This window comes from Medicago sativa, chromosome 3 (assembly GCF_051527215.1).
Source record: "Medicago sativa cultivar Bolivia chromosome 3, Bolivia_mono, whole genome shotgun sequence".
In the NCBI taxonomy this organism is placed as follows: Eukaryota; Viridiplantae; Streptophyta; class Magnoliopsida; order Fabales; family Fabaceae; genus Medicago; species Medicago sativa.
In genome coordinates this window covers 80,260,242-80,332,330 of record NC_140751.1, presented here as the reverse complement: position 1 = coordinate 80,332,330, position 72,089 = coordinate 80,260,242, and the positions used below count along the sequence as shown (strand labels likewise).

The window sequence follows — 72,089 nt, the reverse complement described above, 5'->3', positions numbered from 1 at the left end:
TTTCGGCTGCGACTTCAGTTCCGGTGCTAACTCCGGTTCCAACTTCAGTTCCGGTGGCAATTCCGGTTCCGACTTCAGTTCGGGTTCAGGTTGCAATTCCGGTTCGGATTTCAGGCACTTCCCTCTTTCATCGCAGCAATCCGTGGCAGGTCGGATGACGCCGAACAAACATGTATGTGATTCCATCGACATTCTGCAAAACGGAAGGAAGGAAGGAAGAAATCCCAATTCACATTCATCTAACCCTAAATGAACACACGATTTCTCTTTATTATAAGCCAAAAGTTGAGTTTGTTTCGGCTCGTTTTGCTTTGATTACGACCCGTCCCGTATCAAATCCTAGATTTATTTTATTTTGTCATCATTATTTAGAGTGTTTTTTTTTTTGGGTACAATATTTAGAGTATTTTTTATTCCCTTAGGGGGTGTTTGTTTTAGGGATACAAAAATAATTCCTTGGAATAGCTTTCCTGGGAATATACGATGGGAATTATATTCCTAGGAATTTTTGTAAAAAAATGTTTGGTTAACAATTTGTAAATTCCTGGGAATGCTAAAAACATGTTCGGCTTAAAATGTAAAATTCCAAAAATAAATGTCAAAATTATTAAAATACCCTTTTTAAATTCAAGAGACCAAAAACCGTATATATTTCATATTTTCAGCAAATCAAGAAAGGAAAATTCTGTGTCTTACAATATCCATTAAGTTTGACATGAGTATTTGAAAAAATTTAAGCACCAGAAACAACATGCTAATGGCATATGCATATAGTTTATTTTGGTAGTATTAACTATGCATAGTTTAATCAGCATTCATATGCAAGCGGTTCCATTTTTTTTATAGAAGGCAGGAAAAAAATTGGAGGGAACAACGTGTGGGTAAAGTAGGGGTATCAGGGGATTTTTACTCTGAACGTGGAGTAATTCCTGGGAATAGAGATATTCCAGCCTCTCTCTCACTGGAATGAAAAAGGGTAGATCGTGGGTTAAATAAATTCCTGGGTATTTTTTATTCCCAGGCAAATTTTTTGTTTCCTTCTTACCAAACACTGGAATATATTTTTCCGGTCCTCTATTCCTTGGAATCCATTTCATGTCTCCGAAACAAACACCCCCTTACAAAAAGGAAAATGCTAACCGGTGTCCCGGGTCACTGGTTAAGGATATAAAAAAAGAAATTATACAGTAGTTAATTCATTGAAATTGTGTAATTAATTTATAATAATGTCAAAAACAGTTTCATTTTATGGTAATAATTCTATTTTATGGTATGCTTAACCAGTACCCTGCGGGCACCGGTTAGCAGGACCCTAACAGAAATTATTTTAGAGTATTTTTGTTTGGTACAAAAAAGGAATGTACTAACCTTTTATACCCCATCATCATTTATGAGAGATGAGATATACTCCATCATCATGTATCGTCGTGTAAATCTATGTCATAAATATTTTCTTTTAGTAGACAGATAAATTAAAAATAATCATTGAAAATTTGAATTCATATCATTATGTCCGACTTAATAATTTTGACAATTTTTTTTCTGTATAATTGATTTTTTTTGACAATTGATTTTTTTTAATGGTGAATGTCTCATTGTATCTATTAATTACCTTTTTTTAGTACATCATTTTTTTATTATCTCTTTATATCTTGATTTAATTATCAATTACATTTTAATATATGATTTATATCCTTAAAAAAAATGATTTATATCTACGTGTAGACCAACAATAATGTGTCCATTGTTTTGAATGAAGATCATCATAGGTTTCTATCATTTTGTGTTGTTATTTTAATTACCATATTTTTTAATTGAAAATTAAATTTGAAATAGTTTAGATTTAATTTATTAACATAAAAACTCAATGCTAACTAATAAATTACAGTGCTATGTAGAAAAATAAAATGAATGTATGATGTATCTATTCTAGTAATCTAAAAAGAGAAGAAAAAAAATGAAAGTATATTTTGAGACAATTTCACACAAAAAAAGATACTTGTAAAAAAAAAAGGCGGAGAGAGTTAACTAATAGTGGATGATACGTGATTTATCAAAGTTTTGATTTAAATCAGTAATTAAGCATTACAAAACCGCATACATGGTCAAATTATGTCGCTTGAATTTCAAAGTTTAAATGCGAGACCAATCCATGAGTTGCCAAGTTTAGATACAAAATTCAGACCTTTACAAGACTATCAATCATGTTAGATAATATTCAAACTAAATTTTTTACTTCTTCTGAAACACAGAATACATTTTTTTCTTCATAAAAACCAAGACAAACATCCTCGTTTGATGTCTGTCAAAATAGCTGAGTGAGCCACTAGCAACTCAGAAGCGAGCATTTAATTTGTAATTCAGCTTTAAAAAGCTGTCTAAATGGCCAAATTTGTTGCTTGAATTATAAAGTTTCTATATGGCATCAACCCACGAGTTACTTGGTTTAGATACAAAATTCGGACTTGAGCAAAGATTATATCAAGCATGTTACAAATAAAGAGGAGATATATTTTATCTGATAAAACAAAGAAGACATTTATTTTCTTAAAACACCAGAACAAATGATAATATCCTAGTATGATGATTTCCAAAATAGCTGACTGAGCCATTAGCGACTTAGAAGCGAGCATCTAATTTACAATTAAACATTAAAAAGCTGCGCCAAATTCTGTCGCTTAAATTTTAAAGTTTAGATATGGAACACAACCCGTGAGGTGTATAGTTTGGATACAAAATGCAGACTTTGCCGGACTCTCAATCGCGTTACAAATGTTCAAAGATGACATTTTTTTTTTTGACAGAACAAAGAAAACATGTTATGATGTCTGTCAAAATAACAGTGAGTTTGCTACCAACGACTAAGAAGCAAGCATCTTAAATTAGAAATATACAATGCAACCAACCTGTAATAAAATTCGTAAGTCATAAATTAGAATGAATTAAAAGAGATGCTATTTAAAAGCACGAACACCAAAATCTTTAGATCAAATTCTCTGACATGATAGATAGGAATTGCATGAGTTATAACAGTGTCTAATCACATTGTAACGTTTAACAACGTTAAGAAACCCCAATTAAGAGAGATAGTTTCCTTCATTTATCACCAGCAAAATAATTTTTGTATACACTTATATCAGACACTTACCCTCTAATAGAGTAATTTCTTTTAAAAAGTCATCTATTACAGTTTCCAATGCATTAAATACACAATTTTTTTTAAAAATCTTACCATTTAAAGTGCTTAAAGAGTGCCCGGGGCCGGGGCACTCGTTAACATTTCCCTAAAGTAAACTAGTAAAGCAAGGAAGAGCATTGAAAGAGAGAGAGAGAGCCCTGATATCAATTAACAAACTACAAAGGCAACATCACATCCAGGACACTTCACCCTATAGAATTTGTGATATATGTAAACACGGCCAAATGCTTTATGACATATTCCTATTAGTAACGGGTTACCTCTGTAATAAACTATATGTCTAACTGTTGTGAGGACATCAACTTGACACTTATCCCCTAGTGATCTGTTAGATTAGAACCACATATCTACAAGTTCAGTTAGCAATTATGTGAATGTTGATCTTGCTATTGAATAACCCTGATTATTTGCATTTTTACCAAATTCTGATTAACTATGAGGCCACCATATTAACAAAATTGATTCCCTCACTGTCCTGTTTCTTCGTTGACAGCATCACAGAGGACCAACAGAACTGCTCCAATTATCAATTACTGACTCATACGCCATAACCCACCAATCGAACACTCCACAAAAAGAATCCAACGACAATCCTCAACAACAACTGGAAATCGGTTTGATTACTTCATTGTCAATATATCAGTTTCATTATAGTTCAATTATATGTTTTTCATGAGCTATAAAAATCCTCAGCACATTCTTTGCATTGAAAAGGCCAGTGAGGTTGGATAGTAGATAATGGATACGATGTTGTCGCGATCAAGGGAGACGGCAATGGTGAGGGCTTTCTTTCTCTTATTTCCCGTATTTCATCTGCCTTTGATTTTTAAGCAAAAAATAGAAGAAAAAAGGGACGAAAGAGAGAGTAGGACCCTTTTTTCTACATTGAACTACCGTGTCATTCGTATGTTTCATTTACAATCGTGTTCTTACAAACATGCATTTTCATTTATACAAAGATTTTTATAGTTCTCAAAAAATTATGCATTTGAACAACAATCCAATGTTAGATGATATATTGTATTTAATTTCATCTTTGAAAGATATGCAGGAAGCTTCGGTTAAACATCCAAGATTAAGTCTCTAAGAATATTGATTAACCTAGAAAAGATTAAACATTATGTAAGCATGCTTAACATTGGTGCAAAAATTATTACCACGGTGTATGTGTTAGGTAGGCTTCATGGCACACGACGTGACCACAGGCGGTCCATATACAGGAAGTTGTTTCCAGACCTCAGCTTGGAACGTTATGGCATGACTATTGGAAGGATGAGTAGCATCTTTAGCTTGACAGGTAATGTAATAGTTAGTACCACAAACAGCTTGACGGGTCGACTTGACAATGTCATCAAACACAAAATTTGCACCCTAAAAATTAAGAAGAATACTTAATATAGTAGCTGATCAATGAATGAATGAATATTGAATAAACATGCTACATTCATATCTTAGCTAGTTGAATTTGATCTTTGTAACACCCTATTTCTATTAAGCGGTAAAACGCGCGAATACATCAGAAATATTCTAGAAATAGATGCTACGTCTCCGAATAAACCACAAATATACATGCATAAAGATCATGTTTACACAACATAGCAGCGGAACAACATATAATTCATAAACATCTCTGGATCACCAACAAAATACAAAGTGTATCCTCCAAATTTCAAATAACAGAATATCTCAACAACTCCAAAATACAAGTCAAATAAACAACATGCAAGGACTATCCTAGATCAGAGCCCTAATCTAGACACTTGCATGAAAAAGAGGAACTCCACTCCTCGGCATCAACAAGCAACAACTAAGCATCCTGCACTCCATCTACCCGTCCATACAGAAAGGTAGGTGGTAAACCACTGAGGGTTAGCATTACATCATCATAATCCATATAAGATTAACACGAACTTTGAAGATGGAAGGTATAATCAAGGATAAAGAATGACAATCCATACATAACTCCACAATATTCACAACATATAATTATTCCAAGATCATTCAATATCATCATACTAAGTTCATGTCCACAAGTGTATCATACACATATCACAACCTAACCTTGTCAAATCAACAATTAACAATTCAATCCGCAATGTACAATTAGCAATAATCAACCATCAAACACATCTTAATTGCAATTCAATCCACCAACAGTTTATGCAATGTCTCTAGACTCATCTAGATGCATGTGGTACCAAAACACCTCAAGGTCGTCACCTTTGATGCAACAAGAACATCGTAATCACCTCCATTGGATATAAAATCCACCACCATCAGTCATGTATGCATGAACATATGACTCAACTACAAATGCATATGTTCACACAAACAATAATCACCTCACCATCACCAATACTTGTATATATGCAATCATTAACAATTCGCAATTCGCCATTACATATCATATATACAATCACCAACCACATCCAAAAATCACACAACATATAGTTGTCACATAATTACAACACCAATCATCTCCACATAACATATAATAACTTTCCATAAAGGATTCACAATCAATTGATTCACAAAAGTCATCTTTAGTCAAGTTCGTCTCTCAAAATCACAACATTAAATTAATTGAACATTTGAGTCAAAACCAAGTAAACAAGCTCAATTGCCTATGCCTTGTATTCTCACAATTCACATATGTGTGCAGTAGAGGGTACATAAGCATTTCATCGGCCAAATACGACGAATTCACGAAAAACCCAAAGTTCGTCTCATTTTATCACTTTTCACAAAAATTTCCATTTTCAAAACAAAACAAGTTCAAACTTGATGGAACCAATCACAACCATTTTTAGAAATCATATAAACATTATACAACTCTAGTCCCACTTCAATTTCCGGAGAAAACGGGTTTTTGGAAAAATCGACGTTTGGACCGTTTTTACAAAAGTTAGACGATTTTCATAAATTCAAGTCCAAACCAATTCAAATCATGTTCCAGTAGGATTAAAGGTGTAAACAGAGGTTAATTATGTCCAAAGAAACATTTTAGAAGTATCGGATTGACCCCCAAGTGCTCGAACACAAAAATCAAAAATTGCTGAACTGGGGCTAGGACGCGAAAGCGTCCTCTGCACGCTTTAGCGTCCTAGTTCCAGAACTCCTGGAACAGCACGCTTTTGGGACGCTTCTGGGACGCTGATGGGATGCTTAAGCGTCCTAAGCACGCGAAAGCGTCCTACATCAGATTCCCAGAACTCAATTACGGGTTCTAACCCAAATTCATCCCAAAATCCCATTTTCAATCCCCCAATTCGCCCAAACCAGTTCCAAAAAGTGTTTATAGGTCAAAATAGGTTCAATACACTTAAACACATACAAGTTTTGGAATTAAATCATCAACATAACCAAATTCACCAATTTCTCAATTCATTCTCAACTTTCAATAACAATATCAAATCTCATCATTAATTCACCAATCTTGATACCCAAAGTACCAATTCAACAACAACATATTCTAAATCAATAACAACAACTAACGAGTACAAATTCATGCACAATTCAACATCACAACATCAATTCTCATCAAACTTGCTCAAGAACACAAAACACCAACAACTATACATTTGAACATGTTAATTCACATACTAACATGCAATTATCACAAAAATCATGCTCTCAAACAAAACATCAACAATTATGCACGAATTTTACAACAATTAGGTTCAATTCATCAATTTAACAAAAATGGGTAAAGAGAAAAAAAAGATGAATTATGGTTGAAACCTAACCCTCTTACCTTAATTCTCCACAATCACTAGCTAGTGCCTCACTTTAGCTCCAACCCTTGATTCTCTAGCCTCTTCTAGCTCTCTCTCTAGTTCCTCCTCTTCAAAACCCTTTTTCTCCTCTTGAGCTTCCTCTCTAACTCTCTCTAATTGTGAAATGAAATGAAATGAAATGTTTGTAAGACCCCAATTTCACTACCAACTAGTGTTTATATAATCTCTACTCAATTGGGCTCAACTCTCAATGTTTTAATGGGCCTAACCCATTTCTATTCTAACCCAAAATGTTACTACTCACTTAACGGTAAAATACAACGCTAACGGTCACCTAACAGTAACTAAATAATTACCCCACTCTCCAACACTTAGTAAAATAAAACCCTCACTAAGCACTAAAAATAACTTCCGGCAAAATTACAAAATTACCCCTGCTCTCAAAATGACCAAAATGCCCCTAAGTCCAAAATGACTAAAATACCCCTCTAACACCAAATTCTACGAATCACAACCAAAAATACACACAGAGGCAAATAATCACATAAGAGCACATATAACACACATAAATAAATAAATAAAATAAACCTAGCGAAAAATCAGACTGTTACAATCTTCACAATAGAAGACATTGGCAATTTTTTTTAACACCAAGACTGGAATACACATTCTAACCTTTATTCTATTAGCCTACAAAACCAAATCATATTAAAAGTTTCATTTGTATTACGTGGGCTTATCCATAATTCCATATACCACATCTGTCTCAAGCTCAAACCGACCCAACCTGAAGAAAACTACTGAAGCAGAATCAGCTCTTGGAATAGGAATTGAGCCAATCTTTCCTATTTGAAAGCAAAATTTCCGGGAAAATTAAACTGTATCAATTTCAATCTAGTCCACCATATTATCAATATTTCAAAATGATCTTTCGAATTGCAAAATGGTAATTAAGTTCGTCCATCTGTTTGAATCTGTTACTAATAGGTGGTGCTGCCGGCGGCAAATGCCGCCGCCGGCAGCAGTGAAACACAGAAATGTGATAGAATCAGAACCAACTCTGATACCATGTAAAAATATGTAAACTATGTAAATTCGTGTATAATGAGATCACACACCTTGTATTTATAATGGTTTTCCAATAAGTGCATTGAATGCTTATTATCAAACATTTAAGGAACTAGATTAGTGGTACAAATTCAAGGACCAATATGGGCATTTACTCTTAAAAGTAAAGCTGGGAAGAACCTTGAAGAACAACAATAACAAAGTCTTATCCCACTAAGTGGGGTCAGCTACATGAATCAAACGATGTCATAGCGTTTTTATCAAAAACCATGTTTTTTCCAACTCATTGAAAGGTTAGAAAAAATGTTAAAAGTTACGACAAATCAACAATTAGATGCTGCAATAATGTCTAGTTAGGTATTCATATATGAAAAGGGAAGGAAGAGATTTAATTCGGATATGGAGGATAAGAGAGAGCTCAACTCTATTTTTATTTTTTTTTTTATAATAGAGAGAGCTCAACTCTAATATCAAACTACAACTACAAAGACAATATCACATTTACTAAATTTTAAAATCAGCTGACGAGTCAAAATCTAACACACTGTCTCAGTTTTCTATAACCATAAATTAGCACCCATGAATTTAGTAATGACAATAATTGATGTTGACATTTGAATGAGCATTCTAAACACAATTATGAAAGGGTAAAAAGAAACGAAATTACATGAAAAGATGGTATCCGACATGATACAATACTAATGATTTACAAACAGAGGTATGCTGATAGAAACCAGAAAATTAAGTTAACAAGTGTATTATGTGCTGTAAATGGATGAACTTGAAGCTCTTACAAGGGTGGAAATGCAGGAAAACAGAATGTAAACCGGAGTTCTATGAACTCCTAAATCAGAGTCAGACTAACCAGAGAGAAATCTCTCCTCCTAACTGACTCTAACAACTTAACAGAATGAGTTACACCTTACCCTTCCCTCTCTTTTACAACAGAAAAGTCCCTAAAATTCAAGTAATATCCCAACTAACTTTTAGTCCATTCGCTTCTACAACCTTCTAGAACCTGTACTTATGTGAATTGGACCCAACGATTGGGTCATTACACCTATTGGACCCGGGTGCCCTATCATATGCAACGGGGTCGAGTTAGAAGAGGTGATGGGTGTGATTTGATTTTACAATTGTGATTATAAGTGGTGGGAAAATACATTTTAAATAGTGCTTATAAATTGTAGCAATGTGGTGTATATATGGATGAGTGCACAATAAGGGAAAATACATCACCATGTGGTCTTTTGTTTAAGGGACGGTTGACATGTGTGATTTCCATGGCAGCGTTGGTTAAATTGTGGCTCAAGGCTATTCATTTAACATATTTGTGTTAATGGCTTCTTTGAATTCAGTCTATATATATATTGTCAAGTTACCTAGTTGCTAAAAAATTACATCTTTAAGCTAAACAAATGGAGAATTTGGGGTTTGAACCATGACAACTACATATATAATAATGCAATGTCTTTACTGAGTTAAACTCTCGGGACAGGTTAGGAGATGTATTTCTATTGCATTTAAAAAGAAAAGTGGAGTGAGATGTCTGAAGTAAATGCAAGTTTATCAAATTCATGTTAAAGTGCACAATCATATATTTCTATTACATTATAAACAAAAAGTTACAGAACAGATACCAAAAAAAAAAAAAAAAAAGTTTCAGAACAAGTATAACAGCATTGTGCAACTATTTTGAAACACATTAAGCAGTATTGCTTAAGGCAAGTTGTTTTTATTCTGCTATCTCTTCCTTTGCTTCATAACTGCTGCCATAAGACATATCCAACAAGAAGATGCTTGAAAGCGGCTTTTCTATTTGTCAATGTGAAGGCAGTGTAGAGAACATACCTAAACAAAAATAGAATCATTAAAATTACTTTAGAAAATAATTCAGAAAAAAGAAACCTAACTAGAAATCAAACTACAACAACTTACACATTCAGCACCTTATATGCATCGTTCCTAAGTCCTAACGAAGATGCAAGTGTATTCCCCACAAAACGGGGAGTAAAAAAAAGAGATACTTAAAAATTTATATAGTAGTAATGAGACAAGCCAAAGCTGGTAACACCAATGATTTAGTGTTCATGCCTTCACAAGCCTTTCAAATGAAATACATGGCAACTATACCGGCAACTAAATGAAAAGAAACACCATATCCTCTAAATTCAAACCACTGATTCAAGTTCATAGATAAGGCTATCCGCACTTCCATCTTTATTCCACACTCCAAGTAGCTCAAAACAAAGCAAAAATTTGCAGCACATACAAATACAACATAGGTCACACTCTAATGTTCAGAACAGAACATAACAGAACAGAACAGAAAATTAAGTTTTACTCACTGCTGTTGCTGCTGCTACTATCACTCATAAATGATGACATTGTTCATGAATAAACGAGTAAAACGACAAGGACAACATTGTTCATGAATAAATGACGACATTTATCATAACCAAACAGAAGGAGGTTGACTTTCAAGTCTCTCACACACTACAGAAGGAGGTTGACTTTCAAGTCTCTCACACACTGCATAAGTTTAAGAAAACAAACTGCTACATTGACAATGAAGAGCTATTATACCTCAATCTCTGTTGTCAATGCAGAAATGCGGCGCGGCGCGGCGCGGTCAACCCAATAATTGGCGGCGCTATTTCGGCGGTGCGGCCACTAATAAATTTAATAATAGATACCATACTATTCAAAAAGAAATACTAAAATACCTTAAACATTACTCAAAATTTCATGAAGTATTCATAATATGAAATAAAAGGGATAGCATAATCGAAAATGGCTAATACCAATTATATACAACTAGTACAGGTTATTGTTTTACTATCTATAGGTCCGCTTAGGCCGCTTTCCAATTCTGACACACGCCGACGCGGCCTGGTGCGGTGGTCCTGATTTTTCCGCTCCTCTCCGCTGTAGCGGCCGGCGCAGCCGCTGTTGACAACAGAGACCTCAATGACAAATGAGTGATGAATAAGTTTTAACCACTAGAGAGTAGATAAAATATCAAATATCTTAGTCCTACTAAATAAGATAGAATTTGATCCCAAACACAGATAAATGAAGAAAACTTAGTTCATGGTACTTAAGATAAAGCTATCGTTATGCCCTATTAACAGAACATTTATAGTTCCATGAGTTTATTATACACAACAGCAACAACCATAACACTACTTTTTGTGCATTGGTCCTATAGAAAGGTGAGAAATTTATCCTACTAGCAATAGGGATGTGCGCAAGTACATAATTCTCACAAAAACAGTTTGAAGGAACTTGTATAATATCAGTATATAAGCTAAATTGGTTCCATAAAATTGATATCAACAAAATTGATTCCCTCACTGTCATGTTTCTTCCTTGACAGCGTCACAAAGAACCAACAGAACTGCTCCAATTATCAATTACTGACTCACTCATACGCCATAACCCACCAATCGAACACTCCACAAAAAGAATCCAACGAAAATCCTCAACAACAACTGGAAATCGGTTTGATTACATCATTGTCAATATATCAGTTTCATTATAGTTCAATTACATGGTTTTTCGAGAGCTATAAAAATCCTCAGCACAATCTTTGCATTGAAAAGGCCAATGAGGTTGGATAGTGGATACGATGTTGTCGCGATCAAGGGAGACGGCAATGGTGAGGGCTGTCTTTCTCTTATTTCCCCTATTTCATCTGCCTTTGATTTGTAAGCAAAAAATAGAAGAAAAAAGGGATGAAAGAGAGAGTGAGACCCTTTTTTCAACGTTGGACTACCGTGTCATTTGTATGTTTCATTTACAATCGCGTTCTTACAAACATGCATTTTCATTTATACAAAGATTTTTATAGTTATCGAAAAATGATGCATTTGAACAACAATCCAATGTTAGATGATATATTGTATTTAATTTAATCTTTGAAAGATATTCAGGAAGCTTTGGTTAAAAATCCAAGATTAAGTGTGTAAGAATATTGATTAACCTAGAAAAGATTAAACATTATGTAAGCATGCCTAACATTGGTGCAAAAATTATTACCATGGTGTAGGTGTTAGGTAGGCTTCATGGCACACGACGTGACCACAGGCGGTCCATATATAGGAAGCTGTTTCCAGACTGCGGCTTGGAACATTATAGGACTTTTGGAAGGATGAGTAGCATCTTTAGCTTGAAAGGTAATGTAATAGTTAGTACCACGAACAAGTTGCGACGTGGACTTGACAATGTCATCAAACACAAAATGTGCACCCTAATAATTAAGAAGAATACTTAATATATTAGTTGATCAATGAATGAATGAATAAACATACTACATTCATATATAATTGTAGTAACCTGTCTGTTTGGCATTATACTTGTCCAATGCAAGATTGCAGAGGGGAATGAGATCAAGGCGAACATCATCGGTTATGGGAAGGGGTCCAATGCCGCCGCAAAAACCTATTGGAGGTGCGATGGCAATATAGAAGGGCTGTCCAAGATCAAAATTAAGAGATTAAATCCTAAGCAAAGTATGTGGAGAAGGGATGTTATTTATACTAGCAACTAACCCGTGCTAAGCACGGGCCCGTGCTTTGCATGGGCTAATTCGAGTGCATCTTTGCTCCATTTTACATTCCTCCATTTACTCCTTTCCAATGCATGGAAAATCACACATGACAAAAATAAATCCAAGGGTTAATAATAAAAGCTTAAAATAGAGACTAATTCATTTGATTCCTGTCATCATCTTCATTATTGATACAACAATACCCATATAGCTTCTTCCACTCATCAATCTCCATGGATTATGTTTATTTCAAATCTGGACTCCGTTTAATAAAATAAAATAAATTGTGCACTGAATTCTTTGGTATAAAGTGAATCCATTGACTCTTGCAGTTTAATAGAAACGGTTGAGTTCACATGTTTTGACAGAAAAATGAATCTTGGAAAGAAAAGGTCAGGCAAATGGAAATATTTTAAACATAAGTGTAAGCTAAAGAAAAATTGGGTGGGGATGCTCTGCAAGCAATCCAAGTCTCTGTCGTAGAAATTATGAGGGACTTCTACGAAATGAGATTTCCGAATCCTAATTCCATATATGACAGACATGGTTTCAATAGATCAGAGAAGATGTAAGGGATCAAAACCCAAGGGTTCCGATCAACAACTAAACAGAACGGTCACTGTCTGGCCGCTGCCGGAAGGAAAGAGACGGGCGGCGGCGCCGGCGAGAGGAAAAGGGAGAGCAGCCATGGAGATGATGAGAGAGAAACTAGATGGGTGTTTTGTTGTATAACGAAGATGAGAAGAATAAGTTAAATTGGTCTCCATTTTAACATTTTAATCTTAACCCTTGGATTTATTTTTGTCATGTGTGATTTGAGTTCGAGTATACTCCATTTAGGCTTAGCTCCATTTACTCCATTTAGGGTTTGGATGCAAGACATGTGGCAAAAAAATATCTAACGGTTGAGATTTTAAATTAAAAAACAATAAAAGGTTGTTGTGATATGAGAGAAGAAGGGAACATGATTTTGTTTGTTATTATTATGTATTTTTATTAAACAAATATTTGTTTTTTAATTTAAAATTTCAACCGTTAGATATTTTTTTGCCACATGTCTTGAATCCAAATCCAAAATGGAGTAAATGGAGCTAAGCCTAAATGAAGCATACCCGAACTCCCTTCTATATATCTATTGTTCTTTGCTATAAATTTTGCTATTCACTAATCTATTATCAAATTATGAAACTTAATGTCTACCAAAAAATACAATCTTACCCCTTCTTAATATTTTGACATGTCATCAAAATTGTATCATTTTGTGTCTTTTGTTTCAACCTTCCCCTATTTTTTCTCCCTTAAAAACAAATTAAAACAAACAAACTCACTCGATAAAATGCACTAACTAAATATTTTTTAAAGAAAAAACAAACTCAATCTTAATCCCAATCAAAACAAATTTTTTTTAAAGTTTAATTTTTAAATATCTAAAGAGTTAAAAAAAATTACAATCTTCTATTCTCTAATCATGAAACTTAATGTCTACCAAAAATACAATCTTACCCCTTCTTAATCTTTTGACACGTCATCAAAATTATATTATTTTGTGTCTTTTGCTTCAACTCCCCCCTATTTTTTCTCTTTCAAAAACTAAATAAAACAAACTCACTCGATAAAATGCACTAACTTAATCCACAAACAAACTTAATCTTAATCCCAATCAAAACAAATTTTCTTATAATTCAACTTTTAAATATCTAAAGAGTTAAAAAAAAATACAATCTATTATCTTTCTCAAATTATGAAAGTTAATGATCAGTAAAAACACAATTTAGCCACATCTTAATATTTTGACACCTCAACTTATATTTATCTTTTTGTGTCTTTTGTAATAAAAGAACCTATTTAGTTGAAAGAGAACATAAATTTCAAAAGATTGATGTGATTTTGCAACAAAAAGTTTCGTTGATGTGATTTTGCAACAAAAAGTTTCTTTTATATGGATGTATCTTTTTTTTTTGGGTGGTGGTCGGGGTTCGAACCCCGGACCTTGCATATTTTATGAATTCTCCAAACCAACTGAGCTAATATCACGAGGACTTATATTGATGTATCTAAACAAACTACAATATTTTAAAAAAAATGATTTTATTACCATAAAAAAACACATAATAGATTATGATATTTTTATAAAATTTTTAAAAAAACAACTAAATTATTGAATGTCAGTATTATTTTTATTTTAATTTATAACAAATAAGCTCTACCGGGTTTGCTATAACTTAAAAAAAAAACTTTAAACAAGAAGATAATTTTGTAACACAAAATCCATTTTATATAGTTGTATCCAAACGATTTTTTTTCCTTCAAAGAAGTGATTTTTTTTTTTTTTGAGGAATTCAAAGAAGTGATTGTTATTACGATAAACAAACACAAAATTGATTATGCCATTTCAAAAATAATCTCTAAATGATTGAATATCAAAATATTTTTTTTTATTCAATATCAAAATATATTTTTATTTTATTAAAAGTGAACCATATATTCAATTTACATTTATTAAAAATAAGTTTTGTGATTGTACCAAAAAATATTTTATGATGTTCACTTGCTTTTATCTGAAAATGAGTCTATTTGATGCAACATAACTAACTTGCTATGATTTTTTAGTTTTTAGGATGCAATAGACCTTTCTATGAGTTTTTCTTCTGTAGGTAATCCAATCAATAAAATAATAAAATATGGTTGAGACAGTTATCTTCGATACTAACAAAACACTGAAAAAATATTTTCATTAAGAAAATAAAAAAAAAAGCATTCAATTATATCTGATTGATAATCACAAAATAACAAAACTTCATTCTTAAAAAAATTAAAAAGAATAACATAATTTCAAGAAAGTTACAAAATATTTATTACAAGGCATATATCTATTTTTCAAAAAATTAGACATTTTTAAGATTGCTCCTTTTCTAAAAAATAATTTGCCTTTGTTTTTTCTTTATTGTTTTCTTAGTCAAAAGAAAAATTATATTAAATAAAAAGAAATAGATAAAGAGTCTAAGGGCATTAGACCTAACTCAGGTACAACCCAAAACGGGGATACAACATAATAAATCAGACAAAGTAGATCGACCCAAATCTATCCTAAAAAAAATTCACTAATCATGGGCGCAACCTAGCAAACCCATATACAGGCGCGAAATCAGGTTACAAAAAAAATATAAAAAGTGAACCTTTGTGAAAAACAATTAATGGATCGGCCGTCAGCACAGTAAATAATACAATTGTACAATTTATACACGGGACTCATAACGACATCTTTATCAATATTGAAATCTTTACTATTTTAAATATTTTTACATATAATTACACTAACCTCCCTTAAGATCTTCTTAAATAACACAAACACCCGCTCTATTTTTAACTAAATACTAATCTCCGTTTTTTTTTTTATCAAATTGACAAGCACTTCTCTTATAATATAACATGGTTTAAACTTTATTAATTCCATTTATTTTGAGCAATTAACTTCTTAATACAAGTATCAAACTCATTTAATTTTCGACCATTTTTCTTTCCATTTTTCACGTAGGTAATTTTTCCCAACTTATTGTTCATCGGTCAAGGTGGTTTAATTTTTAAACTCTAATGTAATAAAAAGGATATATCGAAGATTATTTCCTTTTCGTTGATCAACCACAATGTCCATCTACAAAAAAAAAATCTCATTTCTATATTCTCTTTTGATCTCTTCTTTAATTGTCGATGTTAGATTCTATTTGGTGGTAAAAACAAATGTTGTTATTGTTTCACCATTGCGAGAAAAACACTTCATTTAACTTATTTGTGAAAAAAAGAGAGCTGATATAAACAAACCAAAATGACTGATCAAATAATTGTATATTTACAAAGTTATTGAAATGAATAAAATGAAGGGAGATTGATGTGTTTGGAAAATTAGAAGGGGTGTATGTGTTATTTAAAAAAATCTCAAGGGAAGTCAAAATAATCTTCCCTTTTACCATTAACGTCGACTTTATCATTAGTTTTTTCTGATCTTCTCAATTCATATAACACTGCAATGTAGTTTGATGCACACCCCCCTCTTCGAATTGAGTGCATCTTTGCTCCATTTTACATTCCTCCATTTACTCCTTTCCAACATTTACTCCATTTTACATTCTTCCATTATGTATTTTTATTAAACAAATATTTGTTTTTTAATTTAAAATCTCAACCGTTAGATATTTTTTTGCCACGTGTCTTGCATCCAAACCCTAAATGGAGTAAATGGAGCTAAGCCTAAATGGAGCATACTCGAACTCTATAGAAGGAAGCATACACTTAGGTCACAAGAGCGCTTGTACTCAACCACGGCCTTATCTCGGTCCTCTTTTTCTATCTTCCAATATTCCCAGTACTGTTCAGGTGGTTCAGATTCAAGTTGTGATTCTGATTTTGATTCCATTTTCAGCTGCTTCACTCTTTCTTCGCCGCTGCTTTGCGGTGTGACGCCGTGCAAAATAATTAAGGGTATGAAAAGAACAATAGATAGAAGGAAACATACTGATACAGTTAAGTTACGAGCGCTCCATGTACACAGCCATCTCCTTATCCGGTTCAGATTCGGAATCCGATTCTGATTCCAATTTCAGCCGCTTCACTCTTTCTTCGCAGCTACTTTCCGGTGTGACACCGTGCAAGTTGCTGGTATTCGATTCCATCGACATTCAGAAAGGAATGAATCAAATCACCAATCCTCTTTACATCTTGGTCAATTGGGAGACAAAAGCCAAAAAAAACCATTTAAAAGTTAAATTGTTGGGTAGAACTTGCTCATTCTCACGCAAGAAGTGGTGCAATATCTTCGTAGAAGGATGAGGTGAATTTGTCTTATAAGAAATTTTTTGACACAAACAACATAGCCAGGATATTTCGGCTACTTTATACTCCTTGTCAAAGATTCAGAGTAGAATTCAGTGGCAGAATTCTAGAGTTAAGTGGGTAAAGGCGCGATGCAAATTCTAAATTCTTTCATCGTAAAATTCTAAAGCATGGCTACCTTTAAATAATTGAAAAATGGAGACACGTTGGGTTAGCAGATTCTCCTATATTTCTATTGCATTTAAGTAGAAAAAGTGGAGTAAGATGTCTGAAGTAATTGCAACTGTGATGTAGTTAATCAAGTGTCAGATGAGTGCCCAATCATACATTTCTATCGCATTTATATAACAATAGTAGTATAACCAAAAAGTTTCAGTACAAGTATAACAACAGCATTGTACAACTATTTTGAAACACTTTAAGCAGTGTTGCATATGCCAAGATTATTTTTATTTATTCTGCTATCTCTTCTTTCCTTTGCTGCATAACTACTGCCATATGACCATACTCCAACAAGACGATAAATGAAAGTAGCTTTTCTATCTGTCAAAGTGAAGACAGTGGAGAGTACATAACTAAAAAGATATTGAATCATTAAATTACTTCAGAAAAAAAAAAGTAGAAAGCAAACTACAACAAATTACACATTCATTCAACATCTTGTATGTTAGGTATCCGGTGGTATTGATAGGGTAACTGCTGATGCAGTCAGTTATTTTAATATATAGTTATTTAGGAGCAGTTAGCATTTTGTATAATATGCAGTATTTGTGTTGATTAGGAGCAGTTAGGCAGTTTATGCAGTAATTTGTATTGATTAGGAGCGGTTACAGGCAGTTTATGCCCTTAGTTTTGTATAAATAAGGCCATTTGGCCACAACAGTAGGGAAATTCAAAATAATTCAATTAGGAATCTTATTGATTTTGGGCAGAGAGAGAAATGTCTCTTCTCTGAGGAGCTTTTGCTCTGGGATTACAGAGGGATAATCTTCTGTAATATTTTCTTTTCAATCAATAATACTATTCCTTTTGTTTCTCTTTAATTTGGGTTCCTATCAATTGGTCCGACCTACCGGATACGAGAAGGAAACCAGTGTTATCGAAGATGGATGGAATATGGACTTTGAAGTATAAACTATCACAATTTACTGGGACAGATCCTGCTGGATGGATCACAAGGGCTGAAATGTTCTTTGCAGATAATGAAATTCACTCATGTGATAAGTTGCAGTGGGCTTTCACGAGTATGGAGGATGAAGAAGCGTTGTTGTGGTTTTATTCTTGGTGCCAAGAGAACCCAGATGCTGACTGGAAGTCATTTTCTATGGCCATGATTAGAGAATTTGGAGCACAGATGGAGCACTCAACAAATAAACAAATGGTGCAAAATCATGATCAAGAATCAGAACCAAAACTGTGGAAGATGACAGAAAAACACGATGAACCAGTATTAGAGAAGACCATCAACGATGGAGAAGGAAGGTACGTCAATGAAATTTCACCTTCATCGGAAAAGGTTGTTGATGCTAAAATGGAGAACATTCAAACAAAGAAGAGTCGCAAGGATAATAGAATTGGGGGAAGAGCATTGAACGAGAAAGGGACAGATGAAGAAAAGAAAGCAAGAAGAAAATCTTACATGACAGTTAGAAAAAGAGAGCAAGAGGGTCGGGTTTACCCACAACCTCCGCTGGAGCCATTCCCTCTGAATTTAAAAGAAAGGAGTTGCAAATATAAAACTTTGTATGTGGCTTGGTTGTTTGAAGGGGGCTTGTCAAGGTTCCAACAATGGGATCCTGGGGGCAAAAAAATTCAAGTTAGTTTCTTTAACTCGGCCTTGAGGACAAGGCTGTTTTTCTAGCAGTCGGTAATGTTAGGTATCCGGTGGTATTGATAGGGTAACTGCTGATGCAGTCAGTTATTTTAATATATAGTTATTTAGGAGCAGTTAGCATTTTGTATAATATGCAGTATTTGTGTTGATTAGGAGCAGTTAGGCAGTTTATGCAGTAATTTGTATTGATTAGGAGCGGTTACAGGCAGTTTATGCCCTTAGTTTGTATAAATAAGGCCATTTGGCCACAACAGTAGGGAAATTCAAAATAATTCAATTAGGAATCTTATTGATTTTGGGCAGAGAGAGAAATGTCTCTTCTCTGAGGAGCTTTTGCTCTGGGATTACAGAGGGATAATCTTCTGTAATATTTTCTTTTCAATCAATAATACTATTCCTTTTGTTTCTCTTTAATTTGGGTTCCTATCATTGTATGCATCACTATCAAGCAAGCTAGTCAAAATTGAGATTTTTCGTATAATCTGTACCGGGGTAAAGTCGCAAATTGTAGAATCGTTACATTAATCCTAAGATTATACAAAATTCATATAACTCAAATATATGCATATAAAATAGCATACATAGGAAAAAGAACACTTTAAATACCTAATTAAATTAAAGTTCATAAGCATAACTTACACAACATAACAACATAGTTGCATAATTCTCAAACATAACTAAAACTAGTAAAAAAACTAGCATAAAAAACAACTAAATAAAACTCAAGTCAGCACCTACATGATGCTTAAATGTATTCACGAGCCTTTCAAATGAAATACAGGACAACTATACCAGCAGCAAATGAAAAGATACACAATATCCACTAAACTCAAACCACACATTCAAGTTCACGGATAAGGCTATCCACACTTCCATCTTTGGTCCACACTCCAAGAAATTCAAAACAAAACAAAAATTTGCAGCACATACAAATACAACATAGGTCACACAACTTTCAGAACAGAACAGAAAGTTAAATTTTACTCACTGCTGCTGCTGCTGCTGCTGCTATCCCTCATGAGCATATAACACAGCGCAGGAGCATTAACCAGATGACCAAAATGACAAGTACAACATTTTTCATGAATGAATGATGGCATATATCCTAACCAAATAGAAGGAGGTTGATTTTCAAGTCTCACACTTCATAAGTTTAAGAAAACAAACGAAGTTTAAGATATAATTTGCTCCCATACCCAAATAGATGAATAAAACTTAGTTCATGGTACTTAAGATAAAGCTATCGTTGAATGGCTTTATTCACTAAACATTTATAGTTCCATGAGTTATTATACACAACAACCATAACACTACTTTTTGTGCATTGGTCCGATAGGAAGGTGAGAAATTTATCCTAGAATTCTTAAAGAACAAATAAGATGCTTTCACAAATTTTGCAAGACAGTGAAATTTTTTGTAAGCCACCCGCATTCTCATTGGCCTAGAGAGACAATTTGGGCTTGGAAGTAGTACTCTTCTGATCACAAGCTAATGAACTTCCCTCTGTAATTGTTTTACTAGCAATAGGGATGTGTGGAAGTACATAATCCTCAAGAAAACAGTTTGAGGGAACTTCTATAATATCAGTATATAAGTTAAATTGATTCCATAGATAATAACAAAATTGATTCCCTCACTGTCGTGTTTTTTTTTTCGTTGACAGCGTCATAAAGGGCCAACAGAACTGCTCCAATTATCAAATTACTGACTCATATGCTTTCACCCACCGATCGAACAAAAAGAAGCTAACGACAATCCTCAACAACAACTGGAAATCGGTTTGATTTCTTCATTGTCAATATATCAGTTTGATTATAGTTCAATAGCATAGTTTTTCGTAGAGGTGTAAGTGGTTCGGACAAAACCAATGAAACCGAAAGTCCAAACCGAACCAAACCGAAAAAAATATCCGACCTTGTTTGGTTCGGTTTGAAACCGATCCGAACCAATCAAAACCGATCTAGCTTGGTTTGGTTCATGGTTTTTCATTTCGAGATCCGCGAAACCGATGAACCAATCCGATGATAACCACACTCCTTTTTTTTACTAATATTATCCCATCTCACACAAACTTATGGTTAAGCCGAAAATTAAATTTCAGGATGTTTTAATTTCAGTTTGCATGGATTTGTTATTTTGACTATGTTTTAATTTTAGGAAGTTCTTTTTGGAATTTTTGTGTTTGTTGATGAATGATGCATGTATGGATCATGAATGATTGAAATATTTGAGTTTGATGAAGTTGTTTTTGAATAATGATGGATGAATGAATCTTTGATCATATGTATGAAATATTGAGTAAGGTTAGTTATAAAAAGTTGTTTGAAAATAGAAAACATGAAAAAACAAAATATGAAATACAATTATACAAAGATCTATGAAATATTTGTATGAAATATTGAGTAAGGTTAGTTATAAAAAGTTGTTTGAAAATAGAAAACATGAAAAAACAAAATATGAAATACAATTATACAAAGATCTATGAAATATTTTTGTGAGAATATGATTTTTTTTTAATTGTATTTTAAATAAACCGATCAACCGAACCAATCCAAACCGAACCAAACCGATTAGTTTGATTTGGTTTCTTTTTTAAAAAACAGTGAAAACCGAACCAATCCAAACCAATGAAGGTTTCATCGGTTCGGACATTTTTTTGACTGAAAACCAATCCAAACCGAACCGTTACACCCCTAGTTTTTCGAGGACAATAAAAATCGTCAGCACCGTCTTCGCATTGAAAAGGCCCATGAGTTTGGATATGGTGTTATTGTGATTGAGGGAGATGACAATTCATACTATCAATATTTTAGAAGAAAAAAAATAAGAGGAAAAAAGGGGCAAAGAGAGTCAGACCATTTTTTCCACGTTGGACTACCATGTCATTCATATGTTTTATTTACAATCACGTTCTTACGAACATTCATTTAGCTTTATACAAATAATTTTATAGTTCTTGAAAAACTTCACATTTGAACAATAATCCAATATTAGATGACATTTTAACTTAATCTTTGTACATTTTGAAAGATATGCAAAATGCTTCGGTTAAATATCTGAGATTAAGTCTCTAAGAATATTGATTAACTAATAAAACATCAAACACGCAAGCATGTATAACATAAAATTGGTGCAAAATTATTACCTTGGTGTATATGTTAGGTAGGCTTCATGGCACACGAACTAACCACAGGCGGTACAAGCTTATAAAAAACGCTATAAGCTAGTGAAAATAAACTACACACTCGTGAGAAAGTGGTGATTATCAAACAAATGTTTTTCTAGTCAAATACTTGTAAGACATAAATTATAAGTTGTAAGCTCAAAAATGAGTTTAGCCAAACGGACCGTATTTAGATTTCCTCTTTTTTGTGTCCATTGTTTCTTTAAAATATAGATTTACTATTTATTTATTGGATAAAACTTATGTATTTTAACAAGCTTTTCTCATGCGAAATAAAAAAACTTTTTCTCATATCATTAATCAATCACACCTAGATGGTTTGGACACATGGAGAGAAAACCTATAAATTTTGTAGTAAAGATAGTAAATCATATTGATGATTGTCAGATTACTAGACAAAAGATCTAGAAAAACATTAAAAAAAACTATTGAGAAAGAGTTGAATATTAATAAAGATTATGGTGTAATTTGATAAAACAATATGAAAATTAATGAAGATCATGGTGAAATATGGTTTTTCGATAGAATATGATCACGTAATTTGATTCATATAGCCAACTCACTTAATTAAAAAAAAAAAAAACTTAGTTGTTGTTGTTTTAGTATTAATCAAATGAGTAGTAATATAATCGAGTATCAACTCAAACACTTACAAAGGTATCACTAATAAGAAAGCCAAAAGGAGATCAATCGGGTTACAAATGATATATTGAGGCAGATTCATGAAATATTTTACGAATGCCATTGTTGATTGGGTGAAGGACAACACTATATCTTGATGACCGGATTCCAAAGGTATGTCCGCCTATATAATTTGATTGATATCACACTTACATGCAAATGATGATTGGTTTTTAGTGTGGAAATACATTATACAGTCCTGGAAAAACTTTATTTAGAGGATGCTAAGGGATTGTTTGCCGACTTGAATAAAACTTGGCACTGAAAAGGTACTTTGTCCTCAAGATTATACTCGTTGCGGTAATTACTGTGAAAATGCATGGCACCGTTTTGATGGACAATTATTTTACATTTGTATTCAATAATGTATTATTACGCTAATCGATGATTATGACAACTTATGTGTTTTTATATTTATTAATTGATGTCGCAATGCATGTATAAAATAATTATACACATTGATAGAATTTTGCTACATTGAGGGACCACTATGGTTAAAGGGCGTGTTTTCCAAATGATGTGGTTAACAAAGTGCACAATTATAACATATTTTATAATTTTGTTACATTGAAGAAATATTATGACTACTAGTCACATGTTTAAAAACAAAAATGACTATTTGTCATTTAGTTTTTCTCCTCGTAAAAAATATTATTCCATCAACTTCTATTATTCTCTCTCCATTATATTTTTGCTTTCTAATATAGGGAATTGTATTAACACCCAAACTAGTGGAATTCACACCACATAAATCATACACAAATTTACCATCTGTCACTAATCAAGGCACCACAAGTCGAACTTCCATTGTTGGTAGTATGTGTAGAGGTGTCAATGGAGCCCCAAATTTCAAAACCCACTTAAAAAAGCCCCCATCAAGCCCACTAAATTAAAGCCCCCTAATTGAAAAGAATTATGAATTTTGCTCTCCACCCAGCACATTTTGCTCGCGCCCTGCACTGCTTCCAAATATGCCCTTGCGTTAGTTAAGTCACGCAGCGTGACTTAACTAACGCACGTTGTAAGTCATGCGTGACTTAACTAACGCAAGTTGTAAGCCATGCGTGACTTAAGTCACGCACCACTGGCCTATGCGCGAGTTAACTCACGCACGTTGGCCGGTGGTCTGTGCTCAAGAACACACGTTTTTGTGGAGGGTGGTCACATTTTCAACCTTCAATCCACACGTTTTTAACAAACTTTACACGTTTTTTTTTACCATATTTATGGTAGTTACAACCTAGGCTCCCATTTCTATCTATAAATACCTCTCCATACTTCCCTAATTCCTCACACCATCTCACTTTCTCCCCCTCCTCACTCACTCTCTCTCACTCTCTCTCTCTCTCTCTCTCTCTCTCTCTCTCTCTCTCTCTCTCTCTATTTCTCTTCTTTCTTTCTTTTTTTTCTTCAATATTCTCTTTGGGGTAAAAAAGTGATCAATTTTCGTTGGGGGAAGTAGCCGACTTGGGGAAGTGATCGACCCTTGGGATAATTTTAAACCTGTTTTTTTAACCGCAGAAACTTTTTACCGTGGGTAAAAAGAACTTCTTGTGGTAAAAAAAAACAGATTTAAATTTAGCCCAAGGGTTGATGATGTATTTTCCCCAAGAAGGCTGCTCACTATTTTACCCACCGAAGATTGTTCACTTTTTACCCCAAGGAGAAAATCAGTAGATTTAGTGAATAAGTTCAAACTTATTGTATGAATTATTGTAATGTAATGTATGAATTATTAATAAAATGAGATATTATTTATGCCTCAATTTTGTTCCTTTGTTTTATATTTGCTTTTAGTTTCTAATGTTGTATTTACCTTTATTTATATTTGTATTAATTTAAAGAATAATATCGAATCAATAATTTAGAATAAAATTAAGAAAATAATTTAGATTAATGTAAACAAAATAATTTCAAAATAAATTTAATAAAATAATTTAGAATAAAGTTAATAAAGTTAAGAAAATAACATAATTTGAAAAAAGTTAATATAAACAAAATAATTTTGAATAAAGTTAATAACATAATTTGAAAATAGTAAATAAATTTAAAAAAAAAAAAGTAGTCTTGCGCCACTTAACTTGCACCACGTTACTTAACATGCGCATTAATTCACACTTGCGCAAGTTAACTAGCGCAGGGGCATTTTGGGCATGGCTGCAGGGTGCGAGCAAAATGTGCTGGGTGGAGAGCAAAAATCAAGAATTATTTGGGGTCAAACCCACTATAAAATCTATTTATTTGTGGGCCTAATAAAGCCCCATATTATAATTTTTTTGTTAACAGTTTATTTATGCAAAATAGCTTATTCGAAATAATTTATTTATGCAAAACAACTTATTAGAATAACTTTTTAAAAACCGCTTATTCAAAACAACTTATTTATGCAAAACAGCTTAATCCGATCTCATTTTAAAAAACAACTTATTCAAAATAGCTTATTTATGCAAAACAGCTTATTCGAAACAACTTATTTATACAAAACAGCTTATTTGTGCAAAACAGCTTATTTATACAAAACAGCTTATTCCGATTTTATTTTAAAAAACAACTTATTCAAAACAACTTATTAATGCAAAACAGCTTATTCGAAACAATTATTTATACAAAACAGCTTATTTGTGCAAAACAACTTATTCAAAACAGCTTATTTATACAAAACAGCTTATTCCGATTTCATTTTAAAAAACAACTTATTCAAAACAACTTATTTATGCAAAACAGCTTATTCGAAACAACTTATCTATACAAAACAACTTATTTGTGCAAAACAGCTTATTCAAAACAGCTTATTTATACAAAACAGCTTATTCCGATTTCATTTTAAAAAACAACTTATTTATGCAAAACAACATATTTATGCAAAACAACTTATTCAAAACAGCTTATTTATGCAAAACAACTTATTCGAAACAACTTATTTATACAAAATAGCTTATTTGTGCAAAACAGCTTATTCAAAACAACTTATTTATACAAAACAGCTTATTTGTGCAAAACAGTTTATTCAAAACAGCTTATTTATACAAAACAGCTTATTCCGATTTCATTTTAAAAAACAACTTATTCAAAACAATTTATTTATGCAAAACAACTTATTCAAAACAGCTTATTTATGCAAAACAGCTTATTCGAAACAACTTATTTATACAAAATAGCTTATTTGTGCAAAACAGCTTATTAGGATCACTTTTTTTTAAAACCGCTTATTCAAAACAACTTATCTATGCAAAACAGCTTATTCAAAACAGCTTATTTATGCAAAACAGCTTATTACGATCTTATTTTAAAAGACAACTTATTCAAAACACCTTATTTTTTAAAAAAAATAGCTTATTTATGCAAAAACAGCTTATTCAAAACAGCTTATTTGTGCAAAACATCTTATTTATGCAAAACAACTTATTCAAAACAGCTTATTTGTGCAAAACAACTTATTCAAAACAGCTTATTTGTGCAAAACAACTTATGCAAAACATCTTATTTATACCGTATGTGATCCATCAACATTGAGTTTTAGGTGGCTAGGAGGAGGATGGACCCAATTATGCTTTTGATGTACACTGTTGATTCCTCTAGATGCCTTGGGTTGTTGCAATGCCAATGTGCACCGTTTATTCTCCTTGTCAGGATTTGCAATAGTATTTAGTAGAAGAAACCTAGAGATAAGGGGCTAAAGGCATGTAGATGATGCAAATTCTAAATTATTTTATGATAAATAGAAAGTGGTTGAATTTTGTTTCTAGCATCGTGGTGGATGATGCTAGGGTGGAACTTTGGAAGGAGTTGATGTGATTCCAGATGCAGTGTTCGAAAACTTTTAAGTCTCTTTTTTGAGCAAATGACAATTTGAAATTTCAAGTAGTAAACCTAATTTAGAAAACTTGAATTTCAAGTTGTTAAGTCTTACTGATGCAGAGTCACGCATCAATTTCATTCAAATGGAAGATTAGTTATAGGTACAAATTCAACCTTCTTTGTGTTGGTACCGAAGAAGGTCAATTCTCAAAAGCTTAGTGACTTAGGCCTATCTCTTTAGTCGATTGTGTGTACAAGGTGCTGGCTAAAATGTTGGCAATTAGACTAAAACATGTCATAAGTAATGTTATTTTGCAATTGCATTATGTGTTTGTTAAAGGTATACAAATTTTGGATGATATTCTTATTGCTAATGAGGTTGTGGTGAAGCTATAGGAAGAGAAAGAAGTAACTTATTATCCTCAAAGTTACACTTTAAAAAGGCTACAACCACTCCTCACTATCATAAGAAGAAGAAAATTTTGACACTATTTTAAACAAAAGTTAACTACTATTTTGAGAAAGTTAAGGCTATAATTCATAATATATCCTTCATTTAATCCAAAAATATTTAATGCAGGTAGTCGAATGAGTTTTCCCACTATATATAAAATGACAATTTAGAATATTTGATTTATATTTTGCATTAAATCTAGAAAATTAATTGCGCTTCAATAAATTTCTTAATAATTGTGAAAGTAGTTTTTTTTTCTTCTTTATAATAGTGACCAAAGAGGGTATGATTTGAACATTTAGTGGATTATTGTGGAAATATTTTTTTGTGGATTGTTGCTTAAGAAAAAACATTTAGTGGATTGGGGATACATGGATTCGGTGATGAAGAGTCCGAACTTACCATTTAGATGGAGGAAATGTATATGGGAAAGTGTTAGTTCAGCTAGTGCATGTGTGCTTGTTAATGCGAGTCGGAACCAAAATGCTGCAGCACAATATACCATCTACAAAGAAACTGTAAAATCTAACTACTGTCTATACACATGTGTGTCCATGCTTTCACTAACCTCCATGTTTCTGGCACAACCAAAACCAGATTCAAAGAGGGTAGATACAATGGACGTGATTTCAAGCAAAGGGAATAAAGAATTGGGGGAAACGAGGGATACACTACGAATGATATCTTGATTCATCAAAGGTATAAAACTTGCATGTACCACTAGCATGAGGCGCATATACTTTAGCCAAAACAAATCATTAAAGATATAGGAAGTTATAAAAATAAATTGCATGGGGTCAAATATTAACGGGAAGGATGTAAAGCCATTTTAGAGAGATTACAATTTTTGAAATAATTAAACTGACTAAAGAGACGTCAATTATCATCAAAGTTTGTGATTATAAATTTTTTCTAAATAAGAGTGAGAGAGAGAGTGAGACAAGTGACTGAATTTTGACCCCTGCAACAGAATTAACGGATCTTCAGAGTCATGATGTTTGACACCAAATCTGAGTTCCATAGCTGCCAATTATAGCGTCAGAGTGCAGCCACCAAAGCCATGGGTGAAGGCTGAGCAGGCACTCTTGACCATTGTGCTTGAGTTGCTGTTAACTGCCAAGGCAGGTACTGGCCTAGAGGAGCAGGGGTAAAATGCTGATGAGCAATGAGACGAGCTGCCAAATGAACCATATGATAGGTTGGGCGTTCTGAGCTGCCAATAGTTTCTGTGAAAAATTACCAAAATGGTAAGGTGACAAAAAGTCAAACCGAAGGTTGCAAGATGCAAAGTGTGAGGAACATTTTAGCATCTAATCGAACCAAAAAGAGCCTTCTGATAGACAGACTAACAACTTCGAGACAAGTGTGAGGAACATTCTAACAAGTATTCTAAAACATAGGACAACCATATACAAGTACTACTTTACTAAGTAGGGCCTGGACAAGGAAAAAGAATGTTGACAGCAATGAAAAAAAGTGAGACGAACAGATAATCAAACACTAAAACAAATACAATACAAGAATGTGTTTCAATTGACAGCACATAAATTGTATCTGAACAGGGAAAAAAAACTGCCCAGCAACCCAAAAAAGGAGTCTGAGCTGTTGAAGAAAAAAACTGTAGAAACCACCAAAAACATAGCTCAATACCTAAGGACAAGAGAAAACCAATGTGTAGCAATATTAGAATTTGAACTGCTTAAAAATTTAACAAAAAACTATTGACATATTGCGACTGAATACTGATTATTTGCATATTTACTTAATTCTGATTATCTATGCACCAACTAATCCCCTGCTAAAACTAGTTGCCTCAAATAGTTACTACTGCTATAGTTAAAAAAAGATAATGTAAGCCTCTTCGAAAACAAGTGTCTATGAACATTAAACACTTGAACAGAATTAGAAACTTAAGCCACTTTCCCACAAGATTACAAAAGAAACATATATAAAGTCAAAATCCCAAAATGTTGTAGCACATTGTATAATATATGGAGAAATTGTGAAATCTAACTATTATCTATACACATATGTTTGTCCACGCTTTCACCAACCACCATGTTACCAAAACCGTTTTCAAAGAGGGTAGATGCAATGAACATGATTTCCTGGAAAGGGAATAAAGAATTTGAGAAACAAGGGATACACTATGAATGATATCTTGATTCAATGAAGGTAAACTAAAACTTGCATGCACCTACTAGCATGAGGTGCATATACTTTAGATGTAAAAAATCACTCAAAGATAAAAGGAAGTAATAAAAATAAATTTCTTGCGGACAAATTAATGGGAAGGATCATTGTTTTTGGGACTTTGCATAGCTTCAACGACTCAAATCCATAGCAAAGTTCTAAAAACAGGCAAAATCCTATCAAAATCGCACAAAATCGTGAAATCCATTCAAAATCGCAGGATTTTGAAGGATTTTGTTCATTTTTTGATAAGGGTCAATTTTTTGACCCGGTTCGTAAATTGACTCGATTTGAATCCATGACCCGTTCTATAAATATCCAAAAGGCCAAATTTTTTCATTCTTTCACTTCCCCAACATTTATGTATATGTATTTTGTGGACTTTGAACTTTAGTCATTTATGACTATATGCAATTTATAACATATATTTAACATTATTTTTGTTTTGGTAGAATCCTCGATTTTGATTGCGATTTTACGAGTCCCGACTTTGCTATCCTATATCGATTCTACAAAAGTCCTTGAGTAATATCCTTCGATTTTGATTGCGATTTTACTAGTCCCGATTTTGCTACTCCCTTTCGACTTGAAGTAAAGTCCCGATTTTGATAACCTTGGGAAGGATAACTTGATTACAATTTTTGACATAGTTAAACTGCCTAAAAAGACCTCAAATGACATCAGACTTTGCAAATATAAAAATTGTTTAACGGATCTGCGGTGACATGATGTTCAGCACCTATGTTTGGGTACCACAGTTGTAAGTTATAGCAAGCAGGCCAACTTGGTGCAGCCATGTTGAGCGTGTGTATCAGCAGTTGTACTGCCAGCTGCACTGATTGACCACGTCTTTAGGAGAATTTGTTTTAATATTTTAGATTTTAATTAGCTAATAAAGTAGTGGCTAAAGATTAGGAGTAAGTTACTCAGTATTTGTTTTTATTTAAGTTACAGCTTTGTATTTTGACTGTAGTTTTTCAATTCAAAAAAGCTCTAGTTTTTCCCTTCCTATTTTATGAGTTACGTATAAACACCAACAGATTGGTATCTAGAGCCTTCTTCTTAGAGGGACTTGTGAGTGAAGTGAGTGAAACCCACCATAAAAGCTTAAACACTATCTTTCAATTCATCGAACAGATGGATTCTGAAACATCCTACAAAGCCCTACCATTACCTGTGTTTGATGGTGAAAACTATCATATATGGGCAGCAAGAATGGAGGCGTATTTAGAGGCAAATGACCTTTGGGAAGCTGTTGAGGAGGACTACGAAGTTCTTCCTTTGTCAGACAATCCAACAATGGCTCAGATAAAAAATCACAAGGAAAGGAAAACAAGAAAGTCAAAAGCAAGAGCTACTTTGTTTGCTGCTGTCTCAGAAGAAATCTTCACCAGAATTATGACCATCAAATCAGCATATGAAATATGGAATTTCCTCAAAACTGAATATGAAGGAGATGAACGAATTAGGGGAATGCAAGCGCTTAATTTGATTCGAGAATTTGAGATGCAAAAGATGAAGGAGTCTGAAACAATTAAAGAGTATGCAAATAAACTTATTAGCATTGCTAACAAAGTAAGATTGCTTGGTTCTGAATTGTCTGATTCAAGAATAGTTCAGAAAATACTCGTGACTGTCCCTGAAAGATTTGAAGCAACTATCACTTCCTTGGAAAATACCAAGGACATGTCAAAGCTTACCGTGGCGGAGCTTGTAAATGCTATGCAGGCCCAAGAACAAAGAAGAATAATAAGGTCTGAAGGTTCAGTGGAAGGAGCATTACAAGCTAAATTAAAAATCAACAAAGGAGAAAAGAGCATGGGAAATAAGTATAAGAAGAGTTTCAACAAACAAGAGGTAGCTAGAAGCACCAGCTACAAAAATGAAGAAAAAAATAGAGAATTTTCTCCTTGCAAGCATTGTGGAAAATTCGGTCATCCTCCTTTCAAATGTTGGAGAAGACCTGATGTGAAGTGTGACAAGTGCAACAAACTTGGGCATCATGAGAGAATTTGCATAAGCAATTTTCAACAAAGTAATGAGGCTCAAGCTGAAGATCAACAAGAGGAAGAAGAGGAAGAGGAAGAGCGGTTGTTTGTAGCAACATGTTTTACAACCAGTAGCTCAAGTGAATGTTGGCTAGTGGATAGTGGCTGTACCCATCACATGACCCATGATAAAGAAATATTCAGAGAGCTGGACAGATCACAGATATCAAAAGTCAGAATCGGTAATGGTAAATTGATCGCTGTCGAAGGAAAAGGAACTGTGGCCATTGAAAGTTGCACAGGTACAAAGCTAATTTCTGATGTTTTATATGTACCTGAGATTGATCAAAACTTGCTGAGTGTGGGTCAATTACTTGATAAAGGATTTAAAGTCATCTTTGAAAATAAGCAATGTTTGATCAAAGATGCCGATGATAAGGTAATTTTCAGCATTAAAATGAGAAGCAAAAGTTTTTCATTTGATCCAATGAAGGAGGAGCAGATAGCTTATCCAGCTACTATTAATAGTACAGAGATATGGCACAAAAGATTAGGCCATTTTCATCATGCAGCAGTATTGAATTTGCAAAGAAAGGATCTGGCTCAAGGCTTGCCTCACTTAGATGCTGAATTACCAAGCTGCAAGGCATGTCAGTATGGTAAGCAAGTAAGATTACCGTTCAAGCAAGCAACCTGGAGAGCAACAGAGAAGCTGCAACTGATTCACACAGATCTGGCTGGACCGCAAAGAACAGCTTCGCTTAATGAGAGCAAATACTACATTGTCTTTATAGATGATTACACCAGAATGTGCTGGATTTATTTTCTCAAGTCCAAGTCAGAGGTTGCAGGAGTATTTTGGAGATTTAAGAATTGGATTGAAAAGCAAAGTGGTTGTGTGATTCAAGTTTTGAGGTCTGACAATGGCACTGAGTACACTTCAACAAATTCACTATGTTCTGTGAGGAGGCAGGCATTGAGCATCAACATACAGCCCCTTACACCCCTCAACAAAATGGAGTGAGTGAAAGGAAGAACAGGACAATAATGGAAATGGTCAGATGCATGCTTCATGAGAAAGGTTTGCCTAAAGAATATTGGGCAGAGGCTGCAAATACAGCTGTATTTTTACTTAATAGACTTCCCACCAAAGCAGTAGACGGGAAGACTCCTTTTGAAGCTTGGTATGGTTACAAGCCTCTCTTGAAAAATTTTAAAATATTTGGATGCTTGTGTTTTACTTATGTGCCACAAATTAAAAGAGACAAGTTAGATAAGAAAGCTGAACCCGGTATATTTGTGGGTTATAGCTCAACATCTAAAGCTTATAGAGTTTTCCAACCTAACACAAGGAAATTTTTGATAAGCAGGGATGTGCAATTCATGGAGAATGAGCAGTGGAACTGGAATGATACAGAAAATAAGTCAATAGTTGATCCTTTTCAAAATCAAGATGAGTTAGTTGATGATCCTCCTATAAGAGGTACTAGATTGCTTTCTGATGTTTATGAAAGATGCAATGTTGCAGTCCTTGAACCTGCAGGATATTGGGATGCAAAAGAAGATCCCAAATGGAGGGCTGCAATGCAGGAGGAGCTTACCATGATTGATAAAAACCAGGCTTGGAAACTTATTAAAAGGCCTGAGCATAAAAGAGTCATAGGGGTGAAGTGGGTGTTTAGAACAAAGCTAAACGCAGATGGATCAATCAACAAGCATAAAGCCAGGTTAGTGGTTAAAGGGTATGCTCAAATTTTTGGAGTAGATTTCTTTGATACATTTGCTCCAGTTGCAAGGCAAGATACTATTAGAATGTTGTTAGCTATTGCAGCACAAAAGGGATGGAAAATATGTCATCTTGATGTCAAGTCAGCATTTTTAAATGGATTTCTAGAGGAAGAAATATATGTTGAGCAACCTGAAGGTTTTGTTGTGAAAGGGCATGAAGATAAGGTCTATCTATTAAAGAAGGCCTTGTATGGTTTGAAACAAGCTCCAAGAGCTTGGTACAGCATGATTGATGAGTACTTAGTGCAGTTAGGCTTTGTTAAAAGTCTAAGTGAATCCACTTTATATGTCAAAGGTGATCAAGCTAATTTTTTGGTGATCTCTTTATATGTTGATGATCTTCTAGTTACTGGCAGCAGTGTTGAACTGATTCAGCAGTTCAAGGATGATATGATGCAAGTGTTTGAGATGTCAGACTTGGGAGAAATGTCTTATTTCCTTGGCATGGAAGTTGAGCAGAAAAGTGGAGATATATTCATCTGTCAAAGGAAGTATGCAAAGGAGATGTTAAAGAAATTCAATATGGAGAACTGTAAAAGCATGAGCACACCTATGTGTCCAAAGGAGAAGCTATGCAAGGATGTTGAAGTAGAGCAAGTGGATGAAACACTCTACCGAAGTTTAATTGGCTGCTTAATGTATCTTACAACTACAAGACCAGATATTTTGTATGCTGTAAATGTTCTTTCAAGATTCATGAATTGTGCTAAAGAATCTCATTTCAAAGGAGCAAAAAGAGTGTTGAGGTATGTTAAGGGAACCATAAATTTTGGCATTAAGTTCTGTCGATCAGAAAATTTCAAGTTACAAGGTTACTCAGATAGTGATTGGGCAGGATCTTTAGATGACATGAAAAGCACTTCAGGCTACTGTTTTAGTTATGGAACATGTATATTCTCTTGGAGTTCAAAAAAACAAGATATTGTTGCACAATCAACAGCTGAAGCAGAGTTTATTGCAGCCACAGCAGCTGTTAATCAGGCCTTGTGGCTAAGAAAAGTACTAGCTGATTTGCACTTAGAGCAAAGGGAAACTACTAAGGTAATGGTGGACAACCAGGCAGCCATTGCCATCTCCAAAAATCCCGTCTTTCATGGTAAAACAAAGCATTTTAGCATCAAATTATTTTTCCTCCGAGATGTCCAAAAGAATGGAGATGTGTGTTTGAAGTACTGCAAGACTGAAGACCAGCTGTCAGATATCTTTACAAAAGCTCTTCCAACAGGCAGGTTTGAGTTACTAAGGGAGAAACTTGGAATATCCAACTACTGATACAAGGAGGAGTGTTGAGCGTGTGTATCAGCAGTTGTACTGCCAACTGCACTGATTGACCACGTCTTTAGGAGAATTTGTTTTAATATTTTAGATTTTAATTAGCTAATAAAGTAGTGGCTAAAGATTAGGAGTTAGTTACTCAGTATTTGTTTTTATTTAAGTTACAGCTTTGTATTTTGACTGTAGTTTTTCAATTCAAAAAAGCTCTAGTTTTTCCCTTCCTATTTTATGAGTTACGTATAAACACCAACAAGCCACCACAGCCATGGGTGCAGATTGATGAGGCTGAGTAGGCAAAATGGACCATTGTGTTGATGAACAATCAATTTATCATTGAATGAATAAACATATTATACTATATTCATATATACTGTTTATTCACTACTCGTTTTGAACCTGATTCTCAGCATTGTACTTGTCTAAAGCAAGCTTGCATAGGGGAGTGAGACGAAGGCGACAATCAACGGTTATGTCAATGGGTCCGACACCGCCCAATAAACCAGCTATACGTGGAGTGCCCATAGCATCAAACACCTGTGTTATTAAGAATCAAAATTAAGAGATTGTATTATAAGTGAAAAATGAAATAGAAAGCAAACTAAGTAAAACGTAAAATCGTAAAATCCAGAACAAAACTGTGATAGATACGTACAGTTAGGTTACGAGAGCGCTTCCTATACGCAACCATGGCGACTGCAATTTGTTCATCCTTTTTTATCTGAGCCTTATTCCTGTACGTAAATCGCGAACACCCGAAAAGATAAGGATAATCGAGATCATCATAGATAGAGAAGTCACTTTCCATAAGAATAAGCATATTATACCATTGAAAGAATCAATTTATCATTGAAAGAATAAGCATATTATACCATATTCATATATACTGGTAATTCTTTACACGTTTTTGAACCTGATTCTCAGCATTGGACTCGTCTAACGCAAGCTTGCATAGGGGAGTGAGACGAAGGCGACGATCATTGGTTATGTCAATGGGTCCGACACCTCCCAATAAACCTGCTATACGTGGGGCACCAATAGCATCGAACCGCTGTATTATTGAGAATCAAAATTAAGAGATTGTATTATATGTGAAAAATGAAATAGAAAGCAAATTAAGTAAAAACAGCAAAATAGAGAACAAAACTGTGATAGATACGTACAGTTAGGTTGCGAGAGCGCTTCCTGTAGGCAGCCATGGCGACTGCAATTTGTTTGACTTTTTTTTTATCTAAGCCTTATTCCTGTACGTAAATCGCGAACACGTGAAAAGATAAGGAGAATCGAGATCGTCGTAGATAGAAAAGTCACTTTCCATTAGTTCTTCATTGCGTATCGATTCCCAAGGTGTCGCCGGTTCTGATTTTGGCTCCATTGCCGGTGGTAATGTGTCTTTCGACGTCGTTGCTGGTGAGGAGGTGCCTTCCATCGCGTTACTCTCCAGTACAGTAAACCTAAAAATTGAATTCAGCTATTAAAATAGGGAGTTAGTTATTTTGTCATAAATATATATAAGTTAATAGAGGAAATACTTTTCTCTTAGAGGAAATACTTTTTAAGATTTATATTTATTTCATGAATATCTATAATTATTCTTAATTGACAGGTCAGATGCTTATTTTTAATTTCTAAATTATTATTCTTGATAGGTTAAATGATCGTTTGGCTGGTTGGATCAAGTGAGTTACGTAATATGCATGGCTGAGTTGCTTTGTCTACGAGTGTAGTCCTCGTTAAGGTTAGAAACTTCATTCGGGGTAAGAACTCATGCCATTGGGTAAATTGACACACGATCACCAAAGCTAAAGCTCCTGGTTGGAAGGTGATTATGCTTGTAATTTTGTTCCATTTGTTAACATTAGTGACAAATAGATGAAATTGAGTGACTTTTTCGTGAATGGTGTTTGGAACTTTGGTAACTTATATTCCATCATCAGTTATAAGTTATACGATAAGCATTTTTATTGATCCTGACTTAGAAGATGTAATGGTATGAGTTTCCTCCTCTCCAAATGCTGTTTATTCTGCCAGACATGGATAAGTGATTAGACATTGATCATAACCTCCATGGTAGCGTTACTCGTGCCTCGATATAGTATCTTAAAATCCTTAAAAGACTGAAACGGTTCTGTTGATTAGTTACCCGTGCCTCTCTTTCTACCAACTACTTTCGGTCATCAAGACACCTCAAATGACACTTCATCATGTCATATACATGGCGTCGTTGAGGAATCTACTAACACGAATTTTGTGATTGCCCTAGCGCTTGGTCTGATGGTTTGCCTTTGATTTTCACGGTTCTCCTAATTTCCTTAACACTCATTGTGTCACCTAGTTTAAACGTTTCTTCATTATGTCTAGCAGATCCATTTGATCATGTTGAGTATGTTACAGATGCAAAGTTTATTACATCCTTGACTATAAACATGATTTTTTAATTATTCTTCTATATTTTAGTTCTATTGAAGTTGTTGAATCACCTGAGCTAACAAATATAATGATTGTTTTGGTGGTGATTATGAAATTGCAGTTTAGGGATTATTCTAATCATAACTTGTTGGTAGTTCCTTTTGTTACTAAAGGTACTTTCTGTGACTACTTACTTGTATTGTATCAACATTCTTTATCTAATTTCAATTATTTTTTAGTTGTTTAGTAGTTCTAAAGTGAGTCTGTCTATTTTTGGGGAGTGAAGATAGCTAGTTGTGCGATTCCGCTCCTTATAATAGCATCTGGTATAGCAATGCATAAGTTGTACTAATGGTATTAGAAAGAAACAAAGTTGAGGAATCCCACATTAATGTTCATTGACTGTACTTTATAGCACTTAATATTTTCAATAAGCTTGGGAATCTGCCACAAACAACTTCAAAACAAATGCAGGACATTTTGTAAGCAAATAATGGTGTTTTCTATGAGGACTTGAGTTTCTTTAAGTACTAGTGAGTAATAATGCTGAACATATGTTAGTCTTGCATTTTATTTTGTAATGTTCGACATGTTTATACCAAACAATACAATCAATGGATAAATCAGACATGGTATGTTTCTTAATCTTCAGCCAAAAACATATCTTACTTATCAATCACTTTTCTGAATTATCATGAAACAGTTTTACCTTTTCCAAAGGTGTAGTACGCTTACAATTGGGCATGCTTACGGCATCATGTTGTGACGGATGGACTTTTGGATCAGGAGATGTTACCTACTGAATCACTGATGTCAAAGTTAACAACGGCTAGCAAAACGAATCTATTTTATATATTTTATTTCCTTACTTTCTAAATTGTTCTTTTTGCTTGCTTCTTTCAGTTAAGAATTTCAAATTATATCATTCAAATTGAAATATTAAGAATGGAATGGTATAGAAATGAAAGAACTGAACTTTCAACTTGTTTACTGTCTTCAGGTATCTAAAGAATTATATACTCTAGCTCCGGTGGTTTTATGTTTTCTATTGGGATAAGATTATCCACAGACGATTTTGCTCTTGCCTTTACCTTAGGATATTGGTTCTAAAACCTTCCATCGTTAAGGTATGCTCACTTTAGAAAGTATATTCAAAAGGTAAATACTAAATTAGCTACTTTATCTCTATTTTGAAGCAGTAGTTTCGATGAAGTTGACAATAGAAAACTTCCACATAATTCTCCCTTTGCTATTTTTGATAAGTACTTTTAGTTATAATTCTTTCTTAAGAACAATTTCACCGATCAATCACATCACCGCCAACAAAAATAATTTCACACTTCAACGTTCATCAAGAACAATTTCACAGATCGTTTGGATCACACACATCCCCGCCAACAACGGCTCTACAGTCACTTACTCTTTTGATTTATTAATTGTCAATTTTCACTCATTCAGAATTATATTTTTGTTTTCTTTTACTTCAGTAATTTTTTTTCATACTTATTTTGCAAGCTGAATTATCTCTGATTTGGGAATTTTATGGAGGTTCTGTTCATTTAGATTTATGTTCATACCCATTTCATTCAAATCTACCTCTTTGAATGTGATTCTTCTATGTGCTCAGATTCTCTAAGGATCCATTCAATCTTTGTGTTTTCAATCTTCTGTTTCACTTTGTTATACTGTTCTGGATGCCCACTTAATCTCATGGAAGTTTAGCGGTGTATAGTAAGATCACAGTTGCAAAGTATATACTTTTGGTTTTAGTTTTTAATTTATTTGAATTTTGTGGCCCCTGATTTGCATATTCTCGTCGGACATGCTTATGAAAGCACAATGAAGTTGGTTTTTGTATAACACTTCCAAAGAAAAGTTCACTTTGAGATAGAAGTTTAAACACTGTATCGGGTTGTATTTCTTTAGATAATTTTTTCAGTATCTCTGCATCTTTTAGGTAGAACTTAAAAGAAACTCTTATTCTCTGCAACTGTTATCTCACAAGCATTGAAACTTAAGCCACAAGATTAGTCTCTCTGGAACAAGTTTGGCGCAACGCAAGCAAATAGTGTTGAAAAGTGCTTATTCAATAATGGCTTATCAACAATTATGTACCGGAATCAATTCTTTTTTTTAATGGTAATATATATATATATATATAACTAAAAGAGAAAAATAGTACAAGATACACCAACGGAGTCGTCAAAACGACGCTCCAACAAGCCACCACCGAACGGAACACCCCAAGCCTCACACACGAGACCGAGGCACACCTATAACAACACTAAACAAAAACAAGAGAAACAGAAAAAGCACGAAAGAGCTAAAAGCCACAAGCGGCAGCAACCCCCGGAATCAATTCTGATTTTGCAGTAACTTCAATGTATTTTATGACATTTAAATGTAACTTATAAGAGTGACCACGAGGTGGTCATTGATTGAGGTATAAATTTGGGGTCATGACTCTATTCAAAATCTAGGCTTAACTTATTGTAGAGTATATCGTTTGTTAATGAGTAGTTCTTATTAATCAAGATATTTTCATGAAGAGAATGCATATATTTTGCAAAACCCTGTAAGGTGGCCAATTTTAGTAACTATAATATCATATATTTTAAGTAGAAGGATTCATTACCTAATTTTGTTAGTGAGGAATTCTTACAAAATTGACTATATATTTCTTGGCATGAATTCAAACAATGCTTATTGTTTAAGGGTTTAGTTATACAAGTTATACCTCATCTTTATTTGTCCATTCTCTCTCTCTTTTTTCCAATGAAGTTTGACATGGCACAAGGAAAATTATTTTTATACACCCTTTCTACACATAGAAAGAGATGGAAATAGCTATAATGATGTGATAGATCATAGATGTGATAAGTAGATAATCCGATAAGAACAGAGATAAAGAGATGTTGAATGAGTGTAAGAAAAAATGATTGTGTACAAATATAAGAGTTGAGTCAGAAATGATTGAAAATAAGTCAGGTGCCAATCTAATTGAGATTACATATATTATATGTAAAATTTATTTAATATACCGACGAATCATTAGATTAATAAGCAAAATAATTATACATGGATAGACTCATTAATTGATATAATAATACATCATTAAGTGTCAATATCTTGTTAAAAAAAATTATAGGTTAATGTTGTTCTAAAAATCTGAACAATACAAGTTTTCGCTTATATGATTCAAAAATTTCTATAAAAAAATTCAAATTATATAATCCGAACTTACGTATTTTAAGTATAAAAAGAAACATCGGACATGGGAAAGTGATAGCTAGAAGTAACGGGTCGTATACATTTTTGGCCCAAAACCCTGTTCTATTTGGATTTTGCAGAAAGAGAAAGAAACCAAGGAGAGAAACGAAAAACCCTAAAACCCGGTCTTGACCCATCCTACCAATTCCAATGGTGGATGACGGTCTTCTGCTGGAAATACACGCCTAAATCCTCTCCCGTTTAGCAGTACAGTCACTTCTCCGATTTTGATCAACTTCAAAATCACTTAAATCTTTACCCCATCTGCTTCAGAAGCAGATTTAGTTTTACCCCAATCCCTCTTCCCTAGACAAGAAACATATCTTATTGTAAATGTATCAATTATATTAATAAAATGAGATTGTGTATTATATGTGTTCCTTTATTTTTATTTTTATTTGCATTTATTTTATGATTTTGACATCTAAATAATCCATATTATATATAAAGAAAACTATCTCTTTCAACACTTTTGGCTGGATTTTTCCTTTCCAAAAATACCCTCAATTTTCATTGGGAAAATATTGTTGTGATTTAAAAGTTACATGTAAAAACAAGCATGAGTTGCATTGCAAAAATTATGATTGCAATTTCCAAAAATCGAGATACAAACAACTAACAAACCTCATCCTATTAAGAGGGTTTGAAAATTATGAAACTAAGGATAGTTAAAATGACTCGAGGAGTCAAAGAAGGGAGTGATAAGGAGGTTCATAATCTATCCCCAGCCACAACAAAAACATTAACTTACTTACTAACATTTGTCATTTAAAAAAAAATATGAATAATAAGTTGTGAAATTCAACAGTCTTTAACAACTCTCCATAAATCAGCAGTAGTGGATAAGAAAAAATAAATGTACAACTCAATGTGCACAGCTCCATATGAATCTAACCATGTAAAAAAATATATATAAATCATTCATACCAGAAGAAGGGTGTAAAAACTGCATAGATAGAGTTAAAAAGGGAACGGAATACTCAAAAGAATTGGTTGCAAACACTCGAACACAATGGTTTCGTATTCTTTAGCAGCAACAAATCTTTGAAAGATAAAGGTATTATAAAAAAAATGCTTAGGGACAAGGGCATGCCAAGAATGTAACACCGGAAAAGTGAGGTTACAATTTCGACAAAGTAAAAAAACTAAGACGCACAAGTTTTCTCTTGAAATTGAAAGTCATCACAATATGCCAGGACAACCAAATACTGTACCATGGCGAGTGATTGGCAAAGGAAAACAATATTGACAAAAGATGGAAAACAAAGTGATATGACAGATTGGCTAAGGAAAACAATATTGACAAGGGATGGAAAACAAAGTGATATGACAGACAAATAAAATACCATAATAAATCCCGTAAAAACACAATCCATATTTAGGCATTTTATCAAAACTATATACTTTTACCACAAAATCCAAACTTGTAAAAAAAAAAAAAAAAAGCAAAAATCCAAACTTAGACACTCGAAGGTATATACATTATAACATCAGTCATATTTGCAACAAAAAAAAAAGCAAGAATCATTTACTTAGGCATTTCATCAAACACCTTGATTGCATTCCAAATTACTAGTACAATTAGTGTTATTTCAACATCTAAACAACTACATTGTACCTAAACATACTCTAAACAAACAATGCGAGCAACAACCATACATTATAACATCAAAATCAAGCTTAATTTGAAATTTTCTAACCTAACCAATAACTAACAATTTGCTAAAAATTAAGCAAAATAAAGCACTAAACAACCTACATTGCAAGTAAATAGGAAGAAAATGACTTACTTGTGATTTACTTGAAGAAATTAGGATGATTTTCGTGCAAAATGGGCTTGGGTGATTTTGGTAGAGAGTTTGAGCGTTTGAGTTTTAGTTTGAATGTTTCTGGAAAATGGTATATTGAAGCTACTATTTTGGTTTAATTTCAGGTCGCAACGGTAGTTTACTACCGCTGGTCTCAGCCGTAGTTAACTACCGTCAGTTTAGTGTAGTGGTAGTTAACTACCGCTGGGGTATTTCAGTAATTTCCATGTATTTTTAGGAAATGACTGAAGTGAGAAAAGCAATTTTCAAAACTTGATGAGGTACATATGCAAAATGGATATTCCATACAAGATAATACTGGGTTGACCCCAATCACCAAATAGTATATAACAATATTTTTATAAATTTATTTGGCATAACTATTTTAGTTATATATTCAAAGCTTCAATCATAGGAGAATAAACACCGGTTTGATATGAATGTTATGACTTTAGTAGGGGTAGGGAGGGAGTGTGAGACGAGTTACAAGAGGGAAAAAAATTAGTGTCTTCACCCTTGGCTCTAGATCTCCTCCTCTATGTCGGAGGGTGGAACAATTTAGGTAGACAGTAACGCAGCTACCCTACCTCGGCCAGAAAACCAAATTGAGTTCTCTAATCAGTTTGGGTTTGACTTAACCAAGTTGTTTATGTCATCTAAGTACAATTTCTAATTTAGCCGAGATGGTTGTATACCATCACCACCGTCATATTTGGTTCATTCTCAATGTTTGATTACAAATTATTTCACTCTAAAGGACTTTTATTATTTGTTGTTGTCGTAGCAGGAAGTTGATGGTATGTAGATCAGATTTTGTGATGGCGGTCGGTTCATTTTCTAGCTTTTGAACTCTGGTTGGTGCTCGTAGATGATTACTCTTCATCTTTTTATATATATTCAAGTTTCACACTCGTACGGGTTTTTTGGGTTGCACCCGTGATGAATCCTTGTTTTTGTAGGATTAATTAGGGCTTTGCTCCACTTGTGTTGTTTTGTCGGTTCGCATTGACGACCACTTTAGAATGGATTTACTATGATATATCTTATGTCCCCGGTCTTTATATTTCTTTGTTTTTATTTAATCCTATTTTCTATTCGCTTGAAAAAAAACTTAAAGTTCTCTCTTTTTCATCTTCCTAGGCATTATCAATGGAATATTAGTATAAATATGTGAAATTGCAACATTGCAAAACAAGAAGATGGTTATATAGTGTAAATAAAAGTAGAAAAATAAAATAGAACTATAAAAATCGACCAACAACATATTAGCATTCTTCCAATTATTCTTTCACAATTACTTTTTCATTTTTTTCATATTTGAGCCAAGCTTCACACATGCTTGCAACAACTCTAGTCTTTGGTCTCCTACTACCATGTGCACCAAGAGTACAATTTGTTTTTTATTTTTATTAAAAGAGTACAATTTGTTATTTTTTTGAGTAAAAGAGTACAATTTGTTATTGTTGTGCCTATAAGAACTTAATATATTTTGAGTTTAAATATGGATGAGCAAAAGAGAAAGGGCATACAAACAAGGAGAGACAAGTAAGTAACTCATTTTCTATGATATCCTTCCCCGGGTGAAAACTCCTCTGGACTATATATTTATCAATACATTATAAACCTAAACCACAAAACTTTCACCACATATCAAACTATTTTTATTTTCTCAAAAAAAAAAAAATCAAACTATCTTTATAGTAAAGGTGAACATTTCCCTTTTTTCTTCTTCCACAGTTCTTTCATTTTCTATTTTCCTCTTTTTCTCCTAGTTAATTTTTCATTCATTATGTCTTTCCATTTTCTAGTTAATCAAATTTTATTGGTCCGTGAGAGTTATTGGTTGATATTATATTTACCAAATATTTACGTACCAAACAAATGCGCCCTTAGACAGGGACGAACCCATAAATTTGGAATAGTAGAGGCCAAATAATATAAAATAGGATTTAAAACGTTGATTTGCAAGTTTCCCCTATTTGTTACAAGTATTTTTTTCTAGCGTTTTTTTAGGAAAAAAATCATTTGAGTACCTGTCCAAAAATATTATTTTGAGTCGATATTAACGTATTTATTGTCTGATTACAATTTCAAAACATGATCATGCTCATTAGTATAATAGTTTAGAACAAATCAATCGTGGATTGACTTTGAAAATGTGTATGATTTAGATTTAGATTTAGAATTAGATGCTTATTGCCTTTGTTCTAACTCTCTAATTGGTGTCATCAGGTCGGTGAATGCTAAAAACATTGTTCTGTGATCGATTTATCACAAAAATCTAGCATGGCGGTATGTTTTTGTTAATTTCATTTTTATGTTAGACTTTCAAAATGTGGCAAACTAAAATTTAAATTCTAATTAAGAGAGATTTCCATATTTAGTTTTCTACACACCTCAAAGGCTCAAAAAGAAATGAAAGGTAGATGTGATTGTTTGGAATAACACGGTTTTCTCTATTTGTTTCCGATGAACTGGACAGACAATTATAACTTTTAGAGTAATGATAACAACACTCTCTTTTGAACACTCTTTTTAATACTCACTCTCTTATTAGCTTAAATCATTGTGGGTCTACACTTTGAAAATTGAATCAACACAAAGTGATGCGACATACATTGATTTCATCTAATAAAAGAGTAAAGGCAAATGTTAACATGTGCCCCAAGGGCATATGTTAAGGAATTTAAAATAGAAATAGTTGTCTTAAAAGTTGTGCATTCAACTTTTTAAAGTCAAAGTTTGACTCTTTTCCACAAAAAAATTCTAGTTTTGGATTCCTTAACTTGTGCCCTAAGATAACAAGACCCAAGAGTAAATACTAGAGATAGTGTTGAAAAGTGAGTGTTGCTAACATTCCTCTAACTTTTAAACAAACGATTTAAATAGACTTATCCTTAAAAAATATATCACTTCACTGTCTTTACATAACAAACACGGATATATTAATAGCAAGATAATTATGAATTTCTTGGTCGTTCATGACATAAAAAAGCACATTGACGTTTATTTCCAATCAAAATTCTTGTAACTAAGGGCCTGTTTGGTTTGGCTTCTGAGAAGCAATTCTAGCCCAAAATCAATTCTCTACAGTGCCAAAAGCAATTCTAGCCAAAAACAATGTGTTTGGTTCAGCTTTTCAGAATTGCTTTTGTCCTCCAAAAGCAATTCTCCATGAAGCTACAAATCCTAGCTTCTAGCTTTTCTAGAATCAATTCTCCTTGAACAACGTGTATAGGTTTGTATATTTTATTATTACAACACGTTATTTTACTTTATTGCCCTTTATCAATTCTCATTCTTTATCAATTCTCCTTTAGCTATGTCTATTTTAGTAATTATACATTCAAAAGCAATTCTACATAATTGCATCCAAACATAAATCATTTTGTTTAATCAATTCTACATAATTGTATCCAAACATAAATCAATTCTCTCAGAATCAATTCTGTCAGAATCAATTCTATCAGAATCAATTCTCTCAGAATCAATTATATTCAAAGCTGAACCAAACAGACACTAAATAGATGTCAACTATGGGAATATCCTTCAAGTTTAGACATCCAAAGATTTACTTTCGAAATCTACTATCAAAAGTCTCATTTTCCTTTATAACCAAAAAAAAAAAAAATCTACTATCAAATATCAATGCAATCAACCGCTTTCACCGCCCTTTGATTCTAAACTTTTTTATTATATATAGTTCTTCGAAAAATACCAAGAACACTATTTTTTAAACATTATCTCCGATACTCATTTTTTATTGGGTGAAATCTACACATATCTCACCATTTTATGTGCAACATATTTTTAAAACGTGAGATCCACATAAGTTTCAATCAATAAAAAAAATAGAAAAAATGTTAAAGGACCGCCCGTAGCACTCTTTTTGTTAGGCGACTCCTCATATTTATTATACTCCATTTTTTATTATTAAAAATTTCTTCTCTTTTGCTTTATTTTTTATAGGCTTAATTGCATTTTTGGTCCCTTAACTATTTGGGTAGTATCGCTTTGGTCTCTTAATTAAAATTCGATTTATTTTGGTCCCTTAACTTCTCTCCGTTACACATTTTGGTCTTTTCTGTTGGTTTTAATTCAAAAAGTTAGGTTTTCTTCATCTTCTTCTCCTCTAATTAAGAGACCAAAGTGATACTACCTAAATAGTTAAAGACCAAAAATGCAATTTAGCCTTTTTTATATTAGCTAACTAAAATTTATGCGTTTGACTTTTCCGTGCTTGTCCTTTCATACTTTATATCAAAATGATAATTTTTTTTCATGGTGTTATTCGTATTAATTTTATTTTTTAGGTTTATTTGGTTTTGTTTAAAATATTGTCAATAAAAAGTATACTATTGACCGATACTATTGACCGATAGTTTAAGAGAGAAAAAAATAGTAATTTAGGGGATAGATGTTCGAACCCCAAACATTCTAATTATTTAACATGTGATTTATCACTTGCTTTTGACATTCATTTTTTTTTTTTGAAAGTCCACGTCCTTATTGTTATTATTTAGGATATTATATTGTTAAATTTCAAAGAGAATATTTTGGAGGATGTTGGTGGATAGAGGAGGGTTATGGTATAGGGTTTTGGTGGCGAGGTATGGTGAGGAGGCTGGGAGGTTGGAGGTTGGGGGCCGGAGTGTCTCTACTTGGTGGAGAGAGTTAGCGAAGATTAGGGACGGAGAAGGTAGTGAAGGTGGGGGGTGGTTTGCTGATAGAGTGGTTAGTAGGGTAGGGTCAGGAACGTTTACTTTATTTTGGCAAGATAGGTGGTTAGGAGATGTTCCATTGTGTAGGAGATTTAGCCGCTTGTTTGATTTATCTCTATATAAGAATAAAACAGTGGCTGAGATGTTTTCTCTTGGTTGGGAGGAAGGGGGAGCTGCGTGGGGTTGTCGAAGAAGGTTGTGGGATTGGGAGGCGGAGATGATAGGCGAGTGTCGACAGTTACTTGATAATTTTGTTTTGCAGACTGATGTTTCTGACAGGTGGCAGTGGCTTCCTGACATTACGGGGGGTTACACCGTGCGTGAAGCATATCAGATTCTATCAACTCAGGAGCACCGGATAGGTGATGACATAGGAGATCTAGTTTGGCATAAACAGGTACCTTGGAAGGTCGCTATTCTAGCTTGGAGGTTGCTGCGGGACAGGTTACCAACTAAAACTAATTTGCTCCGGCGTGGCATAATTCAACCCACGGCCATGTATTGTGTGTCGGGGTGCGGAAGTGATGAAACAGCTCTTCATTTGTTCATTCAATGCAATATTTTTGGTGCACTATGGCAGCATATACGACGTTGGCTTGGTATTTATGGAGCTGATCCGTATAATGTTCATGATCATTTTCTGCAGTTTACAAATGCTTTAGGAACATCGAGGTCACGTAGATCTTTCATGCAACTTATTTGGCTATTGGGAGTGTGGATTTTGTGGAACGAACGTAACAATAGGCTATATAATAACGTTCAAAAGCCCACCTTCGACTTGTTGGAAAAGGTCAAATTCAATTATTTGTGGTGGCTTAAAGCTCATAACATTAATTTTGTTTTAGGTTCCCAAAGATGGTGGTCGGACCCGTTACTTTGTTTGGGTCTTGACTGACATTTGTTTTGTTTTTGTAACTATTGACAGATTGTATGTTTGGGGCGCCCCCTTGAGTACACCTTGTGCTTAAGGGGAAAAGCCTCCGTTGTTAATATATCTCATTTTTGATTCTTCAAAAAAAAAAAAGAATATTTATAGTGTATATTTTATATAAAAAAATTCTTCCTATAATGTAGGACTCATTTGATTGGAGAACTACCGGACATCTAAATCCAGTTCGTAATCAACGTCGTGGCGGTAAGTAATTTTTATTTCATGTTTAAAGAAGGATATTCTTAAAATTATTTTGCGATAACTCTCTCCTGTCACACACACACGTAATGTATTTGCTCATTTTGTTGTATTACTTTGATTTTTATGTCAATACTTACATTTTTCTGTATAACTTTGGTTTTCTATAAGTTGTCCAAAAAATAGTTGTTCATGCCTGATGTAGTAATTTTGCATCAAACAAGATAAGTATTTGTGTATCGTCTCCACAGGGAATAGTGCGTTATCAATGACAGTTTAACATCGATTATCATTCAAAGTATTAAGAGTACTTGTTTGTTTGAATTGAAATGTATCTAGCTAAACTAATTGCAAAAAGTAAAAGTTGAGATAAATAAGGATTGAAACTTGTTAGGAGTAGCGTTCCTTAACCAAGCGTCACACGTAACCTAATTGATCCATATGAATTCTAGCTTCATAAGCAACATTATCACAATCAATTCTAAACTATCCTTCGTGTCCAAAGTGATATAATTATTTCTAAGTTATCGTTTAAACATTCGTGTCCAAATTCCTTAAACGATAACAAAGTCGATCGGATAACCTAATCGACCGTGTCCAGCCTGGTTAAGTTATACGAAAGCATTTAGCTCTTGATTATGGTGATTATCGCAAGATTAACAAAGATGTCAAGTAAGTTAACCTAAGATATATTGCTATTCTAGCTCAAGATTCAAGAGTTTGTGTCCAAATCATCTTTGAATCTCATTGAAAGCATTAACACAAGAATAACAACAATATTGAATATAAATTGCTAGAATCATATTTTGCAAAATCAAAAGATTACATGTTAAGCAAAGATCAAGTACCTCTCATCCCAACAAAGGGGATTTAGCTACTCATCATCATGGAAGCCATGCAAGGATGGATTGAAAAGGAAGGATTCATTACACTTGTGATGTCTCAACAAAGTATTAAGATCCAACTTCCAAAACCAATCTTACTCAATGAAGAACTACCTTACTTCTCTCTATGAAAATATCTAAACTAAAACCTAAGAGAAGCTAAGAAAATATCAAGCTAAGATATGACAAGATTCTCTCCAAAGAGTAGCAAGTGGCTATATAAAGACTTCTGCCCTGCCTGAACTCGCAGATGCGAGCTACATCACTCGCAGATGCGAGTTGCTTGCCTGGACCAATGATACGCTGTCACGTCATAACTGAGGGGATCAAACCGCCCTAACTCGCAGTTGCGAGTAAGGGAGCTCGCAGTTGCGAGTTGCTCGCATCTGCTACTCGCAGTTGCGAGTGTGAGTGCGAGTTCCTTCTCTCCTGGATCAGCTTCTGCCCAAATAGTACTTTTTCATGATTTTGATCTTAAATCAATGTCTTGAGGCTAATTCCTGCACAAAAGGATAGAGTAATGATAAGTAAAGCGTAATAAGGCATTTAACGCTTATTTCTCGGCTTTTCCTTCGATATCTTGTAAAACAAGTAACAAAAAGTGTATGAAATATAACATGAAAATAACACTTTTTAGCACTTATCAAACTCTCCCCAACTTAACTCTTTGTTTGTCCTCAAACAAAAGATTGAAAATCAAACAAGTTAATAACAAGACACAAGTACAAAAGGCTTTGAAAACATCTTCAGATGAATGATTTAAAAGTGAATGCGCGGGCAAGTCTAAGTTTCCAACTAATCTAAAATTCTACTACTAACATGAGATGAGTCCTAAGTACAAAGTTCATGTCAAACATTTCAAAACAATAATATATTTATTTACGAACCACACCTAACACACTTCTATGAAAGTAGATAAACAATTGAAATCAAATGAATGAGGGTTATGAACACACATCCGGCAATCAAGTTAACATTCCAATCAAGTTATGTGTCCATCCAAAAATCGTTTCAAAAGGCATAAAAACATGGATCAAAAGGTCTTTGAGGGTTATAACTTGGCTTGGCTACAAAAGAAATGTCATATGTGGGGCAATTGAAATCAAAAAGCCTATCAAAGAGGAACATTCCTTGTATCAACCATTAAAATTCACAATCTTTCCTACCAATCATTACAAACCCTTGGTGCTTAAACATGAGGCACTTTGATCTTGACAACTTATTTTCTTTTTGGATTTTTCTTTCTTTTTCTCTTTTTCTTTTCATGTACACATTGCTTTTCTTTTCTTTTTTGTATTTACAACAACATGTTGTCTTGATCAAAGATAAATTTACACCATATTACTTGACATAAGATTTACATCTACCTTCTCTCCCCAACTTGAATCAATCAAATACCCTAATTGAATGTTCCTCTACTCTAAGGCAAAAGGGACAAATAACATTGAAATTTGAGGGTTCAATAATTAAAAACATATCAGAGTCCTAAAGTGCGTCAAGAATGAACTGAATTTTGAAAAATTTAAAGGCAACTTCATCAAGCATTGTGCTTATGAATTGACAGTTCATAATTGATGACTCCGATTCATTTGGCTCAAGTGGGTTAGCAAGTACTCGCTCTTCTCACAAGGTAGGCTATTTGTGGTCAAGTAAGTTTCACTCATAAACAAAAAGGTGCCTTGATCACTTCCATGCCTTCACACAATTTAAAACAATTATTGGATTTAACATAACACAAACGAGTTAAACAATGAAAGCCGGTCTCCTTGCATATGTACAAATATTTGAGGTTTCCTCACTTTAGGCTAGTACTACGTGGTTCACAAATAAATAAATTATTGTAAAGAACTAAATGAAATGAAATTTACGCAAAGTACTCGTTCCATATTCGAGTAAAAACCTAGAAAAACTGGAAACTTGTACCTTGGCTTTGCGCTTTAATCACAACTATGAATTGTTATCAATCATCTGAGATTTGAAATTAAGCAAAAGTGATACGCAAGAAACTTCCACAATTTTTAAATTAAAACCAAATGAAGTACTCGAAACATGCTAACACATTATTATTCTACAAAATAAAATTAAACCATACTAATATAAATACGAACTTAATAATACTAATTAAAACGAAATAAAAGTTACCAAACATCAATAACCGAGATACTTAACAAAGTAGCAAAATACGAGTACATGTGCTAAAATAAAAACCAACAGAATATTGTTCACAAAGTAGCAAAAAGAAATAACAACTAAGGAAGACAGCAAGAATTGACTGAAAGCTTAATAAAAAAAAAAATCATTCAAAAAGAACTAGCTTTCAAGTCTTTTCTTCCTCCTCAAGACTGCATGCCATCATCATCAGACCCATGGGGGGTTGACGTAGCACTGTGGACCATCTCTGGATCATCCTGCTCATTATCACCACCTAGATCATCAACATGCATATCTGAAGAACCACCCCCTCCATAGACAAATGGCCTGTCCCCAGGCCAAGCACAATAAGCCTGAAAAGCCTCTGGCAAAGGAACCTGATGGTCTGCTAACTGCGGGTAACCAGCATGTAGCTGCATCCGGTACAAAGAATCATGCAATGAAGTCATCGCCCTCTTGTTAGCATCGAGGTAGTCCCATGTGTAAGTAAAGCACTGCCTCTGGGCTGGGTCCATGTGTGAGAAATCATCAGCTGATGTTGGAGCTTGAGGTTGGTGTGATGATGAGGAAGCTCCAGTACCTTTCTTACCCTTACCCTTTTTCGATTCACCCATGATGTAACGGGTAATGAAGGCATCATCAATGGGGTTTTTTATGATTTCATGATAATCAGTGGGCATCCGCATGTGGGTGTCTTTGATCAACCCCATGATTAACCCCGGAAATGAGAGACGGGTTTTTGGTTCCCCATGGCCTTGGAGCACCACCTTTCTCAGCTGCCAAGCAATAGTGCGTGCTATATCCACCTTGATGCCTTTAAGAATGTAAAAGATTAAAGGGCAGACATCAATGGTACAATCAAGCATATGACTATTAGGCTTGACATTATGGAGGATAAATCTAAACATCAGTTTGGCTGGCGGTGTCATCTTCTTATATTGAGCAATGTGTTCTCTACCCGCACCACTCTTGTCATAGTTTTCTCCCTCTAGCATAATGAACTTTTTAATTTTTTCGTGTTGCTCGTCAAGGAGAAAATGACCTAGGTTTTGCTTGTTGTGAAAGTCATCAATCCCATTCTCAGTTTCCACATCTAGGTCAAAAGGATTTCCTAGGAATGTGTTAATGGCATCACGGTCAAACTTGATAGTCCTACCCCTCACAAAAGTTTGAAAAGTGAATGGATCGGTTTGGGGGTTTTGAGGAAGAGCATTGGCATAGAACTCACGAACCAACTCTTCGTTGATTTTGGTTATGGGGTTTAGGAGTCTAGTCCACCCTTGGTCAAGGAAAAGTTTGTGAAAGTGGCCATAAGGTCCCTCGGGTTTTATTCGAACAACTCTTTCAGTCCATAAGGACTGTTTAAGCAAGGTGTTGTACCTATTTTGGTGGTACCTAGTCCTAAATCTCTCTTGATCATAAGACTGGTTTCTAAGTGGGGGTTGGGGTTCGGATGTTTCACCTTGCTTTCGTTTACCGGAGTTAACTCTCTTAGATGCCATGCCTGCAAAACAACCAGAAAAATACCACACCACAATGGAATATACAATTAATACCAGTATGGAATAAAATTACACAAATTACAGGTTGAATCACAGAAACATGCAGCAAGTTCTGCTGCAACTCGCAGATGCGAGCAGAAGCACTCGCAGTTGCGAGCTATATGAAGATACTCGCAGATGCGAGTTGGTTTACTCGCAGATGCGAGTTGCCCAGAATTTGGCAAAAACGCATCTTTTTCAAACTCTTCTCAGTGCCATTGTTTTCTAACCCTAAGTAAGGCATTTCCGACCCTAGAATTGATAGAGAGATGAGCTAAATCATGGATTATGCTGGAAAGTCGAATTGATCCACAAAGAACCCTAATTTTATTAAAACTTTTTACAAAAAGGGTTAACAAAACAAAACAAAATTTGTGGATTCAATTGAAAAGGAATACAAAAATATGAATGATTTTGACTCATCTCAAAAAAAATGGGCACTATTTCACAGAATTAGAATCAACAGAAAATCTTCTAACCTAGGGTTTCATACATGCAATTAAAACGAAAGTTAAAGGCATGGAATCACAACACAAACCTTTTAGTTAGCAATGAAGGAATACAAGTGCAGAGTGGATGTTCTAACTTTAAAGCTTGATTTGAATGCAATTTGATTTTGTGCTAAGGGTTTGTTGTTCACGTAAGGCACACCAAAGTAAGAGAAAATTTTTGTGATTTGTTTTGATGAGAGAGAACCAAAACTGAAAATGAGATGATAATGGGTGGTTAAGTGAAGTAAATGAGAGTTGGTGGCCTTGGGTTTCGTAACTGCCCAAAACTGCAGCTACTCGCAGATGCGAGCAACCTTACTCGCAGATGCGAGTGTTTTGGTAGTCAACGCAGTCAAACTATACCTGCTCGCAGTTGCGAGCTGTTTTACTCGCAGTTGCGAGTACTAATGGTTCAGACTTTTGCTCTCTGTTTGGATTCTGTTTTTGGATGTTTCGATGCATGCGCATGACTCTAATATTTAATTATGCATTAAAACAATAAATAGACTCACAAAATTGGGTTGCCTCCCAACAAGCGCTTGTTTAACGTCGTTAGCTCGACGCCTTTTTCGTTAGGGCGGCCAAAATGAAACGGACAATACATCATCCTTTGTACTCCTTTGCTTTGGGAGGAATTCCATGAACTTTAAGAACAGATGATGTGGAGTCCATGACCTCCTTAACATTGGTTTGAACAAGGTGCAAATTTCATCAATGATTCGATCGATTTCAACCTTGTTCATCTTCTTCCCTCTTGTTACCATTAAATCTTCCTTGATTAGTAACCGTTCCTTTTTCTCAACCACCATTGCTTCTTCAATATCAACAGTTGTAACTACCTCATTGTGAACAACAATTTCTTCAACAATCTCTCCGACTCTCTCTAACATGTTTGGATTATTTTCTTGTTCTCTAAGAGTGGATTGATTGTTGGCTTGATTATCCATGATTTGTGCTTGAATCAACCCAATTTGAAGTGATAAAGTCTTCAATCTTTGGTTGGTATCTTGCATGTTTATCATGGATTGTTGCATGAAGATATTCAAAGTATTTTCAATCACCGAATATCTCTCATCTTCATAAGAATGTTGCTGATACTGTAGATAGGATTCATACTCGGGTGGAGTATAGAAATTGAAGTAACCATGATCAGCCATGATTTTGGCTAGGTAGTGATCCTAAAATGGAAACAACTAACAAGAAACTTTTCTTTGTTTATCAACAAGGGGTTAGCACAAACAACGATCAAATAAAGAAAACTATTTACGGATTATATACAAATACTCAAAACGATAAATCAATCGTTCTATCTATGATAACTAAACACCATTCCCCGGCAACGGCGCCATTTTGATGTAGTAATTTTGCATCAAACAAGATAAGTATTTGTGTATCGTCTCCACAGGGAATAGTGCGTTATCAATGACAGTTTAACATCGATTATCATTCAAAGTATTAAGAGTACTTGTTTGTTTGAATTGAAATGTATCTAGCTAAACTAATTGCAAAAAGTAAAAGTTGAGATAAATAAGGATTGAAACTTGTTAGGAGTAGCGTTCCTTAACCAAGCGTCACACGTAACCTAATTGATCCATATGAATTCTAGCTTCATAAGCAACATTATCACAATCAATTCTAAACTATCCTTCGTGTCCAAAGTGATATAATTATTTCTAAGTTATCGTTTAAACATTCGTGTCCAAATTCCTTAAACAATAACAAAGTCGATCGGATAACCTAATCGACCGTGTCCAGCCTGGTTAAGTTATACGAAAGCATTTAGCTCTTGATTATGGTGATTATCGCAAGATTAACAAAGATGTCAAGTAAGTTAACCTAAGATATATTGCTATTCTAGCTCAAGATTCAAGAGTTTGTGTCCAAATCATCTTTGAATCTCATTGAAAGCATTAACACAAGAATAACAACAATATTGAATATAAATTGCTAGAATCATATTTTGCAAAATCAAAAGATTACATGTTAAGCAAAGATCAAGTACCTCTCATCCCAACAAAGGGGATTTAGCTACTCATCATCATGGAAGCCATGCAAGGATGGATTGAAAAGGAAGGATTCATTACACTTGTGATGTCTCAACAAAGTATTAAGATCCAACTTCCAAAACCAATCTTACTCAATGAAGAACTACCTTACTTCTCTCTATGAAAATATCTAAACTAAAACCTAAGAGAAGCTAAGAAAATATCAAGCTAAGATATGACAAGATTCTCTCCAAAGAGTAGCAAGTGGCTATATAAAGACTTCTGCCCTGCCTGAACTCGCAGATGCGAGCTACATCACTCGCAGATGCGAGTTGCTTGCCTGGACCAATGATACGCTGTCACGTCATAACTGAGGGGATCAAACCGCCCTAACTCGCAGTTGCGAGTAAGGGAGCTCGCAGTTGCGAGTTGCTCGCATCTGCTACTCGCAGTTGCGAGTGTGAGTGCGAGTTCCTTCTCTCCTGGATCAGCTTCTGCCCAAATAGTACTTTTTCATGATTTTGATCTTAAATCAATGTCTTGAGGCTAATTCCTGCACAAAAGGATAGAGTAATGATAAGTAAAGCGTAATAAGGCATTTAACGCTTATTTCTCGGCTTTTCCTTCGATATCTTGTAAAACAAGTAACAAAAAGTGTATGAAATATAACATGAAAATAACACTTTTTAGCACTTATCAATGCCTCAATTTTTTAACATTCCTTAGTTCCGTATTATTATTATTATTATTATTATTATTATTATTATTATTATTACTATTATTATTATTATTACTACTACTACTACTATTGTTACTACTACTACTACTATTATTATTATTATTATTATTAGTACTACTACTACTTTTTTTTTGACAAAAGTACTACTACTACTACTATTACTACTATTAGCGAAAAGACGGACATTCACGTGTTCCATCTTTCCGCTATTCATATTGCGCTAGCTTTTAAAATTATGAACGGTGTTTTTTATAAAATTTTGATTTTGATTAAAACTAAAAATATAAATGTTTGTTGCTTTCAAATTATAACAAATTAAATTAACGATGATTGTATGTTTCAATGACACCTAGGGGTGTAACGGTTCGGTTTGGATTGGTTTTCAGTCAAAAAAATGTCCGAACCGATGAAACCTTCATCGGTTTGGATTGGTTCGGTTTTCACTGTTTTTTAAAAAAGAAACCAAACCAAACTAATCGGCTTGGTTCGGTTTGGATTGGTTCGGTTGATCGGTTTATTTAAAATACAATTAAAAAAAATCATATTCTCACAAAATATTTCATAGATCTTTGTATAATTGTATTTCATATTTTGTTTTTTCATGTTTTCTATTTTTCAAACAACTTTTTATAACTAACCTTACTCAATATTTCATACATATGATCAAAGATTCATTCATCCATCATTATTCAAAAACCACTTCATCAAACTCAAATATTCCAATCATTCATGATCCATACATGCATCATGAATCAACAAACAAAAAAATTCCAAAAAGAACATCCTAAAATTAAAACATAGTAAAAATAACAAATCTATGCAAACTGAAATTAAAACATCCTGAAATTTAATTTTGGGCTTAACCATAAGTTTGTGTGAGGTGGGATAATATTAGTAAAAAAAAGGAGTGTGGTTATCATCGGATTGGTTCATCGGTTTCGCGGATCTTGAAATGAAAAACCATGAACCAAACCAAACTAGATCGGTTTTGATTGGTTCGAATCAGTTTCAAACCGAACCAAACAAGGTCGGATATTTTTTCGGTTTGGTTCGGTTTGGACTTTCGATTTCATTGATTTTGTCCGAACCACTTACACCCCTAATGACACCAACAATATAATAAAAGAAACAATCTAAATTCTTATTTTTTTAATGAAACAAAGGTACAATTTTTATCATAGAAAAAGTTGTTTGATAGTATAATTGAGATAATGGAAAAATTAATATAGATATATTCATCTAGTTTTTTACACTTTTAAATGATAATGAAAAAAAACTGAACATATATATACTCATATCGTGTTTGTTACACTTTATTTTAATATTTGAATTTACTCTTATGTATTTGTTATATGTGATATTTGTATCAAAAGTTGAAGGTAATTTTGAAAAAAGAAAAAATCAGACTAAAAAGCCAATAGAGTATATTTTATTTATATATAGTATAGATATATTTTTCTTTGAAGGAATTATTAATCATCATCATCATCATTATTATTATTATTACTACTACTACTTAATATTGTATGTTAATTTATGTAGACTGTTGTTATGCTTTTGCTGCTTGTGCCGCAATTGAAGTTTTGCACAACAAGATCGAAGGCCAAAATCGTGCAATCCTTTCTCCACAAGATCTTTTCAACAACCTTTATCCACACCACAACGAAGACAATGGTGATGATGACGACGACGGCGACGATGATGATGATGATGATGAGGAGGAGGAGGAGGAGGAGGAGGAGGATAATGGAGTCTCCTTTTTTGAAACGCTAGATTTTATCATGTTTAATGGATGTGTCTTGGAAGAGGCATGCCCATACACAGGAATACCTGAACCACCTATACCTTTTGAAGTGCGTCAGCCACAGGTACAATATCTATTACTTCTATTTTACATTTCTTATCCATAATTAGGGTCAGTTTTGAGGGGTGCAAACAACTCTACAGAGTTAGGCCTCCAAAATTTTGGGGCCCAATTTTTTATTTTTATATTTATGTGTGTAAAATTCTAATATATATATATATATATATATATATATATATATATATATATATATATATATATATATATATTCATTCCCAAGGTACTAGTATGTATTTTCATTCCCAAGGTCCTGGGTTCAACACCCATAAGTCACCTTTTTTTCCTTTACTTAAATTTTATTAATATTACATCCATATATCACTTTTTTCGTCTTTAGTTAATTTTTTTCTTGTTTTTTCTTTAATTATTTTTTTTAGTATCAGAGAGCCTCAATTTGGGCATAATTTATGATAGATTTGAGGCCCATAGGTCCTCAAGACTCAACATTTTGAAATATGTATTTACAAATAAAAATACAATATAATTTTTTTTCTTATTTTTGTTAGAGCACTTCTTGTCGTTTTTGGCTCATACTTTATGTATAAAATAACAAAGCTTTAACAACAAACATCATAATTATTTTAAAAAAATTGTTATAAACTTTTTTTTGCCTCTGTACAAACTAAGGAACATAACAACTTAGAAAGTTGATAAAGATATTTGTTTGAAGTTGTATTTTTATATTTTTAACTAGAATATTGATTTTTTATGTGTTACTTACAATGATAAATATTTTTTTTATGTTTACGGATCTTATTTTCTATTTAAAATAGTTGATTGCTCTTTTAAAAAAATTGTGTTTTTATTTTATTAGGAGCCTTTTTTATTTAAGAACCGGACCTCCATTTTCATAGGAATGTCCATAATATTTTAACTTTTTACTCCCTCTGTCCCATATTACTTGACCTATTTAGAATATTTGCACTATTCATGTAATATGTTTTGACTCTATTTTTCTACTAGTATATAAAAACAAAATATAGCATATAAGATGTTGTTAGATTCGTCTCGATTAATATTTTCAAAATATCAAATTTTCGTAATTTTTTCTACTAGATTATTAAAGAAATTTAAGTTTAAAATTGTGCATTGGCATACGTGACGGAGTCAACTAGGTCAAGTAATATGGGACGGAGGGAGTAACATATTACTAGGTGAGATTAAGAATCGAGACATTTAAACCTATAGAACTTGAGAATCTAGAGGCACATGTGAGGGGTGAAGGACCTGTGATGGTGGAGATGGATTGGATCGATGAAATGGATGATATTGGAGCAGAAGTAAGTTCCTTTATAAATTTAATTTTTTTTTAGCAAAATTCCAACTTTCTATTTGTTTTAACTTGTTTTTGTTATATTTATAGGATGAAATATATACGGGACCTGTTGATGCATCAGCTTTTAAGAAACCGTACAAACATGGATTGCTCGTTGTAGGTTATGGTCCAAACTATTGGCTTGTCCGTAACTCCCATGGAACTGATTGGGGGAATAAGGGTTATGCAAAGTTCACCAGAGAAATGGTCCATGGTAGGTTTTTAATAAAGAATGCATGGGCGGCTATGGGTGTTACATATTCGGATATGAACGGAAACCCTTATAATGCAATATGAATGATAATGATTTATTTCATGATGACAACTCTAACACGCAGTGAAGTTGATGAGTTTAATCACCAATCGGATTGGTTTGGATGACTCGTACGTAGTTGTCTAAGGGTATCCAACTTATTATCCTCTTTAGACATTTTTTTTTTCTTCTTTTGTTTTGTTGTTGAATATGGGTTTAAGAGACTGATTTTACTGTAGTAGCCATTTATTATCTCAAAAATATCTTGGTTGTGGTTTTAATTTGAGAACTATCTAAGTAGCCATTTATCTCAAATATATCTCGGTTGTGCCTTTTTTTTTCCTTCAATGTTTGACGCCATTTCATGCACAATCCCCGGTTTTTTTCTTCTTTTTCTCCAACGAAACATGTTTTCAAAATCTTTTTAATGCTTCTGCCTTCTATAAATTGTTGATATGCAAGTTTATGTGTGGCTTCTTTCAATCATACTTCATTCATTTAGAAACATTTTACCGATAGCTTGATTTAGAAAAGAAAAACAAGTTCTCTTATCCCCTCAAATTCCTCCTCCCAAATAGACCCTTACATCAAGATTTAGAAATGTTCATATCAAACGTTAGGAAATATCATCCAATTATATAGATAAATGACAAACATAAGTGACATTCGACAACAAACATACGATGTTAAAATCCCAAAATGTTCTAGCAAATATACCATCCACATTAACACTGTCACATTTAATTAACTACAACCAGCTGTCTGTCCAGGCTTGTTTTCACCTTGTGTTTCTAACACTATCAAAACCATATTCACAGCAGGCAAATGCAGTGGACTGCAAAAGGAATAAATAATTAGGGTTAGGTGTAAACATTGGGAAAATATTGTTGTGATTTAAAAGTTACATGTCAAAACAAGTATGAGTTGCATTGCAAAAATTATGATTGCAATTTCCAAAAATCGAGATACAAACAACTAACAAACCTCATCCTATTAAGAGGGTTTGAAAATTATGAAAATAAGGATAGTTAAAATGACTCGAGGAGTCAAAGAAGGGAGTGATAAGGAGGTTCACAATCTATCCCCAGCCACAACAAAAACATTAACTTACTAACATTTGTCATTTAAAAAAAATATGAATAATAAGTTGTGAAATTCTACAGTCTTTAACAACTCTCCATAAATCAGCAGTAGTGGATAAGAAAAAATAAATGTACAACTCAATGTGCACAGCTTTATATGAATCTAACCATGTAAAAAAATATATATAAATCATTCATACCAGAAGAAGGGTGTAAAAACTGCATAGATAGAGTTAAAAAGGGAACGGAATACTCAAAAGAATTGGTTGCAAACACTCGAACACAATGGTTTCGTATTCTTTAGCAGCAACAAATCTTTGAAAGATAAAGGTATTATAAAAAAAATGCTTAGGGACAAGGGCATGCCAAGAATGTAACATCGGAAAAGTGAGGTTACAATTTCGACAAAGTAAAAAAACTAAGATGCACAAGTTTTCTCTTGAAATTGAAAGTCATCACAATATGCCAGGACAACCAAATACTGTACCATGGCGAGTGATTGGCAAAGGAAAACAATATTGACAAGAGATGGAAAACAAAGTGATATGACAGATTGGCTAAGGAAAACAATATTGACAAGAGATGGAAAACAAAGTGATATGACAGACAAATAAAATACCATAATAAATCCCGTAGAAGTGTGTCTTTCAATGAGTGTGTGCCAATTGGAATTTATACTGCATTAAACTTCAACAATTTGACACAGCACCTTGAAGCAGTTATGGGTGGAACTAGAACCGTGCTTCAATAAGAAACAGAGAAAATGCATTTTATAATAGGGTTTATAAGATATGGAAAATTGGCGTAGAATGTAGATGAATATTTTGCCAACGATTAAAATAGAAAATGATGAGGTCTTATATTTGAGGGTGTGGTTTATATGTCAGGCTTGGTTCAATTATGAAACTAGTGCAATTAAAATGACTATACCATCTTACTCAAAAAGAGTTCAGACCACAAGTTACAAATCACAAATTAAAAATATCATAAAGGAATGTAAGGTTGGATTGGTGTTTGGGGTGGGAGAGTTAAAGAGTGGAGTGATAAAGAGATTGAGGGTTCTATCCCAACCCACAACATAACAGACTAACATTAGTCATTCAAAAAAATAAAAATCAAATGAATATGATGTGATATCCATAATCTTTGACTATTCTCCATAAGTAAGTGGTAGTGGATAAGATAAGAAATTATATAGCTCTTTGTGAACCTAATCATGCCAAACAAAAAAATTCACTCATCCCTGGGGTCTGGGGACAAGGGCAAGCCAAGGATGTAATACCAGGAAAGTGAGGTTACAATTTTGACAAAAGTTAAATGACTAGGAAGCATAAATTATCTCTAGAAATTGAGTCAAAAAAAAGTGGTGTCGAAGAAAAGGAACTAAAAAATAATTTTATTGATTCACATGATGTTTCTACCAACATACTTTACTCTAGCTTTTTTGGATTTAGGCTAGCCTAGCATACCACTTCCACTTGTTAAGTTCAATTTTTCATAACAGTGAATTTCATGAACGAAAACAAAAAACTGGCTAAAGCTTATTATAAATACAAAAATTAAACACAGTTTCAATTGGAAATATAAACTATTATTACCTATGTGGGTGCTTGTGTTAGGTTTTGATGGCACACGACACCACCTCAGGTGGCCCAGGCCTCTTGTTCCATACGTGGGCCTGGAAAATTATAACAGGTCTGTCGGAAGGATCTTCTTGTTCTTGTTTTTGTGCTTGAAAGGTGATGTAATATATACCACCAGGTCTCCAGGTTGTCTTCACAATGTCAGCTAACACAAAATTTGCACCCTAATAATTAAGAAGCATACTAAATTATTTGATCAATGAATTAATAAATAAACAAGCTATATTCAGAACTTTACTCAAATATTGAACCTGATTCTTAGCATTGTATTGCTCCAACGCAAGCTTGCAGAGGGGAGTGAGTTTAAGGCGAAGATCATCGGTTATGGAAAGTGGTATTACACCGTAACATATTTCTGCTTTTCTTGGAGGAGTAATAGCATCAAAGGGCTGTGTTGTTCAGATCCAAAATTAAGAAATTAAATTAAATTACTAGTAAGTGAAATTGAAAACAAAATGAGATAGATGCGTTACAGATAGGTTGCGAGAACGCCTTTTATGCTTAGCTCTGGCGACTCTAATCTCCTTATCTTTTTTAATCTGAGCCTTATTCTTATACGTAAATCGCACACACTTAAACACAAAAGGCTTAATGTCATCGTCATACACAGAGAAGTCACTAATCACAAGATCTTCAAAGCGTTTCAACTCCCATTCATATTTCTGTCTCTGTTTCGGTTGCGACTTCAGTTCCGGTGCTAACTCCGGTTCCAACTTCAGTTCCGGTGGCAATTCCGGTTCCGACTTCAGTTCGGGTTCAGGTTGCAATTCCGGTTCGGATTTCAGGCACTTCCCTCTTTCATCACAGCTATCCGCAGAAGGTCGGATGACGCCGAACAAACATGTATGTGATTCCATCGACATTCTGCAAAAAGGAAGGAAGGAAGGAAGGAATCCCAATTCACATTCATCTAACCCTAAATGAACACACGATTTCTCTTTATTATAAGCCAAAAGTTGAGTTTGTTTTTGTTTGGGCTCGTCTTGCTTTGATTACGACCCGCTCTGTATCAAATCCTAGATTTATTTTATTTATGTCGTTTTTGTCATCATTATTTAGAGTATTTTTGTTTGATATAAAAAAGAAATGTACCAACCTTTTATGCTCCATCATCATATGTTGTCATGTAAATCTCTGTCATAAATATTTTCTTTTAGTAGAAAGATTAAATAAAAATAATCAGACCAACAATAAAGTGTCCATGGTTTTGAATGAAGATCATCATCATAGGTTTCTATCATTTTGTGTTTTTATTTTAATTACTATATTTTTTACTTGAAAATTAAATTTGAAATAGTTTAGATTTAATTTATTAACATTTACTCCTTCCGTCCATTTTTATTTTTTTATAAACAAGACTAGTAATCAATATCACAAAACTCAATGTTAACTACTCCCTCCATTTCAAAATGAGTGTCGTTTTAGCTGTTTACACACATATTAAGAAATACAATGATTAAAAGAAAAAGAATGGTTATTTTACCAAATTATCCTTATTAACTATTGGTTAGTTTTAAAAGTAATATTTTGGAAGTAGTGTGCAGAGTATTAATTGGAGGGTACAATTGAAAAGAAAAAGTTATTATTGCATTGGAAACTGAAAGCGACACTCATTTTGAAACAATTTTTTTGGCTAAAGCGACACTCATTTTGAAACGGAGGGAGTAATAAATTACAGCGCCATGTAGAAAAATAAAATGAATGTATATGATGTATCTAGTCTAGTAATCTTAAAAGAGAAAAAAAAAATGAATGTATATTTTAAGACAATTTCACACTAAAACCACATACATACATGGCCAAATTATGCCGCTTGAATTTCAAAGTTTAAATGCGAGACCAATCCATGAGTTGCTTAGATACAAAATTCAGATTTTACAAGACTATCAATCATGTTACAAATACTCAAACTAGATTTTTTTACTTCTGAAAACACAGAATACATTTTTTTTCTTCCATAAAAACCAAGACAAACATTCTAGTTTGATGTCTGTCAAAATAGCTGAATGAGCCATTAACAACTGAGAAGCGAGCATCTACTAACAATATATAAAAGTTGAAGTATAGCAAAATTTCATAATCGTCCTCTTTAAAACTCATAATCTCCTTAATTTTATGTGCATAATGGTCATTTTGCAAAATTTAATCTAATTGTTTTTTACTTTTTAAAATTAATTATGGATAATGGTTATCACAATTGTAACAAATTTCCATGGATAACTATGAAATTAATTAATTTATTAAAAAATTACGGAATGGTCATCACAAATCTAACAAATTTTCACGGATAAATATAGAATCTATTTATTTATTTTTTAAAAAATGACTTAAAAACAAATAATATGGAATTATCCACGGATATAATAAATTTCCGCCCATATTTGTTTTTGAGATGCAAAATTAATAAGTCTTTATAATACTTTTAAAACATTTTTTTTTTGTGGTGGCCTTAAAAAATGACTTAAAAACAAATAACATGGAATTATCCACGGATATAATAAATTTCCGCCCATATTTGTTTTTGAGATGCAAAAATTAATAAGTCTTTATAATACATTGTTTTTGAGATGCAAAATTAATAAGTCTTTATAATACTTTTAAAACATTTTTTTTTGTGGTGGCCGGGGTTTAAACCCTGGACCTTGCATATATTATGCATCGTTCCTACCAACTGAGCTAAGCTCACGATGACACATATTATTTGTTTTATAATTAAAAACAAAAAGGTGTAGCCAACTTTTTCTATACAACAAAAAAAAATTGTAACTAATCTGCACTTTCATGGATAGATGGATATACAAATTTATTTGTTTTTTGGATCCAAAATAATAAGTCTTTGGAATAATTTTAATTTAAAAATTATTTGTTTTTTTAATCTATAAACAATATATAAAAAAATTATTTAAAAAAACAATATATAAAAATTCACACTCAATAAAATTTCATAATTGTCCTTTTTTAAAAATCAATATATTATCATGATAACTATGGGCACATAAATTCTGCAATGAGTGCGGTGTAAATATATAACGGTGTTTTGGAGAAACAATATAGTGATGTTGATTTGATAAAAAAAAATATAGAGTGATGTTGATATTTTATGATGATTACAATGTTGCGAATCAGGCAGGTTTCAATACTTATTATTACTGTAATCTTATGATGATTATAGTATGTTTATAATGTAAACTAATTGTTCTAAGAACATCTCTTGCTATATAGGTTACAACAGATGAATCAAGTGCTTTAGCAGGATACCGTGAATCAGGCCCGGCCTTGAGGGGGTGCAAACAGCTCAACATAGCTGGGCCTCCCTCAGCCATGGGCCTCAAAAAAAAAATTAATACCCACTAGTACTACTGCCCTCCATTTTTTTAAATACCCCTAGCCATTTTCTGTCCCCTTGTTTTAGCCTTTTAGGCCTATTAGAATTAGGTTCTCTTGCTTTTGGTGTTAGGTGGGGATTCCTTATGTATACAGTAGTCATTTTCACTTTTGGGTGTACCACATATATACGTCACCTTATATTTATCTTTTTAAAAATATAAATAGAACATTGTTCTTTAAAAAAATACGTTTTGATTTTATCACTGATCTCTTTTCATTCCCAGAGCCGAGCCTCCGAATTCTTAGGACGGCCCTGCCGTGAATACGGACGGGAGAGCGCGGTGTACCAATATATTTATCTAATGCTTCGCTTACGTCAACATCATGAAACCAATCAAATGATGTTTAATCCCTGGCACCAAAGTATTCTAATGTCCTTATGGTGTGATTCATAGATGATGTTAAACCGAAGAATTCCGATATACAATTTTGGATATGTTATTCAAGAGTGTAATTATTTTCGTTTTCTTGTTTAAACTCTCATGTATAGTTCACTATGTGACTAATTAACATGATTGATCACGGTATGTGTTTGGAAACACATTTGTCAATCCCATACCGCATCCTAATGCACTTTCGTCGAGAAAATTCTAAAGGACGGTGGAGTACCGGGGAGGGTGAAGGCAGCGAATGAAGAGGAGGTGGCTTCAGCAGAATCTAGGGAGGGAGAGGTGGCTAGAAGTGAGGATGGTATTGGTGTGTTTTGTTTTTTCTTCGACGAGGAGGATGATGTCAATCATAGGTCTAACTTTTCTGCAGGCCTGGAGATTGATAAGGGTGAGCCTAGTGATAAGTCAACAGATAGGACAAGAGGTCAAAAGGAAGGGCGATATGAGACTTTTATACATACGTTAACGCAGTAGAAAAAAATAGAACACATTAACTAACGTTGTTGAGGATAATGAAAGGAATTGGAAGAATGTTGGCTGAAAAACATCAGTAATTTACAAATATAACCTCATCGGCAGTTAACTGCCATTACCGATGAATTATAATGGACGACAGTTAATTGTCAATGGGCATTTACGTCTTTTTCTGATGTGTTTCAGTCTTGTGAGAAGTGTATACAATAATTTTCAAGGAATTTCCAATTTTAAAAGGGATAAGAGCAATTTTCTAGTCAGTGGGCCTGGGCGGGTTAACAAAGCAAGACTAGCCCAGACTAATATTAAATTAAAGGCTAAACTGCACTTTTCGACCCCTAAGTTTCAAAAGGTTGCGATTTTGGCCCCCTATTTAAAAAAATTACAATTTTGGTCCCCTTCGTCCCAAAATTGCTGAGAAGAAGCCACGTGTCCCAAAAAAGGGGCCATAATCGCAACTTTTTGAGAAGATAAGGGGTCAAAAGATCATATTTCCCTTATGTTAGGGGGTCAAAAGAGCATATTTCCCTAAACATAGGGGGTCACTTTTGTCATTTTTTTTAATAGGGGGCCAAAATCACAACTTTTTAAAACTTAAGGGGTGAAAAGTGCACTTTAGCCTAAATTAAATAAATAAATAAAGAGGAAAGGTGTTTTGGTTTAGGTTAGATATTTGTGAATTGTGATTCCTTCCTTCCTTCAGTTTGTTTTGCAGAATGTCGACAAATTTGGATACCCCCTTGTTCAGTGTCAACCGACCAGCTCCAGAAAGCTGCGATGAAAGAGGGAAGTGGGTGAAATGGGAACCAAAACCAAAACCAAAACCGAAATCGAAAAAATATGAATGGGAATCGAAACGCGTTGAAGATCTTGAGATGAGTGACTTCTCTATGTATGACGATGACATTGAGCCTTTTATGTTTATATGCGCGCGCTTTATTTACAAGAATAAGGCCCAGATTCAAAAAGATAAGGAGATTGAAGTAGCCATGGCTGAGTATGATGAGTGCTCTCGCAACCTAAGTGTAAGTAACTCAACTATCTATCTTAATTTTAATTTTAATGATTCATTCTGGACAACACAACACAACACAGGTGTTCGATGCTATCCCCGTTCCAAAAATCTCAGGAAAATGTGGCGGTGTCGGTCCCCTTCCTATGACCGATGATCGTCGCCTTCGTCTCACTCCCGTCTGCAAGCTTGCGTTAGACAATTACAATGCTGAAAATCAGGCAGGTTTCAATACTTATGATGATTATAGTATGTTTATGTTTATTTATTCATTCATTGATCATCTAATATACTATTTTTATTTTTATTTTTTAGGGTCCAAATTTCGTTTTTGTTGACGTTGTCAAGACAACCTATAGACCTGGTGGTTTCTATTACATTACCTTTCAAGCACAAGAAGAAATTCCCAACAGCTCTGTTATAGCTTTTCAGGCCGAAGTCAGGATTTGGAGGACTGAGCCACCTATCATCAAGTCGTGTGCCATTAAAACTACTTAGCACACTCACCATGGTAATATAATTGCTGATACGAGAGTTTATAGTTGCTAAGCTTCACCCAGTTTCTGTTTTTGTTTTTTTCTATCAAATTTACTTTTAACTTCATCATGTTTCTAGGCTACTCTAAATCCAAATAGATTATGTTTCTGAAAACATCATCTGAGAAACAGTTCCATTACTGTTATCTCATTTTCTTTAAACACCACTCTTTGCCAGTGGCGGAGCCCTTCATGGGCTAGGGTGGGCCACGTCCCACCCGAAAAAATTAACGATTATAGGTCTATTTTGTGAGACTTTATACAATTTTGTGTCGGTTTTAGGTTTCGGCTGATCCAAATTTCCGCCAAGTGGTGTAGTTGCCCACCCGAAAAATTTAAATAATTCAATTATAGGTCTATTTTGAGAGACTTTAAACAATTTTTCAACGGTTAATTTTAGGGGCCCACCCGAACTTTTTTTCCTGGCTCCGCCACTGCTCTTTGCCGCACTTTATTTTGGAGCTGCTTTGAGTTTTTTCCTATTGATTTGATTTCATGAGTTGGCCTTTTTTTGTGCCTCAGACCATGGAATGCTGACTATTTTCTTTAAAATAGACTGAACTCAAGTTAGGCACAGTTCTCTTTATTTGGAAGCTGCTTTGTGTTTTTTTCCTATTAACGTTGGCCTTTTTTTTTTTTTTTGCGCCTCATGTAAACCATGGAATACTGACCATCTTCTTTAACACTGTGCGTGCTTGTTTAGTATCGCATTGAGTTTAGCAAAATCATGGTGCCGTGGTGATTTTGTTCATCAACCTTTTGTGATACCAAACATGTTTCTATTTTTGACCAAGTGATACCAAGAATGTTAGTCAATTCATTTTACTTTTGCCAAAATTTTAGTCTCACTTTTCACTTCCTTGGCTTACCCTTGTCTCCAAGCATTTTGTTGTAATACCTTTATCTTTGAATGATTTGTTGCTAAATTATATGCAACCATTGTGTTTGGATGTTTGTTACAAATTCTTTTGAGAATTTCGTTCTCTTTGTAACTCTATTTATGCAGTTTTTGCACCCTTCCTCTGCTATGAATGAACGCCTTTCTGTTTTATTATTATTATTATTATATGATTAGGTTGACGACGTGCTATATAACTTTTTATCTTATTCACTGCCACTGATCATTGGAAAATTGTCAAAGATTGTTGAATTTCACAACATTTTTTTCATTTTTTTTTTGGTTTGAAATGACAAATGTTAGCATGTTAGTGTGCTATGTTGTGATTGGGGAGAGAATACTCAACCTCCTTATCACTCTACTCTTGAACTCTCCCACCCCAAACACCAATCTAACCTTATATTCCCTATTCGTCTAATATTGGGATTTGCAAAGTCTTCTTGTGATCTGAATTCTCTTTTATTAAGATAATATAGTCATTTTAGTTGCACTAGTTTCACCATTGAAGGAAGGTATATAATATTACAATGTTATATAAATCCTTACATCATGTTTAATCTTTTCTTGGTTAATAAATCTTCTCGGAGTTTAGTTTATAGTTCCTTTGAAATTGTATTTGATCTTGATATTGATAATAAGCGTCAACCATTTTATTTCTTCATGAAATTCACAATTATGAAAACTTGAAGTTGGTAACTTATATTTTCAAGACAGAGAATACAACTTTTTAACTGAGATGATAAATGGTGATATAAATGCTTAGGTTTCTGCTGGTCTGTCTGCATCCCATGTAAATTTCTTTTGTAGTTTGCTCATGTATTGAATGAATTGAATTGATTGTATCTTCTTTTATCTATCTCCGAGAGTAGGTATCAAATTCCACCTGCTTTTGAAGTGTACGAAACACATGTATAAACAGTTAATTCAGCCTAGTAGGATTTTTTTTATTAACGATTAAAGAATGCATAGGAAATATTGAGAATTGAGTAGATATTATTGTTGGTTATTGAAATTTTAACATTGAAATATTGAGATTTAGCATGTGGAATTTATATCACCAATTATTTGTGTATTCTGCTTCCTTGTGTGAACTAAAGGCACCTGCTCTAATCCATGATTCAAACGTTACCATCAATTAGTATTGGCGTTTTAAATTCATGTACGGCAATCCTTGATTCTGCAAAACTGAAACAGAGCATTAGATCTTATGCTGATTTCTGCAATGCAAGTCATGCTTGTAGGGACATGTAACTTTTCATTTTACCTTCCTCACTGATATATTCCCATGGCTTACCCCCTAGCCCTAACTTTTTTTATTCGTTTCACAGGAAATTGTGTCCAATGCATCCACCTGCTGTGAATTTACCTTCCATGAAACTGATTTTGGTTCTGTGCGAACCCAAGCAAGCCTGGACAAACTTCTGGGTGTAGTGAATTAAATGTGGTGTTTATGTAGATGGTATATTTGCTAGAACATTTGGGATTTTAACCTCGCGTGTCATGTTATTTCACACCAACGAATGTCACTAACACTAATGTTTGTCATTTATCTTTATAATCAGATGACATTTCCCAACGCTTGATATGAATATATGCAAGTCTTGAATTCAATAGTTTCATTTCTTTCTTAATTTGATACACACAGTACATTAAATTGCTTCAAGGACAAGAGACATTGTTTCTCATTTTTGGAATACTGAACATTTGAGGCAATTTGTCTTCGAATGTATATGATATTACACACTAGTGAGAAATGGATATTAAGCGAGGAAGAGGTCTTACTGTTAGCCATTACATGAAAATGAAGGGCTTAGAATAAAACATCATTTATAATTGCAAATACTAGTTTATAGTTGCTAAGCTTCAGCCAGTTTTTGTTTTTCGATCATTGAATTCACTTTTATGAAAAAATTAACTTAATCATGTTTCCAGGCTAGCCTAAATCCAAAGAGACTATGTTGCTAAAAACATCATCCAAGAAAGAGTTCCATTACTGTTTATATCATTTTCTTTGAACACCACTTTTGTTGCGCTTTATTTGGAAGCCACTATATGTTTTTTCCTGTTGACTTCATAAGTCGGCCTTTTTTCCGCCTCACAGTCAAAATGCTGACCATTTTCTTTAAAATAGACTGAATTCAAGTTAGGCATTAACACAAATAAGTTTAATAAATAACCTTGAGTCGCAATTTGGTTATGTAATTCAAATCACCCCTTACAAATACGCGTTGGGATGTGCTTGAAATACACCAATTGAAATAATTTTAAAGGTAAGATTTTTATTTGGATTTAAAGAAATTTGAGATTTGGTGTTCTGAAATTTTTATTTTTAGATAGAAATTTGAACGAAAATGGCTGAAATCGTCTACTACAATTACAATACGGCTGTACACGTGAGTAAAGGTCTGGTCGTGATTGTGGTATGATGTTGTTGAGGAGGCAGGCAGAACAATTTTGTCACCACGATTGCGGATGAGGGCCACAATTTGAGACCTTGAACACCACTTTAAAACTTACAAGTCTGAAGTGTTTTTCTCATTCCATGTACATATGCTATGGCTGTAAACAAGGCTGGAAATGTATGTTGAGTCAAATTTGGTTCAGTTCGGTCCGATAATTTGGTCACAAGTAGAAATTCCCAATACTTGTCACCTCCAACTCAATGGTCCAATTTGACTTCTCAGCCTCACCGGCCTGCACTCATAGATGTGGTCCTGTGGTGGCTGCGCTTCACAGCTATAACTAGGTTCGAACATCATGTCGCTGTCCAGTGTCCGGTAAATTTGATGCAGGGTTCAGAATTTAGTTTCGTGTCTCCCTCTCACTCTAAATTTTGTATATCCTCGCAAACCATGATGATGACATTTGAGGGAAAACTTGTGCTTTTTAGTAATTTTTCTTTTTTCAAAAATTGTAATCTCACTATAATGGTGTTACATCCTTGCCATTGTCCCCAAGCATTTTGTTTTTACATAATGCACTTTATCTTTGAATGATTTGTTTCTTGCTAAAGTATATGCACCTCATGCTACATAGTTGAATGCAAGTTTTATATTTACCTTCATTGAATCAAGATATCATTCATAGTATATCCCTCCTCTTAATTCTGAATTCCTTTTGTAGGAAATCATGTCCACTATATCCACCCGCTTTGAAACTGGTTTTGGTTGTGGCCGAAAACATGGTGGTCGGCGAAAGATCGGACACACGTATGTGTATGGACAATAGTTAAACTGACTGTTTCTCTGTAGTAGGTATACAGTGCTACAACATTTTAGGATTTTGACCATGTTTAATTTGGAATCTTGTGGACAAGTGGCTTACGTTGCTAATTTGATTTTAGTGTTCACAGACATTTTTTGAGAGGAGGCTTACAAATTTTATTTTATTCTTTTAAATTTTAGTAATAGTAATTATTTTTGACAATTTGTTTTAGAATTAAAACAATTGATATCTATCTACCAAAATAAATAAATGACATGGTTAACCATATTGTTAAAAATAAAAGGCCAAGGCAAGAAAATGACATGGTA

General features: G+C 33.7%; 7 protein-coding genes and 1 long non-coding RNA gene across 8 annotated transcripts in view; 4 read left to right on the top strand and 4 right to left on the bottom strand.

The window, feature by feature from the left end:
• The window catches only part of LOC146940708 (uncharacterized), a 5,167-nt gene extending 4,860 nt beyond the window's left edge, over positions 1-307 (bottom strand). Inside the window, exon 1 of the mRNA XM_085754442.1 lies at positions 1-307. This exon is cut by the window's left edge and continues 198 nt beyond it. Coding sequence (XP_085610568.1) covers positions 1-192 — 192 coding nt within the window. The 5' untranslated portion in view covers positions 193-307.
• A 9,245-nt stretch (positions 308-9,552) lies between these two features.
• Positions 9,553-13,345, bottom strand: LOC146940707 (cysteine proteinase inhibitor-like). The gene is made up of 4 exons (XM_085754431.1): positions 12,558-13,345; positions 12,349-12,478; positions 12,046-12,258; positions 9,553-9,855 (listed from the first exon to the last, which is right to left on the bottom strand). Exons 1-3 carry the CDS (start codon positions 12,585-12,587, stop codon positions 12,059-12,061), a joined length of 360 nt encoding a protein of 119 aa, XP_085610557.1. The 5' UTR covers positions 12,588-13,345; the 3' UTR covers positions 9,553-9,855; positions 12,046-12,058.
• Positions 13,346-17,648: 4,303 nt separating this feature from the next.
• LOC146940705 (uncharacterized) lies at positions 17,649-22,418 on the bottom strand. The gene is made up of 2 exons (XR_015032136.1): positions 22,363-22,418; positions 17,649-17,926 (listed from the first exon to the last, which is right to left on the bottom strand). It is a non-coding gene; the product is annotated as an uncharacterized LOC146940705 (long non-coding RNA).
• On the top strand, positions 18,023-19,631 carry LOC146940706 (uncharacterized). Its single transcript, XM_085754428.1, has one exon. The coding sequence runs from the start codon at positions 18,489-18,491 to the stop codon at positions 19,242-19,244; it is 756 nt and encodes a 251-aa protein (XP_085610554.1). The 5' UTR covers positions 18,023-18,488; the 3' UTR covers positions 19,245-19,631.
• Positions 22,419-46,625: 24,207 nt separating the features above from the next.
• On the top strand, positions 46,626-47,926 carry LOC146940704 (uncharacterized). Its single transcript, XM_085749893.1, has 4 exons — positions 46,626-47,180; positions 47,364-47,573; positions 47,709-47,711; positions 47,858-47,926. Exons 1-4 carry the CDS (start codon positions 46,626-46,628, stop codon positions 47,924-47,926), a joined length of 837 nt encoding a protein of 278 aa, XP_085606019.1.
• A 9,116-nt stretch (positions 47,927-57,042) lies between these two features.
• Positions 57,043-59,424, top strand: LOC146940703 (KDEL-tailed cysteine endopeptidase CEP3-like). Its single transcript, XM_085749892.1, has 5 exons — positions 57,043-57,082; positions 57,246-57,377; positions 57,510-57,571; positions 58,722-58,847; positions 58,931-59,424. Exons 1-5 carry the CDS (start codon positions 57,043-57,045, stop codon positions 59,177-59,179), a joined length of 609 nt encoding a protein of 202 aa, XP_085606018.1. The 3' UTR covers positions 59,180-59,424.
• A 327-nt stretch (positions 59,425-59,751) lies between these two features.
• Positions 59,752-62,857, bottom strand: LOC146940702 (uncharacterized). Its single transcript, XM_085754429.1, has 4 exons — positions 62,334-62,857; positions 62,112-62,249; positions 61,816-62,024; positions 59,752-59,970 (listed from the first exon to the last, which is right to left on the bottom strand). Exons 1-3 carry the CDS (start codon positions 62,721-62,723, stop codon positions 61,833-61,835), a joined length of 720 nt encoding a protein of 239 aa, XP_085610555.1. The 5' UTR covers positions 62,724-62,857; the 3' UTR covers positions 59,752-59,970; positions 61,816-61,832.
• Positions 62,858-66,768: 3,911 nt separating this feature from the next.
• LOC146940701 (uncharacterized) lies at positions 66,769-70,167 on the top strand. The gene is made up of 4 exons (XM_085754427.1): positions 66,769-67,135; positions 67,206-67,343; positions 67,438-67,633; positions 69,885-70,167. The coding sequence occupies exons 1-3, from the start codon at positions 66,827-66,829 to the stop codon at positions 67,618-67,620; spliced, it is 630 nt and encodes a 209-aa protein (XP_085610553.1). The 5' UTR covers positions 66,769-66,826; the 3' UTR covers positions 67,621-67,633; positions 69,885-70,167.
• Positions 70,168-72,089: the final 1,922 nt, after the last annotated feature.

Excerpts from the sequence above, each read along its gene's own strand:
- LOC146940707 (XM_085754431.1), bottom strand. The coding sequence starts at position 12,587 with ATGCAAAGCACGGGCCCGTGCTTAGCACGG. Across the intron at positions 12,479-12,557 it reads CGGGCCCGTGCTTAGCACGG|CCCTTCTATATTGCCATCGC; the intron begins GTTAGTTGCTAG and ends GATCTTGGACAG. Across the intron at positions 12,259-12,348 it reads GGACAAGTATAATGCCAAAC|AGGGTGCACATTTTGTGTTT; the intron begins AGACAGGTTACT and ends TTCTTAATTATT.
- LOC146940706 (XM_085754428.1), top strand. The coding sequence starts at position 18,489 with ATGGATGGAATATGGACTTTGAAGTATAAACTATCACAATTTACTGGG.
- LOC146940704 (XM_085749893.1), top strand. The coding sequence starts at position 46,626 with ATGTTGGTGGATAGAGGAGGGTTATGGTATAGGGTTTTGGTGGCGAGG. Across the intron at positions 47,181-47,363 it reads ATCTAGTTTGGCATAAACAG|CATATACGACGTTGGCTTGG; the intron begins GTACCTTGGAAG and ends GCACTATGGCAG.
- LOC146940703 (XM_085749892.1), top strand. The coding sequence starts at position 57,043 with ATGTATTTGTTATATGTGATATTTGTATCAAAAGTTGAAG. Across the intron at positions 57,083-57,245 it reads ATTTGTATCAAAAGTTGAAG|ACTGTTGTTATGCTTTTGCT; the intron begins GTAATTTTGAAA and ends TAATTTATGTAG. Across the intron at positions 58,848-58,930 it reads TGGATGATATTGGAGCAGAA|GATGAAATATATACGGGACC; the intron begins GTAAGTTCCTTT and ends TTATATTTATAG.
- LOC146940702 (XM_085754429.1), bottom strand. The coding sequence starts at position 62,723 with ATGTCGATGGAATCACATACATGTTTGTTCGGCGTCATCCGACCTTCT. Across the intron at positions 62,250-62,333 it reads GGCGTTCTCGCAACCTATCT|CCCTTTGATGCTATTACTCC; the intron begins GTAACGCATCTA and ends TGAACAACACAG. Across the intron at positions 62,025-62,111 it reads AATACAATGCTAAGAATCAG|GGTGCAAATTTTGTGTTAGC; the intron begins GTTCAATATTTG and ends CTTAATTATTAG.
- LOC146940701 (XM_085754427.1), top strand. The coding sequence starts at position 66,827 with ATGTCGACAAATTTGGATACCCCCTTGTTCAGTGTCAACCGACCAGCT. Across the intron at positions 67,136-67,205 it reads AGTGCTCTCGCAACCTAAGT|GTGTTCGATGCTATCCCCGT; the intron begins GTAAGTAACTCA and ends AACACAACACAG. Across the intron at positions 67,344-67,437 it reads ATTACAATGCTGAAAATCAG|GGTCCAAATTTCGTTTTTGT; the intron begins GCAGGTTTCAAT and ends TTTATTTTTTAG.